Genomic DNA, 72,089 nt, shown 5'->3' with positions numbered 1-72,089 from the left:
GAAATCTGAAAAGCCAAAAGAGAAGAAGAAAGATGATACTCCAAAATCAGATGATGGTGCAAAGATGAAGAAACCTTTGAAGTGTTGGTTATGTGAAGGACCACACACAGTGAAGAATTGTCCCTCTAAACTAAAGGTGGCTACGGTTGCACAATCTGATGATGAGGATAATGATGCTTCTGTGGGGATGATGTAGATACTTGGTGCTTCTGCTACTACAAAAGCAGTCTCTAAGGACGATCCAGAAAGAAACAAGTTAGAGTATGTTCGAATGAAGATTGGAGATACTAATGTGCTCACTATGGTAGATAGTGGGGCTTCTCACAACTTCATGGGAGAAGATACTGTAAGAAGAATTGGGCTGAAATTTGTACTGGAAAAGGCACAAATGAAGACAGTGAATTCTCCTCCTATGAAAATCCTTGGTATAGTTGAGAAGGTGGACACTACACTTGGTGAATGGACTGGGAAGGTGAACTTCACTATAGTACGGATTGATGACTATGAGGCTGTATTGGGGATGGAGTTTATGAAACAGTTTGATGCTATGATTGTACCACATTTGAAGAAGCTCTACATTTACGATGGAAGGGAAGATGTACCTATTGGTGTGCCTACCATTGGTGCAACAAGGCCTCATTGTAAAGTGGGAGCGATGCAAATGGAGGGTAAGGAAAAGGAGAACAAGCGGTTGTCCACTGTTGAGGCAAAGCTTGTGGAACAATCATTGGTCATTATATCACTCTTAGATAGCATCTTGGACTTAACAAGAAGGCTAGAGTTGGTGGAGGATGATGATGATGATGATGAGGTATATGTGAGGCCGGATGTCCAGAAGGAAGACCGGGTTTCTTATCTACAAAGGATGGAAATTGACGATCCTGATAGATGGATTGAATTGATTAGTGAGGAGGAGCCTTCAGGCTCTGCTCCCTCTACATCTTCTTAGATGAATAAGAAGGTGGGCTCATTGTTAGCTGCTCATGGCAGTGAGCCCTCAAGCACATGGAGCAGGTATGATTGATGGTGGCACATTGCAGATGATGAAGAGGACTTCATGGACCTGAATGGGGCACATCGAGAGTCGGTTTGATGAGATGATCTCATCACTTTGGAGGGGACACACACATGGACAACGTATTGCAGATGACAATGGTTCTACATATGTTGCAGTGATGTTTACCTTATGTGGAGGAGTCAACATCATGGATGATGGTATGTTGTCGAGGACGACAACGATTTTAGTTGGAGGAGAATGTAAGGTCTCCGGGCATGAACGCGGGCGAGTCGACGTGCATGATGGGCGCGCGACACAACAGAGCTGCGGGAAATGCGTTTGAACGAAGACTTGCAAGCCGACTTGCAAGGATGTTTGGAGGGCACGTTATTATGATTTGGGGAGTCAGCCTTATGGCTGTACGCACCCTTTTGAAGACGCAATGACATGTGTATATATATGGCACGTAGGGAGGCCATTTAAACCAACGAATCTTCGCTCAAAACCTTTGCATAAAGAACAAGAAAGTGCGCATATTTAATAAGTAAATGCACACACCTCATGCGCATTAGGCTTGAAGGTTTGCGCAAGTAGTCTTGGTGAAAGGTTGGCCTATGCGTTGTGGGTTGGGTGGATTTTGTGTGCGGTTTTCTGCAGGATTTGGTAGGAAGGTTGAGTGGCTCAGGTGAGCACTCCTTCTTATGCAAAGGTGCGGGAAATGTTGTAAAATTATTCTAAGTGTTAGCTTGAAGTTTGTCAAGCACACTTGTATTGTAAATTTGAAGAAGTTGATATAATATTGATTGGGCAGAGTTTCTGGGAGTTGCCCCTCCCTTTGCACTTGATTGTTGTTAACGTTCTCGGTTTATGATATATGGTTAATGATTGAGAATGTTCTTTGTTAAAGTATAAAGGATAACACTTTATTCAGTTATAAGAACACAAGTTAAGTATGTTCATGTTGGAATAGGCGTAGCCCATAAACGTTAGTATTGTTAAAAATAAGGCGTTCGGTGGTGCCGCACCTCGCTATAAGCGGTTGCAAGATCACCGCAGGTGTAGGGGCGTGACAGTTTGGCTCCCTTAACACCCCAGTAGTCGATCATTGACTAAATATGCTTGACATATTCTCTCTAAAATTTATCTTCACCATCGATTAATAAAAAATGAAAGTCAACGCTCCTTCGGCCACTTGAGGTTGAAATAAAAAACTTTTCGTTAATAAAAGAATATAAAAATTAATGATTTATTTGAAATTTTAATTTAGATACATAAAATATTAAATATAAATATGTATATTTAAAATATTATTATATTATATATTTAAGAGATTTGAGATTATTTTTATTTTAATAAGTTATTTGATGATAAGTTATTTATTATTATTTATAACATCATTTATATAAGCAAAGTTTATTTTTATAAATTTAAAAAATTACATTGCTACTACCTCAGGCACCAATTTCTTAGGGATTTGAGATTATTCTAATCCTAATAATTTCCTTGATGACGAGTTCCTCAATATTATTTATAGCATTCATTTATAATTTCAATTTTTTTTCCTAACTTAAAGTTAACACATAATTCTTTTATACATGGTTAATTAAGAAAATGTATATATTAGTAAGGCATTTTTCTTATTGCAATAGTTTTTTTTTTGTTATATTCATAAAGCTTTCCAATATATCATTCACATTTATATTTTTAATGTGATTAAACTAATAAAAATATATTGTATTGTTCAAACTAAACAACTTCATATAAAATTTCCTTATTAAATTTTAAAAAGATAAAAAATATAAAATAACAAAAAAACTCTTTTTATTTATTAAATCATTTTATAATAAAAATATTTTCATAAACATGTGTCATACATGCGTTGTATAAATCAAAGATGAAACATTCAAAGAAAAAGTTGTGTTAATGATAGTTATAAAATCAGCATGCATACATTAACAAGTTAATAATTACGATAACTTTTACGGTGAGCTTGAATATGAAAAAAATTCTTCTGTATTTTATTAAAAACGCTAATAAATAAACACGATTGTTATACATGTTTAGATGGACAATAACAATGAACACGAAATTTATAAAGACGAGAAGAGTCGGAGAAAGAGATGCTCTCACATAAACATTTGAATCTTAACAATATTTATTTAATAGACTCCCACTCCGTACAGCTATATGTTGGCGTAGTCTACTTAGGCGGAAGAATGGCCCGGTTTCCGGTGCCGCTCGGAAAAACCTCCGGTTCCGGTCGTCGCCAATTCCTCCGCCCTCCTCCGCCTCCCTTCTCGAGCTCCTCCCAGCGCCGCCGCGAGCTCCGCCCAGCTCGATTCCGTGAACTTCCAAAGTTTAACACACAGGGATCTGTGGCGCAATGGTAGCGCCTTTGACTCCAGCTCCGAAGGTTGCGTGTTCGATTCATGTCACGTTCAATTTTGCGAGTTTGTTTATTTTTCGCCCAGATGAGGATTGCAGACAGGACAAGGGCTTGCTGCTGTGGTGGTTTACTATGGCCTTCTTCTTTGCAGGCCATGAACACCGAGATGGTGGAATTGAGAATCTCCGCATTTCTACCATACCCATCCCCAATGGAATCGCGCATCCATGAGAACGCATTCACCAATCAATACTTGGAATTAAAATTTTGCATGAAAAATCCCCTTACCTTTTAACGCATTTTTCTTGTAACGATTTTCCATGAACAAAGGTGTTGGCAGATGGCCACAACCAAAGCGATCCAATCCTTCTCACCTTCAATGGTTTCTTCAAAAAAAAGATCAGCTGGTCGACTATACGCCACAAGGTTGCTAGCATGTTTTGCAGTTGGCACAAAAGACCACCGGTCGAAAGTCACGCAGTGGTTGCTTCAACTCTCAACTTAATGAACCATGGACGAACCCATCTGGCTTTCCATAGGTAGCACACTGGCTCTCACGATTCACACTGCAAATTTGCGCTTCATTGTCACACGCAACTGGACAATGTTTGTAATCGCCCCTCCTTCACGGGATTCTGCTAATTGACCCACACCCAGCTCAATAGTCACACTTTCCTAAAACCACGAGGTGTCACACAGTGCGCAACTTGATGCCAATGTGCACAGGAAATTGGCTCTGGTTGTCCTGTCTGCGATCCTCATCTGGGCAAAAATAAACGAACTCGCAAAATAGAACCCGACGTAAATCGAACACGCAACCTTCTGATCTGGAGTCAGACGCGCTACCATTGCGCTGTGCCACGGATCACTGTTTGTTAATCTTTGGAAGTTCATGGAATCGAGTTGGGCGAGCTCGCGGCGGCGCTGGGAGGAGCTCGAGAAGGGTGGCGGAGCTGGGCGGAGGAATTGACGGCGGCCAGAGCCGGAAGTTTTTCCGAGCGGCGCCGGAAACTGGGCCATTCCTCCGCCTAAGTAGACTACTCCCTATATGTTCCTTGTTTATCAAAATGCCCCATCTAATTCAATAAATTAACAGAGACTTGAGCGATTTGTTAACAGAAATACAATTAATAAAAAATATAATGAAACCCTAAATGTTTCACAAAGTGAACATTTTTAGAGAAAACCTAAAATGTTTAACAAAGAGAACGATGTCCACCATGGCTAAACATTGACTACGTGTAAAGAAACTCTGATCGATATCCCACCATATATCCCCGGAAAGCGCGGCGTTAAAGCATAGACCCATATCTCGCCAAAGTCAAGTGGCTGCTATTGTCAGCCGCTGAAACTCTTTCACAGGAGGGGCACATTGTAAGGCCTGACGCGGGCCTCAGAGGTGGCGATGACAATTTCAGGGCTTTCAGATTTTCCAGCTCTATGCGAAGTTTTGTGTTCTCGTGTGCAAGTGCCTCATTATATCTCTTCAGAACCTCGCAGTCCACTTCGATTTTCTTGAGCTTCGTCCTGAAACAAATAAATAACATTTAATTAACGTACAACAGAAATCAGTCCATAGAACTGTCAACCCAATAGGATCAAAAGTTTTCGGAAATATAAATTTGCTCAACAATTGATTTCCAAGTCATTTTTCATAGTTAAGAAAAAGGGACTTTTCATATGAATGTCGACATGCAAAATACAATGAATGAATAACGGGCGAGAGCTGACCTTGCTCGTCTATTCTGGAACCACACCTCAACTTGTCGAGGGCGGAGATTCAACTTTAAGGCCAACGCTTGCTTTTCCTTCTGCGGAGGAAGAAGTAGTTACAGCAGCCAAAAACATGACGAAACACAAACGGTAGAGCAGTAAGTGAATACTGTGAATAGAAACTTACATGTTCGGGCACCCTGTTCTTTCTGAAGCTTTCTTCCAAAGCAACACATTGTTCTCTGGACAGTCTAAGCTTCTTCCTGGAAGAGCCCTCTTCTTCTACATCGCTGAGTACCCTCGACCAAAATCGGTCATTCTCCAACTGGTCGCCATCATCCCGTCTTCGCTTGATCTCCGCATACCCGATCCCGAGGTTAGTCGCGTTGGAATCCACGGTGCTGTTGGACAATGACACATTAATGCCGCCTGCATCTTCGTTGGATAAACAGGACGCTGAGCATTTGTTGGCATCGGATCGCCATGACACAGCTACCTGATGGATGGGAGCCATCGATTCTCCCTTTGATCTGTCGCTGCCAACACCACTGTCTCCTGCACATGACGAGTTTCGTTATTATGATCCAAAAACATCACTAAAACAAGAGACATCAATCAAAACACCATTAAAATAAAATCCAATCCGTTCATGCCGATTAGTTTAAGCTAAGTGTTAAACAGTGCAGGAATATTATACCAATCGATGGTGATGTCTTCTCCCATGGAAAAGTGCCGCGGCCCGAGTCACAGTCTAACGGAAACAGATCTAACTGCAAAGGAGGCCCATTCACTTTTTTTTGCGAAACGTACGTTTCATCCTTTTCTCTGGTGGCTGTCCCGTTACCAATACCAAGTACTACTGAAAGCCCCGCACTGCAATCCTGATCCATACCACTTTGTTTTGTCAAGGTTTCCATAGAGTTGAAATGATTGAAGAAGGTATAAAACAGAAAGGGATTATATATCAGGAGAGAAATTAGGGCTATGGATCCGGAGAGCGGCCTGACTACACAATCTTCAATAATAATTATTATAATAATAATTATGGACTGTTAAAAGTTAAAACCATAAAAGGTTGACCGTCAAACACAATGAAGTTGGTCATTGACACTTTATGGTGTTCACGGCCTAATACTGTATATCTTTGACCGTTAGGTTGGCCAACGAGGATGGTTTCATTATTATTAAAAAAAGACACATGGATTTGCAATTCCTCTAACGCAAACAAAATTTATGACATTTTTTCGAAAGATTTTACACCAACATTTATCAAGTTCGAGGTGGGGGTAATAATGTAGATTAAAAAAAAAAAAAAAAATATGAAATAAAGGTATTTCACGGTCAAAATGGAAGAAGATCCCATAAATCGATTTAATATTTTATTAAGTTTTTATTTTAAAATTTTTATTTTAAACCATATTATTATTTAAAAATTTATTTTTGGAAGAGGTCAGATTGAAGATTTTGATCTATCTGATTCGAACCAATGAGTGTGATTCATCTTCATGAAATTTTATATATTAATTTAATATATTATCAATTTTTAATACTAAAATAAATTATTATTAATATAATGGTCAAGATTTTGATCTAATTGTTTCAAACCAATAAGTGTGATTCATCTTCGTGAAATTTTATATATTAATTTTATATATTATCAAATTTTTAATATTAAAATAAATTATTGTTAATATAATGGTCATTAGATATCATTTTTTTAGGATTCAAATAGGTTAAGTAAGTCATTTATTTATGACTATTTTCATGAGAGATAATCATAATTGACTAATTTCTCATAATTTTTAAATAGTAAAATATTTCATTTGAAATCAACTTTAACTTTCCTCTATATCCTTGTATTATTGTGAGTCATTGATTTTGATATTAGGCGATAAAAATAATTTGAGACATAAATTTATTTAAAACGGTTATTAATCGGTTACAATTTCGGAACAAATTGACTCTATTCTGATTTTCTATGTAGCTGGCAACGGAACGAACCCGGATGATTTGTGGGAGAGCGCATGCACGCCTTCTGCGAAGAAGAACAAGAAATGGTCTTTCCAGGGGCGCCTGGGGTTTGAACCTGTGAATTTTTGCTTGGCAAAACAAATCTGGCCAAAGAAGCTAAATTAGGAAATTAAGGCGAAGCAGAAGAGGCAAATGAAGTGGCTCAAGTGGGCGGCGGGAGGGATTTATGAGTAGGAACCAGATAGGGTTTCGACTTTCTTTGGGAGTGCATCATTATTATGCTTCTCGCAGGACAGAGCAGAGCATACCAGCGCCAAATTGGTTTGGTAAGTAGCGTGGAAAGTGTTAAATTTATAACAGATTCCACCTGTATTCCCATTTTTATAGGGGTTGTCCGATTCCTGCACTGCAATCAGTTTGCATTGTGGAAACTTGACAAGGAGGCCCAGTGGAATTAGGTGTCGTTTCACGCTGGACATTTTCGATGACAAGGGTCTGTCTCTTGACGTTCCTTCTGGAAGTTGTCAAACCCTCCAAGGGAATGTAAGGATTAAGTACTTTTTGCATCGTGGAAACTTGACCACGAGGTCCACGGGAATGAGGTTTCATTTCCAGCATATGCAACTCCCATAGAGGGTTCTTTCCATCTGTGCCACCAAATACAAACAAATTTTTTCCCTTTGTGGTACAGCTGTGGCTGTCCCTGGGAGAGGGCGGGGTTCCTGTCACCATAGGGTTATTCCATTTGTGCTTGCCTAAATGAAAGACATGGGTATCATTTGTATGGAAATTGGCGTTGCCATAGCCACCAAAAACATAGAGAAAGCGGCCATTCTTAACCGAGTTGCAAGTGTGGCCCGATATCTTACCCGGCCGCATTAGACACCTTTCCTTCCCAAGGATTTTTTTACCCTAGAGTCTCTTTCCTCTTCATCTTCATCTTCACTCTTTCCCACTTCATCTTGATTCCGAGCAAAATCACAACAACCTGCTATATGTGATGCCAAAAAAATAACCCAAACCCTTCTCCAACTGCAGCTCCTTTGCACACCTGGATCAAACCTGAATCTGTACACACTTGGTTTTGAAGTGAGTACGTCTATTGGCTATTGGTTAAAAGTTTGAACTAATGAATCGAGGGAAGGGAGATGGGATGTTTGAATTATTATGTATATAAACGAAGAGGAAGATTCTTCAGCTATGCCTATGCCTATGCCAATGGGGTTGATCAACTCCTCCCATAAAAACATCTGAAACTCCTCTTCCGCCTCTGCTTTCTAATGTCGTGGTTTAGCTATTATTCCACCTCTCCCTCCCCTCTCAAGCTGTTACAATATCTCACTCGCTTGTTGTTAATCTGACAATGTGATTGCAATAGAAATATGCATGCATATACGATAAAGAATAAACCTCGGATAGTACGTCTACCGAAGAAGCGAATGTCCTTCTAAAAGAGTAAGGAACTGAACGTACTTGAACAACATAAATGAATATTTGATCGGGACCGTTCGGAACAGAAGAACAACAGAATAATTTGCTACAATTTTGAACATTTGAAGAGTATTATGTAAGGAACGTATACCGAAGGTTTAGAATACCGTTGTCCTATCCGATAGACGCACGTTATTTCTCTCTTCTTAGAGAAGTGAAAATATGTTAATGTAGCACTCTATTTGGTATAAATATTGTAATAGAGTATAAATATTATATTTGTTTACATGGCATACCATCTTCCAAGTGTGAAGTAAAAGTGAGGGATTTCTTAAGGGTCCCTCTCCCTAAAGAAGAAGCCACTTTACTTCATGAAGGAAAAATGAAAATCAATGAGTTTCTTTGCCTAAAGAAGAATTCATTCTACCCAGTGAAATAAAAGTGAAAATTATTTGAGTGTGGCTCTATGTAATGGAGTCATTTCACCTTAAGAAGAACTCACTCACTTTTGTGAAGACAAAGTCAAAATACTTGAAGGGTGGCTATGCGTAATGAAGGAGTTGCTCTACTTAAAACATTTATACGCAATTTAGGAAACATGCAAATCATGGCTCCACCTAATGGCATTAAGAAGAATTCACTTTTTCTAGTCAAGAAAAAGTGAAAATTAGCTAAGATGGTTGCACCTAATGAAGGAATCACTCTGCCTAAAGAATAACTTACCATTCCCAATGAAGGAAAAGTGTAAATCAGTGAAGTGTGGCTCTAGTTAATGAATGATTTATTGCACTTAAAAAAGAACTCACTATGCCTAGTGAAGAAAAAGTGAAACTTGGCTATGTATGGCTTCACCTAGTAAAGGAGTCACTTTGACTAAATAAGAAGTCTCCCACTCAAGTTATTGAAGTAAGAAACTGATAAATTTGTTAAGGGTTTATCCATCTCAAAAATGGGGGAAAATAAGTTCAATTCTCACCTTTTGGAGAAATAATTGTATAGAGGTGTCTAAGTAGTGGGGCATATAGGTGCTTCTTGAATTTCTCTCAAGAAGGAGTGATCAAAGATTCTTTCAAGTGTATAATTTTGAGTTAGTTTAGACTAATTGTTAATGATTGGAAGTTCTGTGAAGAATGGTGCTTGTGAACGATTCTTCATTACATAAGTCATGGGAAGGCTCCCCCCTTTGAAACATAAGGGGAAAAATTGACCTTTATCAATATTATTTTGAACTCGCAAAGTACATCTCCTCCCTGAAAACAATTAGTTTTAACACGATAAATCGAGAAAGTTCTTACAATGCCTTTCTTCTTACACTGAACTTTAATGTGCACATGCACGAAATTGACATCAAAGAAGCGGAGATGCATCCAAATGGTCATTAGAAGAGATTCCAATTGATCTTGTTAAGATAGTAAGAAACCTTGTTGTGCATATACAACAAGCTTAAGAGGAGAAAAATTAGGTAAATAATTAGTTGTTGTGGAATTTTGCATAAATAAATAAACAGTTGAAGGGAAAATAATATACAATGGAAGCATAGATTCCAATGAGAGAACTCATTGATCAAAGAAAGGAAATCACCTTCTGATTCCACCTCCTCAAGAGTCATCATAGAGTTATCATAATTTGATAAAAATGTAGAAATACCCACTAATAATATTCAATGAATATGAAATAAAACAAAATTTCTAACTTTTTATGCGAAGATGAGAATGAGGCAAGAAGTCGAAGCTTGGTTAACAAGAAGCTAGAAGGAAAGATTAGAAATATATAATTGGCTGGGAATACCTCATTATCGTTGGAACATACCTCATTACCATGGGAACATAATTGACAAGGGAAGAAGCATAGACAAAGAAAAGTAACCTAGAAACAATTTGAAAGGTATATCGATAAAAGATATTGATTTTATTCTTATTATATGAAAAAAAGCAATGATTTTCATGACCTAAAGAAGGGAACCATGACAGTAAGTGAATATGAGTGGAAGCTCATGAAGCTTCTGTAGTATGTCTCACTTATCAAGGATGGACAATTTAAGTCAGTTGTTTTCTCGAACTGTAGATTCTAATCCGAAATGAGATTCAAGTCATGGAGCCAAATAAGTTCGAGGAAACAATATGAGTTAAGACTAGTGAAGAGGCCAACATGATTTCCATAAGAGATGGATGGATAAAAAGAGATAAGGGAAAGAAAAGAGGAAGAAAGAGTATAAGATTTTTTTCTTCAAGGGTAACAATAATTCTTCTCCAACCTACCAACTCATAATCAAACTTATGATACCATCCAACATCCAATTAAGAGAAAGCTAGTGAATGTGTAGCCTTTTCTGTGTGGGAAGTGCATTATGTAGTCCTAATGTTAAGTTGTAATAGCACCCATTACCCTAAATATTTCACGCATTCCATGTTCCCAACAGAGAATGAGAGAAGTACGCCAGACCATGAGAGAAGGTCCTCAACAACGGATACCTGAAAGAAGGAAAAGGACTTTTACCCACCACCACCACCAGAAGAGATTAATGCAAGTTCTTACATATGACCTGCTTGAGCTTCGAAGTTTCCACATGATGTGAGAGAGTTAGTTCAACAAACGTTTTTGGCCATGCAAATGAAATTTTATTATGTTGTTGGCCAAATGGAGGGAGCCACAGAAGGTGATACTTAGAAAGCACCCATTCCAAGTTTTCAAATGAAAGAAGAGATGTTTGCTAGATGAGAAAAAAATGGCCCCCATCATTCCCAACTGATTAGAGAGGGAAGTACTTATCAACAGACAAGTGAGGTTACCACCAATGAGCCAAAAAGCCAGCCTGCCTGCCCGTATTCTCCTAGCAAGCATCAATCAATAGCAACAGTGAAGAATTTGTAATGGATTCCAACCTTTTTATTAATAATTAATTTAAACCATAACCATTTCGTTCCAAAAAAAAAAATTACAATTCATTTAATGTATGTTTAGTCTCATATGTCTAATATGTTATACTTGGTTTACTAGCTTCACTTTCATAGTCTACATTTATACTTAGCTCCTATCTTTATACTAGATCCTATTAGGATACATTTTATCCTAAGCTTTTCTTAAAAGCAAGTTCATTAAAAACTCAATTTAAATCCAAATGCCTAGGTCTCCAACTTCCCAGTTATAATTTTAAATGTGTTATGAAACCAGCTCAATAAAAGATAGAAAAAGATAGATCAACACCTTAGAATTCAGCCTCTTCGAGGGGGAAACCTCCTTTACATTACATAAATGAACAATTCTTGGATGATACAAATGAAAAGACCTCCTTTCTATATATAGGAGTCTAAGGGGTCATAACATAATCAGAGCCGACATAACAATAATAATGTAAGGGCACAATAATAACAATAGTGGGCTTCTATGGGGCACAATAGTAACAATATGGGCACTACATGGGTACATCAATATAATAAGTGGGTTATACTAATAACAATAAGGGGTTACACTAGTAGTATAGGGGCCTAACATGCCCCTCTCCTTCAAAAAGCGTTGTCCTCAACGCTTGAGTAGTTCTTGATGCTTCTGTATCAAATTCTTGTCCTCCCATGTGGAATATTTAGCGGGTAAGTTCTTCCACTTGATGAGATACTCTGAAATTGATCGATTTCATAGCTGTCGAGTTCTTGTTTCTGTGACTGCTCCAGGTTCCAATATGATTTTTCCTTCCTCTTCAATTTCTCGCAATATTGTTTGAATTGAGATCTTTTGCAACTTTTGAATAAGTGGCCATACTTCTTCGTCCTTCTTCCATTCATCGCTTTCTTCGTTTATCCAATCTGGTTGGATAATATAAATAGCACAAAACAATGCTTCCACATCCTCATCCTTGAAGAGTCTTCCCATTCAGTAAGGTCGTCATTTTTTAAGTGCATGTAGTATTGCCAACATTTCCTTCTCATAAATAGCTTGTTTGAGATGTAGCAGTAAACATACCCAATCACCTACATCAAAACATTTTTCACTACGATGTTGATCTACCTGTTGTTTCGTTTGATTTTGTACCGAAGTGGCGTTATCCTTTAAAAGTTGGAGAACTTGTTGTTGATGTTCGATGTGATCTTTCACTGCTTAAACCTTTTTCTTCTTGATATGTCCTTATATCTCTAAAGTTTGAGGAGTGGTAATTTCTTCCAATCCTTTACAAGATATGGTTGGATTCATTTCTTGATGCTCGATGTGATCTTTCACTTCTTGAACATTTTTCTTCTTGATACGTCCTTCTATCTTGATAGTTTGAGGAGTGGTAATTTCGAACAATGAATTACAAGATATGGTTGGATTCATTTCTTCTTTCTCGATGTGATCTTTCACTTCTTGCATCTTTTTCTTCTTGATATGTCCTTCTACCTTGAGAGTTTGAGGAGTGGTAATTCTTGCCAATGCTTTACAAGATACGGTCTAATTCATTTCTTCTTTCTCTGGGGTGGGGTTCTAGCGTATATCTTCTTCTTTTGATGTTTCTTGATCCTTTTCTTCCTCCTCTTCATATTCTATGTAAAATAATTTCTTCTCAGCACACTTATGACCTTTAGTGCATTTTCTATCTCAATTGTAACAAAGCCCTTTTTCTCTTTTTTCTTCCAATTGTTGTGGTATAACCCTTGTAGGTTGTGGAAGGCTAGAAGAAACAACACTTCCATCTTTATAGTTGTGAGGGGTACTCTTCTTGGTTTCCATAATTTTGCTTTCCACTATGTCACAAAGCCCTTTTACTCTTTCCAATTGTTGTGGTGTTGCTCTAAAGAAGGTGTTGCTCTCTGTATCCTCATAATGTGCTATCATTTCCTCCGTGAAAATTGACCACATAACAAGTTGTTTACGAGAACAAAGTGCTTCATACCATAAAAATTGATCTGGTTCTAAATATGAAGATGCAATACATACCTTTTGTAATAGTTGTACACCATGTAGATCAAAATATTGCTCCATCTGAAGTATCCAATTTACCGGATCCTTGCCATCAAACTTCCTCATCTTGCTTTTTCTTGATTTTAGGAGCTCGACCTTGAAACGACTATAACTTTGCACTTTCGAATCTTTAAGTTCTGAAATTGTGACCTATAGTAGCCCTCTGTGTTCTCTTTCCAATGCCACCAGTCTGATCCAAATTGGATTCTCTAAGAAAGAGTTATGCACAATCTCCCAAGATGACCTGATTATAGACCTTTCGAGAAGAGTGAAATTGTATGAAGTACCACGTGTCACTGTTTCCACCTTTGGATCTGAAAAATACATACAAGAAACTATAGTCCGTCCTCTTTCTGTACCATCTTATGAAAGTTTAATCCGATCCCCAGAGAGAAAGTTATGACGATTTTCCCCAGGTCACTTGTTTTTAATGTAATTCAGGAGTCTGCAAAAAGACCAACTTCCTCAGATCATATCTCCGCAAATATCGCGCCAAAAGCTTTGAAATTCGGACCCAAGGTTCGGTGTAATTTCTTCTCAAATGGGTTTTTTTTGCGACTTCTGAAACGTCACAGAAAAAAAAGTTATAGCAAAAATGCCACGATGGCCTGTTTGGAGCAGCAAAACCCTAGAATCCAAAGCTCTGATACCAAATGTTATGAAACCAGCTCAAGAAAAGATAGAAAAGATAGATCAACGCCTTAGAATTCAGCCTCTTCGAGGGGGAAACCTCCTTTACATTACATAAATGAACAATTCTTGGATGATACAAATGAAAAGACCTCCTTTCTATATATAGGAGTCTAAGGGGTCATAACATAATCAGAGCCGACATAACAATACTAATGTAAGGGCACAATAATAACAATAGTGGGCTTCTATGGGGCACAATAGTAACAATATGGGCACTACATGGGTACATCAATATAATAAGTGGGTTATACTAATAACAATAAGGGGTTACACTAGTAGTATAGGGGCCTAACGAAATGGATGTATTTGTTAATAGAATTTATAATCAATGCTTTACATGGATTGATTCAAATCACAAATTTGAATGGATCGATTTTGATGATAGATTTTATACTCCTTAGAAATATACCTGAATACCAGCCAAAATAAAAGAGGGGATATGGATAAAATAATACAAAGTCAAATATGTTAAAAACAAACACTAACAAAACTAGAAAATCCTAGAATAGTTTGTGCATCGCCTCCTTTCTTTCTCTAAGGTGAGTCATAATAACTAAAATGTAATTTTGAGTATCCTTACCTTTTCTTTCGGAAGGAAAAACTTTGAGAGGATAACATGAAAATAAAATAAGTATGAATTGTTGGAAATTATCATTTTTTTCTTCTAACTAAACTATGACATAATACTTGTTATTTTTCAAAGCCAATAAAAATAGTAAACAAAATTTCGGCCTAATGTAAGTGATTTATCTTTATCTTCTAGATATGAATGACATTTTGTTTACTATTTTTTATCTTCAATAATTTTTTATATATCACGATTCTTCTTCAATTTATGCCTTATGGCATTTCCTTTGAAACATCTGGTGCAATTGCTAGTTGAATAATCCACTTAGCACTCATTGCATCACGTAATGTTCACAAGGGTGAAGAAGTGGAATTGAAACTAGTGAAATGAATCATATAGCGAGAAATGATCATTATTAATTTTTAATAAGATTAATGTTTATTTATTAAATTTTAAGAAAAAAATTAAATTATGTAATATATTTTAAAATTTTATGATTATGTTTAAAAATTATAAAAAAATATAGGTAAATAATTTCAAGATAATTTAAAATCAAGATTGAATGTTGATTCTTTTAATCATTTTAATTGAATTAAAATATTAATCTAATTGTTTAGGAAGTTATTAATTTTTTATTGTAATATTTTAATGTTATATTATTTTTTAATTTTCGATAGCAGAACATTTATATTTAAATTTATATTAACAATATTTTTAATATTATCACTATTTTGTGGAGTGTTTTATATTTCTTGATTTTATTATGATTTAGTTAAGCTATTAATATTTATGGAGTGTTTTCTTTTCTTGACCTTATGACCCAATTTGAAGCACAAATGGTTTTGACTAGAGTTTGAGACAATGCTAGAAAACCTCATTGCTTTCATGTTGTTTATGTCTTTTTGTACATTACGTATTTGGTCATAGTCATGTTATCAATGGAGAGACTCTCTTTTATCACTAGGAATATTACATTAATTTTAAGATTATATAAGTTATGAAAAACTTTTGAATTTGGTTGATATTTCTCCAAAATATTAAACTAGTACAACCACATTAAAAAAAAGTATTTCAACACAAATAATGCTTTACCAATCCATACAATTACATCATTAACCATGTATAAAAAGGTTATGGGTCAACTTTAACTTGAGAAAAAAATGAAATTACACATTTTATTGTAAAATGGACCATTTTTCTAAATAAACTTTGCTTATATATAAATGAATGTTACAAATAATAATGGGGAAATTATCATAGAGGAACTTATTAGAATTGGAATAATCTCAAATCCCCGGGAAATTGGCGGGTGAGGAAGGCACGAATTTAATTTTTAAAATTTATTAAAAGTAATGGACTATTTTGCTAAATAATTTTTTTTTATATATCAATGAATGTTATGAATAATAATGAGGAATTTATCATGCATGAACTTACTAGAATTGGAATAATATCAAATCCCTAGGAAATTGGTGGACTCGGAGCCACTTGGCACGAATCTAATTTTTTAAATTTATTAAAAGCCAATGCAACCTAACAAACTTTATAACACACTACAACCCTTGAGAAGAATTCACACTAAAAATACATTGAGCATATTCCCTTGAGAGTAAAAAAAAAAAAAAAAAAAAAATCAACATATCCTCGTTCACCTTAACTTGAAATAAGCAACATTCAACAATAATAACAACGATGTGTTTCTTTTTATACCATAATCAATAGTTTACATAATTTGATTCTTTTCAATGCTGAAATAAACTTTCCACCATCACTTTATCAATGTTTTTACTAATATGGTTCCAATTAATCTTATGTTGAGGATTGGCTTTGAGATATTGATATGACACTTCTTCCAAACTTCCATCCTTATTTAGAAAATTAACATTAGCTTCACATATTTTTTAATTTTAACATTTATTTTACCAATGCCAAAAGTCATATTTGTAGTAGAGTGTGAATACTTAGAATTCTTGGATATCTCAATCATTGGCACACTTATATAATAACAATATATTATGAGGAGAAAGGAGAAGAATTATGATTATTAAATCAAATTTATGCAAGAACAAAGTTATCCTTCTACACAACATTCTAACTTCTAGATGTGTATGCCAAAAATAGTGGCAAACAAAGGGAAACTTTGCTGAACACTAATATTAAATTTAACATCTTCCAACCATCTCTCCTTAATTTTAAACTTGTAAACAACTTTCTCATACAACTTAATCATACAACCTAATAATATGGCTAACTAAAAAGTAATATTTTTTTCCTCTATTCTAAAAAAACTAATTATAAATAATATGTTAAATACTTTTACAAAATCAGCAATATAATATGAGAATTAGATTTATTATTGCATTACTATTCCATACTAATATTAAATAACTTATCCATACTATATTAGATAACTTACAATAAGCAATAACTTATAAATTTAATTTAGGCTTAAATATTATTCAATAATTTATATTTAGAAATAAAATATAAAAATTTAAATATTATAAATGAAAATTCAACTATCTTTTTATAATATTTTTAAATATTAATTAATTCAAAAATTATAATATTTTAATTTTTCAAAACGCTTAATATTTAAATAAAAAGTCCTCATCCCATGATTTCTTCAAAGCATTTCCAATATATACGAGAAATCATCGCTGGATCGGCTTTTTATTAAATTATTTTTTAATTATTAAAATTAGTTAATCATTAAATAGAATTTCCTGATTGGAAGATTTGTTAATTTCCTTAACAGTAAAGATAATAAGTGACCACTGGATTAACATTTTGTTTTCCGCCCATGTTAATAATTAAATGTATTACCCATCAGCCCTTGAAATCACTCCAATTCGTATTTCCTTATATGCATAATTGATTTTTAATATCGATAAATTTATGTCAGTTTAATTCGAGTAATTTTTTTGTGGGTGTACATTGCTTTCTTATCAAAAAAATGGGGCGTACATCACTTTCTTATAAAAAAAAATTGGGGTGTATACTGATTTTATTTGTGTTGGATAATGAATATTATTTTTAATTATAGTTAAGTTATTTATATTTAAAAACAAAAATACTTATTTTTATGGTATATTTTATATTAATTTGAAAAACTTTAAAAATTAATTAAATATATATATATTGTTTAGATAATTTTCGGCAAAATCACATAATCAATCGTTTGTCGACGCGTTTCGAACCAACCAGTGTGGTTCATCGTCAGGACAAGATGAAGATCAAATCAGGCTTAGCTCGATTAAATAGAGTGTGCAGAGACTCCAACGGCTATAGGATAACGGCTAGTTTGACCTAATGAACCTGGTCAAACGACTCAAATAACTAATTAATATTTCAAGAAATAGTTAAAATAGGTAAATGAAGGAGTTTTTTTTTTTTGTTAATTCAAGGATAATATTAATATTTTAATTCTAATGGTCATTATATAATATATATTCAATATTATTCAATTATTATTTAAATAAATCAATTTAAAATTCGATATATTAATAACATTACTAAGAGAATATTTTAATTATAAGGTCATTATATATATTATTTAATTTCTTTATTACTATTATATTACTAAATAATTATTATTAATAATATATTTAAAGATATATAATTGAATATTATTTCAATTATCTACATGGTCATTATATAATATTGATTTATTATTATTCAATTGCTATCTAATTATTATGTAATAATGCGCTACTATTTATAATTTAGTTATAATGGAAAATTGGTAATGATGATGATGATGATGATGATGGTTAACGTCCACTGAGACCAAATTGGTCTATCGGACCTACAATTTTCTTAATTTTTACTTGTTTGGGTCCTCGTCTTTCTTGGCGAGATTGGTGTTGTAGCTTTCTTTCTTTTCTCTACGGTCTTCCAACTTCCTTTGTCTTGCATCTCCTTCATCTCTTCTGGTCCTTGGGACATTGGTGTCTTAGCTTCGCGATTTATAGTCGGAGAAGTTTGGTTTAGGAGATCTGCTTTGCTGTTAAATGAAGATTTATTTTCTGCGGTATTCAAATCCTCATAACTGTTGATTTGTTGGGGCGGGCTTTCTCCTTGCTTGCTTTGAGAGTTGTTTCCTTCTTCCTTGATTTCTTGTGACTCAGAGTTTTCTCTAGAATATTCTTCTTTGATGACAGTGTAGTGTTCTTTTTGTGCTCCTTCCCACCATGTAGATCTGTGGTGGTTTTTTCTAGCAAAATTATTCTCAGAGGCTTTTGGGCAATTTTTGGCTAGATGCCCCGTCTCAAAGCACGATCGACATCTGAAGAGGACACTTTCATAATCAAGCTTCTGGTTCCACACATAGTCTTTACTTGTTAGGTTTATTTCAGCTGGGAATCCGGCGCTGAAATCCATTTCCACACAGATGCGTGCATAGGTGGTTCTGGCATATTCCTCTGTTTCTGGGCACCTGCAGTAAAATTTCCCAATTGCATTTCCGATGGCTTTTAGCGAGGAGAGATTCCAGAGGTGCAAGGGTAGGCTTGGCAATCTCACCCAAACTGGTGTTGAGGTTATCACTGCTGTAGAGGGATCGAATGATGGGTTCCATGGCTTCATGAATAGGCCTGATTTTTCCCAAAACCAAGGGCCGGAATCTAGAATACATTGTCTGCTTTCAGGATTTTCAGAATCTACTATAAAGAAACCTCTAGCACAGGGGTAGATATTAATTTCATCAGAAATGATAGGCTTCCATACCTCTGAGATCCAATTGTGGAGTGCTGTCAGCCGCGGCCAAAAACCATTGAACCGGCAAATTAGGGCACTTTCGGAGAACTTTAAAGCTTCATCGAGTGAGTCCTGGACCACTTGGATAGTGGGAGCTGGGGCTTCACTCACGATATGGGCAGGAGATTGCCCTCCAGAGGCGGATGAGCCACCAGTTATTTTTGCGAAGCTCGGAGCCATATTTTACGCAGATCTGCACCAGATCGAAAGCCAAACCGCAGATCTGAAGAGATACAAACGTCCCACTCAACCGCAGAATCCACGGGATCTGCGAGATCTGAACCAGAAGAGATCTGCGAGATCTGCGAGAATACTAGACCTGCGAGACCTGCGAGATCTGCAAGATTATAACTGATTATTTAGACCTGCGAGATCTGCGAGAATATCCACCGAGATCTGCGAGACCTGCGAGATCTGCGAGATAGTTGTTCCACCTGCGAGACCTGCGAGAATATCCACCGAGACCTGCGAGACCTGCAGTTCGATTCCTTTCCCTGCAAGACCTGCGAGACCACCGAGACCTGCAGTTCGATGCCAAAAACGTAATATCTCTCACCTGCGAGATCGCAGTTTCAAAAATGAAAATTAAATATATCACATATAAACCTAATTTCAAACTGAAGGCCACTTGCTCGACATCGTTTCATGTAATCAAATCACTTTTCCAAATGATAGATATAAGATATATTTAATGCCAATCTGCGAGATCTGCGAGAATATCCACCGAGATCTGCGAGACCTGCGAGATCTGCGAGATAGTTGTTCCACCTGCGAGAATATCTACCGAGACCTGCGAGACCTGCAGTTCGATTCCTTTCCCTGCGAGACCACCGAGACCTGCAGTTCGATGCCTGCGAGACCACCGAGAAGGAATATGTACAGTCAAAATGTACAGTCTTAATGGCCCTTAGTAGGTTAGTTTTTTATTATTTAAATATAATGGTCATTAAACCTATAATATATGCTTATTGAATAATCTATAACTACTCACTAACTAAACAGTTTCTTATCCTAAGTAACAGCCAAAATTAAGGATAAGGTCCAAGAGTATTATTCCTTTAATGGTCAAATAATCCATATTAGTTCAATATGGATTATTGAACTAATCTGCCTCTTCTAAATTAGCTCGAAGGTTATTTAGAGGAAGAAAGATGTGATGGCACGATCTTAGCTGGGATAATCGTCATCCTTCTTCTTTATGCTGACGATATTGTTCTTTTGGCAAGGTGCCCATCTGATCTTGATAAGCAACTCAGGCTTCTTAAAGATTTCTGCTCTACCATGGGTATGACTATTAACACTGACAAAACAAAAGTTATGATTATCAAATCCAAGAATGAAACTTACGCTAATTTTACGTATGACAATAATAACTTGGAGGAAGTGTATTCTTACAAGTACCTAGGAATTGATATTCATCACAAGCTCAACTGGAACCATAGCATTGAGAAACGGATTAATGGGGGGTGGAAAGCTTATTTTGGTCCTGACAATAATTGTAAAATAGCAAACCTCATAATGTGGGATAAAAAGAAGTTCCTCTTTGAAACTTTAGTCACTCCTGTTATCTTATATGGCTGTGAGGTTTGGGGTTGCAGCATCTCCAGAGAATCATGGAGAAAGATTGAGCAGATCCAGAAGCATTTTATAACTTATAACCTGAAAATTAAAAGTAATACACCCTATCCTATTCTCCTTATAGAAGCAGGTCTTTCCCCTATTGAGAGCCTAGCTATGCTTAGGTTTCTATTGTACAAGCACAAAATCAATAACATAGACGATCATAGACTTCCTAAGCTAGCTTTAAATTCTAGCCAAAACCACCTAAGGCTCAATCGAGGGTGGCATAAAGACACAAGGGCCTAGTTAAACTATTGGGAGATCAACGAAAATGATGCATTGCAAAACATAAATAACACTAAAGACATTGTTACTTCTAAGTTCAAAGAAAAAATGTGGTGTGAGAAAGATTTAGCAGCTAAAAGAAAATTAAGTTATTATAAGGTCATCAACCCCACCCTAGAAGATCAAAAGTATCTCTCTATTTTAACTAGCTCAAAGAAGAAAATTAATATAGCAAAGATTAGAACGAATTCTCATGAGCTCCATAGTGAAAAAGGTCATTGGGCAGTTCCTAAAACGCCATGGATGGAAAGGATCTGCCATATATGTGAGAATAGGAAAATTGAGGATGAAAACCACTTCCTCTTAGAGTGCCCCGCGTACAACCACATTAGATCTCAGTTTCACAATCTTTGTTACAATACTGACCTTCCTAGCCTTTTACAATGTCAAAATTATAGTGAGCTCGGGAGGCTTCTTTCCAAGCTTTTTGAGCATAGGAATAAAATCTTAAATCAAAATAAATAATTTGTTTCTTTAGGTCCAATAGACCATTGTTTGGTCTCAGCAGAAGTTAACCATCATCATCATCAGTAATAGGGATCAACAACATGCTTTATTAATATTACATGTCTAAAATGCCATAACTCGTGTTCACAGAGCACATTTTTTTAATTAATCAATTAAAAAATAATAATAATAAAAAAATTGACATAACTACTTTTATATAAATCTCAATATTTGATTTATGATTTCTATTTTATTTTTATATCTAGAAGAATCAACCACTAGGCCGTTGTCATACTCGTAGATGTTCGTATGGAATATTTTTTTTAATTAATCAATTTAATTAAAAACGAAGAAATGATTACTTATATTTTTATTTATTTATTTATTTATTGCATCTAAAGGAATCAACATCTCGGCAAGCCCTCTGTAGCATGGAGATTTAGTCTCACTTTACATGCAGATGTTCATATCGGCAAGTCCTCTGTACCATGGAAATTTAGTCTCACTTTACATGCAGATGTTAGTATGGAATATTTCCGTTTTTTAATCAATTTAATTAAAAAGGAATAAATGATGTACCTATATTTTTATTTAGTTATTTATTTTATCTAGAGGAATCAACATCTCCGCGAGTCATGTGTACCATGGAGATTTAGTCTCACTTTACATTGAGATTCATAATCTGTGAATAGATTTACAATATTATTGGCCAATACCATGGCTTATTAACCACATGCCCAAAAATTTATAAGTCACTTCAAAGGACACACATGCATATGAAATTTTTTTAATTAATCAATTTTTGTAAAAAGAAAAAAAAATTAACTACTTTAAAAATAATTCTCGACTTTTGATTTGAGTATATTCTAGCAGATTCTATGGACATTAATTCTTTACCATCAACTAATAGTTATTAGAACCTAAATTAAAATTCTAAAATCTCTATTTAAAAATAAACATAACTATAGTTGTAATTAATAGTGCTAAAATCTTATTCCAAAATAAGAAAACATATTTAGTAATTTATATTGAAAAAATATATATGTAATGTCATTATATTTATTGTTATTTAAGTGTATCGTTGTGATTAGAATCCATATATTCAATAATAATGGAAAGATAGAGTTTGAGGTATATTTTTTTAAATATGTATATTAAATACTTGATTATGATTGAGTTTTTATCATTTAATAGAATAATGATTAAGGGAAAGAGCTTTTTCTCAATAATAATAGTGATTTTAGAACATAGCATTTAGTCTAATACTTAAAAATGATTTTTATTTTGATTTAATGGTTAAATCTTAATGTATTGAAAATTGTTTACTAAATATCCATATGAAGACCTTATATTTTTAGAAGTAAACCCAATTTCACCTTAAATATATTTAGTTATGTTAGACAAGTTTTAAAAGTAGGTTGGGAAGATCAACCAAATTTCTTGGAAATGAGCTTTTACCTTTGTGAAAATAAAAACGAGGAAGCCTACCTTGAATAAGGTAGGTGCATTGGATAGTAGAATTGTTTTAATGTTTGAGTACTAGATAAGTAAATCATAGAGGAGGTTACGACCTCGATCTTAATGGGGATGTTAATGGCCAATAATATAAGCGGGTTGTCCCCACGAGGAAGAATTGAAAAGTTGGGTTACTACCATATCAAGATGATAAACGTGTTATTATACATAATAACCTTATAGATATGAACCTACTATCACTCTAAAGGCCTTTATAGTTAAAAACATAATAAACGTGTTATTTCACTTGATAAGCTTATTATGTATGAACATAGTATCACTCTAAGCCGTTATAGTAAAAAATATGTTTTTTTTCGGTATGCCTAACCCACTAGATTTAAGTAGTGTACTGATGTGTACATATAATTTAGGTAGTATTTCCCATATTTTCATTAATCTTAAGCCCTTATCATGGACATGCTTAAGTTTTAGGTTTGTACATACAATTTAGGTAGTATTTCCTCATATTTTCATTAATCTTAAGCTCTTATTATGGTCATGTTTAAGTTTTAGGTGTTCTATTAGCTAGGTGGAAGATCAATTTTTAAAAATGATTTTACCCGACATTTACATATTTGTATTAAAAAAATAATTTAGATTAAATGTAAGATAATTTATTTCATTATTATTATTTTAAATGTCATCTTATAGTTAGAAAGTTAAGAAAGTGGTATAACAACATTGCAACTCTCATAGTGGTGTTTATGAAGAGTAGACGCATTGGGAGGAAAATGTTTAATTGTTTTTAGTTTTAAAGGAAAAAAAAAAAACAAACAACAATAACAACAACAAATTCAAGATGGGTGAGTTATTCTCAAAATGTATTATAAAGAAGAATTATTAATTAATTTAACTATTTTTTAAATATTTTTTATTATTCATATTTTATATATAGAATAATAAAATGATTAAATTGAAGAATATCTTTTTATTATTAATATAAATTTTGATCTTATAGTAATATTTTTGTCATTTTCATATTATTTAATGATAAGCCACTAACATTCATACAATGAGTGCCTTTAAAAATAAACTCTATCATTTCTACACCTTATGAGATTTCTTAGTATTTAATATTGTTATTTTGATTATTTTAGATTAAATTCTTTAAAATATGTATTGAAAATGTAATGTTTTTATTGATTATACCATAAATATAAATATATTGAGATAATGTTATAACATTCATCAAGTTATTCATTGAATATAATTTGATTAGTTAAGAACAAAGTTGTTATTTCTTATCTAAATTAAAATTTCATATTTTTGACATGTTTTCTCTTTTTTGTGAGTTAATGGTGAATTATTAAGTTGAAAAATATATTAAGAGAGTTGGTTTCTATCAATCTATTCATTTATTTTTCTTTTCTATCAACCATCATTACCATTTCTTTCATTTCTTCCTCTTTGAATATTAAGTAGTTGTCGACATAGAGAAAAAAGTAAACAACTATTACTGATATGAATATAGAGAATGTGAAAGCTTCAATGCATTTTGTTAAACGTGTATCATGCGTACGATCATTGCAAATATAAAAATGTTATTATTTAATAACATGTTGATTCTCACAGGTGCTTTCTATATGATCACCATTTTGTTCAACATGTCTATATAGAACATGGACAAGCATGGAGACTTGGTGAAAATGATAATATTCCCTTTGTATTTCATTTTGTGCAACAAATGTGTAATTTTCTGCAAAATCAGCTACTCACAAAATGGTCCCTAGTAGAAAAATTTAACGAGACTTTTTGAATTGCAGGTCCTTCCATCGAGTTCTATGAGAATGCTTGGTGTATTTATAAATTTATGTCTCAATATTCTTCAAACACTCTATCACATAAATTTCTTCTTCTTATAAATCAATCCTTCTAGGACTTGTACTAGTAGTAGTACCAATCGATGTATGGATATATTCATATCTCTTCCATTTCACTTTTATGTTGGAAAATGATTGATCATTTATATCAATAGGATATTTGTGGTGAAATAAAGTCAAATTTCCACAATGATCACATTTTCTACCACCAACACATTTCTTTTAGTAAAATAATTCATGATTTTCTCTTGCACCTGGAATTTGGGATATGAAATCATGGAGAGTGAAGGGTGGTTGTGAATTTTTACAGAATGTTTTACCACAATTAAGGAAGGTGTCGTAATATAATTTAAATTACACATGAGAAAAATAACAGCAAGTGCCATGTACAGTGATAGGTTTAACATAGCAAGGTTTTTGTTGCACAAAAGTACTGATTGAGACATTAATTCCACGATTCTCTTCTATGAACTGATTGAACACATCTATCTAATTGGTGTCCAAGGTAATTTTTGCATGCTCTACATAATGATATCATGTTATTCTTCACCACATCACATCCCTTACTTTTGGTGAAACACCTTAATTTTTAATCCAATAGTCATATATTACTTTTTTAACATATTTTGCAAGTCTATTTTTGTATGGTTGCCTACAAATAACAGTCCGAAAAGCGAGCTCATCATTTAAATCTATTTGCAATCGTAATTTCCTATGTTTGTGCAATGGTTTTCATGAGGTCCCTAATGATTTTGCCATAAACTTTGCCAGAAGATTTTCTTTAGTACTTGATGAAACCATTGTCATTTGTATTTCTCTATATGAATCTATAACAATTATCTTTCTAGATCTTCCAATTGATTTTAGAGCACTATTTATATTTTGAATCACATTTTCTTTCACCTTTTTATCTTTCGTTTATTTTCAAATACCCAATAGTGTTGTATCTTCTTTGAATTTATTTGATGTTAAGAGACCTCTCAAATTTGTGCTTGAGCTGTCACATTTTCAACTTTGAAGAACATATCAATAATGAGATTAACATGATATTGTATAACATGGTTAGTTTTTTATTTCTATATGTGAGTCAAAATTTTCCAACATTGCATCATCAATATTGATTTCACCTATACATATGAGAACTTAATGTAAATGAGTATAATATACTTTAAATAATTAAATTAAAAAATAGAGTTTGAATGAAATTGAAACTAATAAATATGTATAATTTCAATAATAAATGACATATATATACATAGTTAATGGTGATTCAACTTCTCCACTTGAATATCTTTCAACATCTTGAACAACATCATCAATTATTGGTTCATTATATTTTTCACTTTTCCTTTCAGCATTTTCAATATTGTCATCAATGTTATGAGGAAAATCTCTCTATTTACGTTTCAAAATATTTTTCAAATTAGTTCATCAAAAAACAATTAAATTTCAAAATGGGCTATTAAATTTTAAATATCATTTCTAATATTTACATTTACCTACCTTCTTCGACTTCTTGTTTACATTGATTTTCCCTTTCAATATTTCAATGTTCTTCCCTCTTTCTTTTGTAATAGTTTCTCGAGTATTCTCTACGAGCCTCAATGTCTCTTATTCGATCATATTTTATCTTGAAATTTCTTTGATTTCCCATGATAATTCAATCTATGTAGATTTTTAAAATCAAACCCAAAAAAGTCAATTTCAAAATCCAGCAAAAAAAACTCATTTTCAAAATCCAGCCAAAAAACTCACTTTCTAAATTCAGCCCAAAAAACTCACTTTCCGAATTCATACCAAAGGACACACATTTAAAATTCAGCCCAACAGACTTATTTTTAAAATTCAACCGAAAAAACTTACTTTCAAAATCCATCCCAAAAATCTGAATTTAGAAATTCAGGCCAAAAGATTTACTTTCAAAATTCAACGCAAAAAACTCACTTTAAAAATATAGTCAATTTTGTTTTGTCCAAAAAGTATATGCAAAAAAGTTTGCAATTCAAAAGCCGCACATGAGGAATGTGAGTGTGAAAAGAATGTTCCGATCGAGTTTGTTTATAGCATTCGACCAAAACAATTTTATCGTAGAGACGCACTGTTTCAATTTTGCAGCTGAGGGAAGATATGGATAGGTTTTTTTGCCGAAAATTTCAAAAAGTTTAGTCGAACTTTTCAAAAATTTCAGATGAAAAAATTTCCCATTTATTTTAACGTCCATTCGCACCAAACAAAAATTCAGCTGATTTTTTTTTTTCTATTGAACTACTTTGTTTGGTCGAAAAGCTGCAACTCTGCAACAACTTGGCTCTGATCACATTTCTCCAACTTCATATTGGTTAAACTCCATCAAATATGGTGAATTTACTTTCGGAACAAATACTGGCATTTGGAAAATTGAATCTGCTTTCATTACATATAAACTTTATGGAATTTCATAGATGTTTGCTAATTTTAATTAATTTTCTAATAAAATGTGTGCAAAATTTTTTTGAAGGTCATTATGATTGGCTGAAATAAAAATTTTGTATCTTCAAAAATACATTGTAAAAAATATGAAAAATTTATGATGTATTACACTCGTCCGTCTTTTTTAATGTGTAGTCTTTAGAATTTTAGCTTTTAACTAATATGTTGAGAAACATGACATTATGTTATACATCTTCAAAATATACATTTTTTTCATATTGGTTCAATTAAAAAAATTCAGTAATTACGATGTGCACCAATTGGTTTCATAAATATAACCATATCAAAGTAGAACCTGTCAACATTGTTGGAACACTTTTTCTTTTCCAAAAATGCAAGGTTAAGAAAGAATACATTAGTGCCAAATAATATGACTTTTTATGAATCCCTTCATTTTTAAGGAACACAGAGTCAAAAAAAAAATTAAGTTGACATATCAAATGTGAATAATATTTTTTTTTAAATAACTAATAGAAAGGTAATAAAATTTCTGACAAGTTTTCTGTTTATTTTAAATTGAAATTCTAAACAAAAAAATTCTTTGGGTTATAAAAGTTGAAAAACTTGTAAAAATGATATTTCTTTCTAGAAAATGGGAAAAAAGTGTTAACCCAACTTTTATTTTCTTCATTTTCTGTTATTTTCCTTCATTTTCCTCCTCACGTGCAACTAGTGACCTTTCACCTTCATTTTCTTCTAATTTTCATTATTTTCATAAATAAATGCCAATAAATGTCATTTTAGCTTTCCAAAGCCTTTTCCATTGCCTTTTCCAATTTCCATGGCCACAATAACCAAAACGAACACCCACACTAGGATGTTTTTCCCAACATTCATCTTCAAATAAGTGTGCCATAATTGTTGGTATTATTTTTTCTTTATTAAAATTTATTACATGGAACTTTCACCAAGGCTGTTACACATTGTTACCGTTAAAGAGGAAAAAAAACAGAAGAAATAGAGTTGAGGAGATATGTCAATAGAGATCTCGTCACTTCCACTATTCTAAAAACATAATGTAAGAAAAAAATAAACAAAAGATGCCAATCGTAAATCGACCTAGTCAAGTTCTGTGGGCACCATGAATGTTCAAGGGAGCGTGGTGAGGTTGTTGTTGTGCTTATTCACCATTGGTTGGACCAACTATAGCTGCATTTCCTGGGTGAAAAGGATCGATTTCCGGTGGTTCTTCCATGATGAGGTAACCATATGGACTTGGGAAAAGGATGTAGAACGTGTTACCAATCACTGAAATGTCAATGGGCTAGAGAGAGGTTCCCTATGACCCATGTGTCAAAGAAATATGTCCAAAGCCAACTTAAATGGTAGATGCTGAAGAGGAGCTAGGAGGGATTGAAATCCAAGAAGAAGGACTGAGAGAGGAAGGGGATGGATGTTTAGAAGGGAATGCAATGTCGATGTCATGGGATAGGTGACTGAGGGAACAATAAATATTATTGGCATTGGTCGTGGCTTTGGAAATCCTCCTGGTAGCATTGAAGCGTTTTTGTTCCTGAGTCAAGAGGTGGTAGGCAAGGAGATTGTAGAGGGCCCGGAGAGGATTCTACCCCCCTCCTGCTACCCATCGAACCTCCTCACCTTCTAGATTTGTATCCAAGGGTTGAATGTGTGTAGGGATGATATTGTCAAGAAAGCCCTATTTCTTCTTCTAGTGCAAGGGCAGTAGGCAAACAACCTCACTATTGTCCATAACCATAACCACAACCACCATGTCATGCTCAACCACATTCCCGAATGATGGGAGCGAATTGGAAGTTAATGATTTTTGTAAGAGGCTCAAGGGTATCAGAAGCAAAAGGAGCAAACAATCTGGGCATGCAAGACTAGGTATGGAGTCAGAGGACCAAAGGAGCAAGAAGAAAACTCAAGGCTAATGACATTGCGTGTAGTATAAATGCACACAAGGTCTCACCCATGAACGTGTTTGGTTTGAGCCTGCAAGGACCTTAGGAAGGATTGGAAATAAAGGAGGACAAGAGCATGGGTGATTTAGCTAGCGAGAGAGGACACTACGTCGAGGGCACATTCACACTGAGCTCGAGCAAGTGGCTTGGCATGTGTGAGTAGAAAAATGCGGGATAGTGGTTATATCATTGTTACGCCTAAAGGAAACTCTATTTTAGAATAACCCTTCCAATTAAATTATAAAAATATATTAGGTGTATACTAGATATTTAACCTCCATGGAACGTGTTAGAATATTCATAGTATTATTCACAATTCAATGTTTAAGAATTTCCAAATTATTTATGTTATTTCAATTTCTTCTTGTCAAATTAATTAATTAAATAAAATATGATATCAACACTTATATTCGGCATGTCGTATTGATAAACCATAGTATTGGTACATCGTATTGTAACAAAACCTATATACAAGTAAATAATTTCTATGGTAAGTGAGAGTGCATCTGTATAATTATATTTAACTCATATATAACTCACTTTCTTCTTTCTAAGCTTGGTGGGATTACACCTTCACCATGTCCAATATATCACCTCAATCTAGCAGAAAATTGAGCCAGTGACTTACATGAAGGAGTGTCTTAATAGAGCACCTGATCAACGTCTATCTAAGACATCGTAGACCATATATAACTCCTTTTATAATTAATAGTAATATTATTTAAAATAAAACCATATTTTAATCAATTTTTATGATAAATAATAATGTCTTTCGAATTAATCACATCAGGATTTGGTCCACGTTTCGAACCAACGAATGTGGATCATCCTCATGACAAAGGTGAAAAACTTGGTCAATCCTAAAGAATAAGTAGAAAGGACGCATCACGGTTAGCCCTTATTAAATTAGTTAATTAGTTATTAATATAGGATTTAGTTATAAATTCGTTGTTAGAAATTAGTTATTAAAATAATATATGGTCAAAAACTAGTTATTTATTTATTTTAATTATATATATTAAAAATTAATTAAATAAAATTACAAGAGTACGATATTAAGAATTAGCCATTGGTGAAGGCCTGCGCGGATGGCAGAACCTAAGAAGCTAGGCGGACTCGAGTATACCTAGCTATGGGACAGCTGGGAGAAATACCCTTTGTTTTTTCCTCGATTAGATATCCGGTTCCTGTTTCCGCTGGCGGTCTGGTTTGGCAGTTTACCCTGGGGACTTATGCTTGCAGTTTAATCAGAGGTGTTTTTGGGACAGCGTATGCCAAAAATTCAAACGGGGTTTGTTCGCAGACAAGGGCAGGAGCGTTATTCCAGGTAACGGTTTTTCCTTTTGTGAGGTGTCAGTTCTTACCACAGTTGAGTTTACCATGGTGAAACCAAATGAGGCAGTGGATTTAGAACCTGCCCCAGAAGACATTCTCTCGGTGTGGGGTAAGGAGGTCTCGGAGAAAAAAATGGAAAAGTTCTTTGGGCATGCCGGAAGCTTCGCTGCGGGAGGTCCTTGGAGCAAAAATCCCCTAGGTGGTTTGCTAGAGGAGAGTCTGATCCTGTCCGGCGATTTCGGAAACAGTGGCGGGTGCAAAGGGGAATCGGTTGCTCGTTTGGAGGAGGGTCTACTGAATGAGAAAGGGTTTCTCAGAGGAAAGGTGCCTTCACCCTCGAAGGCTTTCAGCCCGTGTTGGGGTCTGGAAGACATAATAAACTTCAATGCTTGCCAAAGTTTATGGAGGTCAGTAGGGGGTTTCAAATCTGCGGGCAAGAACGATTTGGGGAAGTTCAGTCATTTGGAGGTAAGCAGGCGCCCTACCCCAAAAGAACTGTTTCATGTCGGCCCGGGTGAAAAGGGTGTTTCTCCTGTTCTGGGTAAGGGCAATATTCAGGACATTGACCAGGGGAAGGATGTCCAAACCCTTATTCTTGAAAGGGCAGAAGGTAAGAGCGGTCTCTCTGCAGAAAAAGAAGGAGCTCCTGGAGGTGTTTCGAACCCTAACCCTTCAGGACCGGATGCAATTCTCTCTGCCGGAATTGTGAATGAAACACAAAGGGCAACAGTTAACTCAAACTTGGACAGAGAGGAGGAGCCGGGTTGGGAAAGGGTCGGGGAAAAGCGCAAGAAGCCAAAGCTATATAAAAAGAAGAGGATAGCAGGAAGCTTGTTGTTGGGGATGGATGTTCAAGTAGAGGATGCCTTGGATGTGGTGGATTGCACGCTGGTGGGTCGAGTCAGGGGGCGGTTCGTTTCAGGAAAATTCTTGCGCGGTTGGGCGGAGAGTCAATGGAAGGACACTCCTGCAAACTCCTTCAAAACGACAACCATGGTCAAAGGATGGTTCATGATTAAGTTCGATAGTAAGGAGGCCATGGAATGGGTTGAAGCGAGAAACTGGGCGTTTGGGATCCGGCCAGTCTTTTTTAAAAGGTGGACTCCTCTGTTCGACGCGTACAAGGAGAAGGTCGAGGAATTCCCTGTCTGGGTAAGGGCTCCGGGTTTACCCCCTTTCCTCTGGGTGGATTCTGTGTTTTCTTCTATTGGGAATCTTCTGGGTACATTATTAGAAGCAGACAAGTCCTTCCTCCACACCCATGAAAGGGAGGTGGCCAGGATTTTGGTTCGTCTTAATCCCAACGACGGCCTGGCGGAATCGATAAACCTGCAGTACAGGGATTATGTTTTTGAACAGCTGCTGGATTATGAACTTTTACCGTTTAGATGCCACCGATGCCACGAGTATGGGCATCTGGCAAGGGATTTCCCGTTGGGGAGGCGCAGGTGGAGGCCTCTGAAATCAGATGAGCAGTGGGAGGGCAGTACGAGGAAAGAAAAAGATCCGGTGGGGATACATGACACAGAGGCAAAGCCTATGGAGGGGATACAGGCTCATGATGAAGAAATTCTCCTGCAGACAGAAGGGGACCCGGTTCAAGCGGCGAAAAATCCAAGTGGGGATGAGATCCCAGCCCGAGACGCCGAAGCCACCGCTTATGTTTCTCCCGGAATGAAGTCTTTTCCTCATACCTCTGAATGTAATGCTGATTCTTACGTTGCCGTTTCACCTAAAGGGTCTCCTCCGTTTACAAATTGCATAGATGATTCTATTAATATTGATAATATTATTGCTGCCATTCCCTCAATCGACCTGAAATGTGAAGATGCTTCCCTTAATCCAGTTTCGACTATATCCTCTCCTGTTCGTCCTTACAATCTCAGGTCGCATAGCAAAAAAACTGATACCACTCCTGTTTCGGTTGATCCGGTGGGTGGCCTGGGTCCTCCATCATCTAAATGTTCTGTTAAAAAGGGTAGGGGTAGAAAGACAATCCTGTCCAAAGCTCAAGTCAAAGCCAAACTTGATGCGGCCGACGGCAAGAAAATGTTGATTCCTGGGGCACTTAGAGCAGCAAAACCCCCTGAAACTGGTATAAAATGATTTGTTTGTCATGGAATTGCAGGGGTTTAGCCAGTAAACCCAAAAAACTGGCTTTGAAGGAAATTTTTTCTCGTTATAAGCCTGACATTGTCTTTCTTCAAGAAACTTTAGGTAGGGGAGCTGACATAGAATTTGCTCTCAGATCTATCTTCCCGGGGTGGGTTTTTGTTGCTCTTGATGCTGAGGGCCATTCGGGAGGACTGGCTATCGGCTTTAAGTTTGGCAGATTGAAGATTCTAAACTTTTGGGGGATGCCTAATGTGCTGAGTATGGAGGTCATATCACCTGATTTCGATTTCCCTTTTCTGATTGTCAATGTCTATGGACCATGTCAGGTAAGGGTGGCTTTCTGGAATGCACTCCTGTCCAAAGAGATGTTCAAAGGGAAAAATTTGATTTTGGGAGGCGATTTAAACTTTTCCCTAGGGCACGCAGAAGCTTAGGGCCCCTCAGCCAGAGAAGATCCCCTGTCAGATTTTTTTGCAAACGCCCTCCTCTCCCATAAGCTTGTAGATGTTAACATTATAAAAGCAAAACCTACGTGGAGAAACAGGAGAACAGGGGAGGATCGAATTGCAAAAAGGCTGGATCGCTTTCTAATCAGCGACTTGATGGCTTCTAATATTCCATTGTTCAGACACTCGGTGGCTGAAGGGGGAAACTCTGATCATTTCCCCATTCTTTTAGAATTTTGCAAACTCCCGCCAAAACCTGTTGCCCCATTTAAATTCAATGCTTCTTGGCTGCAAGAAGATTCATTTAACCTGCTTTTCAGAAACACTTGGAGACATCCAGCTAGAAACTCGTTGGAAAATAAAGGGTTCCTTTTCATGGAGAACCTAAAAAGACTAAAAAAAGCTACTTTGGAATGGGCTTCTGCTAGAAGGAAAAAGCAGAATGAGGAGTTGGCTAAAATTGATGAGGATCTTCGTATCTTAGAAGATCCGGTGGCAGATGCTTATGCTACTCAGGAGTCAAAAGAAAGGATTCTGGCCCTTGAGAAAACCCGAGCAAAAATTTTGCTGGACAAAGAGGAAGAATGGAGACTTAAGAGTAGGGCGATTTGGCTGAGAGCAGGGGATGAAAATACAAAATTTTTTCATAACTATGCCAAAGGTCGGAGAAATGCAAATACTATATGGAATCTAAAGGATTCAGATGGCAGAGAAGCCTCGCCTTTTGAGGATTTGTCAGCTTTGGGAAAGAATCACTTTCAATCTTTGTTTTCAGATCCTGGAGGGGTCTCTTTAGCTGAGATTATCAAAATAGCCCAAGCTTTTCCACGCTTTGTGGAAGGAGAGGAAGCTGAAAATCTCTTTAGAGAAGTGTCAAAAGAGGAAGTAGAAAGTATAGTTAAGTCCATGGCAAAGGACAAAAGCCCGGGGCCGGATGGCTGGACGGTTGAACTCTTTGCCCACTTTTTTGATCAGATTAGGGATGAAATAACGGAAGTGGTAGAGGAATCAAGGAGGAAAGGAGAGGTCCACTCCCCTTTTAATTCTACCTTCATTGCTCTTATTCCCAAGAAAGAGGATCCAGAGTCTTTTGAGGATTTCAGGCCAATCTCTCTGTGCAACTGCATCTATAAAATTATTGCAAAGACTATTGCGGTCCGCCTGAAACCGATTCTGTCAAATTGTATCTCTCCTGAACAATTTGGCTTCCTAGATGGTCGTCAAATTCACGAAGCTATAGGGGTGGCTCAAGAAACCATTCATAGCATCAGAATTTCAAACAAGAAGGGGGCTGTGCTAAAAATCGATCTATCAAAAGCTTATGACAGAATTAGTTGGGTTTATCTTCGGATGCTTCTGACTCATTTGGGTTTCAAGGTTGAGTTCATAAGCTGGATTATGGGCTGTATTTCAAGTGCAAGTTTTGCAGTTCTGATAAATGGGGCTGCCTCCCATTTCTTCAAAAGCCAAAGGGGGTTGAGGCAAGGATGCCCTCTTTCTCCCCTTCTCTTCCTTCTAGCTGCTGAAGGTCTCAGCAGATTGTTTTCAAATGCTAAAAGAACAGGTTTGATAAAAGGTTTGGAAGTCGCTGTAAATTTGTTTATTACTCATATCCTATTTGTAGATGATATTTTGTTATTTACAAATGGAAGCCAAAATGAAATCAAAGAAATTAAAAATCTTCTTCACTTGTTCTTGAAAGCTACAGGACTTCAAATAAATGTAAGAAAGTCCCAGCTGATATTGGAGGGTTTCAACAGACAGGAGGAATTCATGATTACTTCTTATCTGCCCTTTGAGCCCTGTAATATGGACTCATCGTTCAAATACCTTGGGTTTTGGTTGAAACCACTCTCGTACAAGAAGCAGGACTGGACCTGGTTGGTGGCCAAAATTGAACAAAAAATCTCTCACTGGAGTTTCAGATGGCTATCTCGGGCAGGCAGATTAACTCTTGTAAATTCTGTTCTACAGGCTATGCATGTTTTCTGGGCAGCGCTGACATGGATTCCGAAAGGTATTCTTCACAAGATCAAACAGCTTTGCAGCAGATTCCTATGGTCTGGATCAAAGCAGGATTCTGTTCTTCCTTGGGTAGCATGGGACAAAATTGCAAGACCAAAAGACTGGGGTGGCTGGGGCATAAAGAATCTCTATGATTTAAGCACCTCTCTAGGAGCAAAATCGGGATGGTGAATTATCAGCTCAGAGAATTTATGGATCAGAGTAGTAAAGCGAAAATACATTGACCCCATGCCGATAGAAGATTGGATAAGAAATCCAAATAAAAAAGGAAGGCAATTCTCTGTGATTTGGAAAGCCACGATAGAGGCTTTTAAAGTCATAGAACAGGGTTTGGCTTGGCAGGTTGGAAATGGCGGAAATGTGAGGATTGGAAGAGATCCCTGGGTGGGCTGTAGCGATTCTTTTGCTCTTTCCCCTGGTCTGTTGGAACATCTGGTGTCAAAGGGGATCTTTGGGCTAAATCAGATTGCAAAGCCGGGGTCAACCATTTGGGGCCAAGCTTAGAAATCTGAAGAAGATTTGGGCGTTGACCCTTTGTGGAGAAATGAATGGCGGGGTTTTCTTCAGGAACTAAAGAGATCCAATGTTAGACTTCAAGACAAGCATGACCAGTTGGTTTGGGCACATGCTAAATCTGGATCCTACTCCCCAAAGGCTGGATATTCTTACTTAATGAAGAGAAAAGGGTGGGATCCCCAGCATGGTGGATTAAGCCTCTGCTCAAGTTGAAATGCCCAAAAAAAGCAAGATTATTCTTTTGGTGTGTGTTAAGGAAGAAGGTTCCTACCTGGGATATTCTCCAATCTAGATTCAAGCAGGGCCCAGGTGGATGTCCTTTATGTTTTACTAACTCTGAATCCATCCACCATTTGTTCATTGCTTGTCCCTTTTCAAGGAAAGTATGGGAAGAATAAAAAAAGTTAATGGATAAGAATGTGAGATGGGAGGGGGAATCTGTTCTTGCTGCTTGGGAATACTGGTGGAACCACTACTCTGAAAGAAACTTGAGAAATCTTCCCCCCATAATCTGTTGGGGTATTTGGATAGCAAGGAACAATAGCATTTTCAGAGAAAAGCTCACCCCGGCGGAGGTAATTGCTATCCAATGCTCAGCTATTCTTTCAAGTATTCCGGAGTCTGAAGAATCAAAGAAACCGGATTCCAGTAAGGAGGAACGAATAAGAGATGGGATCCCTTGGGCCTATTTTGATGGTGCAACCCAAAATAACAATGTTGGCGCTGGGATCATTATTCATTTAAATTCCTCACACTCTCTAAAAGCTTCTGTGGGACTTGGCCCTGGCACAAACAATTTTGCTGAACTATCTGTCCTTAAACTTCTTTTATGCTGGCTCTTAAGCAGGAATATCTTCACAGTTCAGATCTTTGGGGATTCACTGAATGTAATAAACTGGGTCAAAGGAAAATACAGATGCCAAAACTATTTGCTGAGACCGCTCATGGAAGAAATACAAAATTTAAAACTCCACTTTAATGTTTTTTTCATTGATCATATCTACAGGAACAGGAATGAAGACGCTGACAAACTTTCTAAAGAAGGTTTGCAGCAAGATTTGGGCTCGTGGAGAATAGCTGAACAGACTCTTGATGGGATCCGTGTGTCGGATCTCCCTCCTAGCACTTGAAACCTTTTTCAAAACTCTCATTTGGCTGTCAGTTCATATTTTTATTATCGTTATATCCGTGTTCGGATCATACATATGTATCGCAGCTATAAATACTTTTCTGTTTATTTTTGGACCTCGTCATTTTGAACAAACAACTAAAACATATGATGTTTTTATTCATTGGGTTGTTTTCCATGATATTGGAGACCCACGGATATTTTTGAACGGTGACCAAAAAACTTTTGTTTCTGTTTTGTCTATGAAAGACAACGTACCAGTGCAGGAAAAACAGGCAAGGAAGTTTTCCTTTTCTAGCTTTTCGCATGGTCAGTTTTGAAGGTATCACAGAGGAGACAATTTTTCTCCCTCTTTTGGGACTGATGTTGGTCTCAAAACCAGTGAATCTTTTGAACTCTCTGAATGTTAACTCATATGCTTGTAACTTTTTTATTTCTTATAAAAAAGTTCGCTTTTTTCCTCCGGAAAAAAAGAATTAGCCGTTGGTAGATTAGTTACTAAATTAATTAAAATGATATTTATAATTATATTAATGTCTATTGCTTAAAATAAATTAAAAGAATTAAATAAATAATAAAATTACAATGCTTACAAATTGTATAGCAACTATTAGAATAATTAATAGAATAAGTTTAATAATTATATTAATACAAATTATAATTTTTAATTAATAAACGTCAAGGTGAACCTTATTTCTTATTGAATTGAATATAATACAATTATTAATGAAATTATAAAAAGAAAATTGAAATAAATGAATTTAAAAAAAGGAAGAAACCATCATCCCTATTGAGATTGATTGCATTCTTCTCAATTTGATAATCTCTCTAAGCTTCCTATGGTGGAAGTGATAAACCCTGGGAATTACTTTAGGTGTTGGGCTCATGAGGTGGAAAGATTGTGGCTAATATATCCTACATGCTTTTGGATTCTCTCATAGATGGAGAGACCAGTTTTTTCAATGTAGTGAACCCACGAACAAGTGATAGAGTAGACCCTGTATTAAGAGCTTATGAGGTGGAAAGATTGTGCATAATGTATGCTACATGCTCTTGGATTCTGTTATTGGAGATACTAGATTCTCCAAAATAGCGAACCCCACAGGAACAAGGGATCAAGTAGACCGCTTTCATGTCTTTAGGAACAAGGGATCAAGTAGACCGCTTTCATGTCTTTAGGGTCTACACGGTCGCTAAAAAGATCTAAGAGAATGTTTAAATGTATTAAGAGATTTGAAGAAAGCATAAACTCTATTTCTTTTAAAGATATGGTCAACCATGTCCTTGAGCACTTAGAAAAACTGAAAATGAACCCTAAAGGTGCGAGAATTTTTTTTTATGATTTTTAAAAATTAGACAATATTAAAAGTATATTTGATCTTAATTATGGTTTAATAGATTAAATAGGGTAGTAAACTGTCTAAACCTCTGAAATTTAATAAACACATAATATAATTACATTTTTAAATTTAATAAACACAAATAATATAATTAATTTTTTTATTAATATATCATTATAAATGTTTCTCTTGCACTACATATATTGCACAATTTTAACTAGGAACTGCTTCTCTATGCATTTCATTCACAATGAAATTTTCACCATGCACTTCAAACCATCTTATGCTGACATTTTGTGTCACCATAGTGCCCAGATCAACAGAGGTTGCTTTACTGGCACAAGCATTGTAATAATTCTTGTGGAGATGCCTTGATGAAATGTATTCATTTTGGTTATGTAAAATTTTCAAAATTTATGATGGACATCTCTCATGACCTTCCATATTAATATCGAAAAATACGTTCAGATATTTACTTGACGCTGAGATTGTGGCTTTTTATTTCCAGTGCACCGATGATGGCAGAGCGCACTACACGCTGTCTTTGACCAACCGTGTGCTAGAAAGCATTGGCCCTACGTAGCCGGTAGGATCTATTTGATCAAATATTGAAATGTAAGGAATACCAATTAGCATTGCTTATCAGAAACTCCATCGTTTCCTGATGCAATCAAAGTGGACCCGACCCCAACGTTAAATGGGAAAATGGTGCTGGGAAATAACTTAAAATTAGTATTTCAAAAGAAGCGAAGTTTTGAGAGCATTTTTTATCTAGGTTGCTTTTCAACCTTAAAAAAACTAATAAAAAATATAAAAATTAATGGTTTATTTGAAATTAGAATTTAGAAAATAAAAATAGTCTTGCAATGTGTTTTTAAGTTCATTTTTTAATCAAAATTTCCATTTTGATTATTCCAAATTTATTTTTTATAATTTTGATTATATACAAGTAATATTTTTATTTTTATTTTTGAAAACTAAAAAAACATATTTCATATATATATATATTAAAAAATTATACTACATTTTTATTTCTGAAAAGTAAAAAGACATATTATACTACTTTAACATCACTATAAATCAGTCATTTGCCTATGGTTTCTCAAAACTTACATAAGTAGTGTCAAACTACCCTTACCTGAACCAGTATGTTCATCACCTTAGGAGAAGATGTTATAAAGTCATACCAGTAGTAAAATAACCACCAAAAAAAAATAGCCAGAATATCAACTATCATTCACTATATATAAGTCATCTGCCTATGGTTTCTCAAGACTTACATAACTAGTCTCAAACTGCCCCTGCGGGAACCAAGGTTGACCACCTTAGGATAAGATGTTATAAAGTCATACCAGTAGTAAAACAACCAAAAAATAGCGAGAATATCAACTATCATTCACTATATATCAATAATTTGCCTATAGTTTCTCAAGCTTACATCAGTAGTCTCAAACTGCCACTACGGGAACCAATATGTTAACCACATTAGGAGAAGATGCTATAAAGTCGTACCAGTAGTAAAATAACCAAAAAATAGGCAGAATATCAACTATCATTCAGACGAGAAAGCATTTTTAACGAGCACAAAACTTCATGTATAAGCGCTGGGACTTTAGCGCTGGAACCGAGGGTACTAAAGGGTAAAGCTCACACTGTAAACATTTTTAAAAAGCACAAAACTCCATGTATAAGCGCTGGGACTTTAGGGTTGGAACCAGGGGCACTAAAGGGTAAAGCTCACATTGTAAGTGTCTAGAGATGAGTAGTCCGAGTTTACAAAATCTTTAAATTTTTTTAACAGGTTTAAGATCATCAATAGAAATTTGCTTACACTAAACAACTTCGTATAAATAAAAAAAAAAAATTAAATAGGTTTAAGATCATGAATAGAAATATGTTGTATTGTTCAAACTAAACAGTTTCGTATAAATAAAAAATAAATAAAAGATTTATGATTAATAAAATTATAATTTTAGGACATTTTAGAATTACAATAATTTTAGGACATTTTTAGAATAACAATAAAATAACCTTAAAAAGTCTTTTATTTATTAAATCATTTTACAATAACAATATTTTCATGTGTCTTGCCTATGTTGTATAACTCAAACATGAAATCTTCAAAGAAAAAATCGTGTTAATGATAGTTATTAGGTCGGCATTAATATGTATGCATTGACTAGTCAATAAGTACTATGAGCATGAATAGAGAAATGAAAAAAATCTCACATAAACATTTGAATTTTACATACAATGTTTATTTCATAGACTCCCACTCTGTAGAGCTATATGTTGCTAGGTTTATCAAGATGCCTCATCTCATTCAATAAATTAACAAAGACTTGAGGGCTTTGTAAACCCAAATAAAATTAATAAAAATTATACTGAAACCCTAAATGTTTGATAAAGTGAACATCCAGAGAAAACTTAAAATGTTTGACAAAGAGCACGATGTCCACCATGGCTAAACATTGACTACGTGTAAAGAAAATCTGATCAATACCCGACCATTCATTGCCGAAAAGAGCTGCGTAAAAACATAGACCAAGATTTCGCCAAAGTCAACTGGCTCCTCTTGTCAGCCGCTCAAACTCTTTCACAGGACGGGCACATGGTAAGAGTTGACGCAGGCCTGAGAGGTGGCGACATTTTTAAAGCTTGTAGTTTTTCCAGCTCTATGGTAAGATTTCTGTTCTCTTCCGCAAGTGCCTCATTATATCTCTCCTGAAACATAACATTTAATTAAGGCATAACATAAATCAGTTAATAAAAATGTCAACACAATAAGATCTCCATCGGATCAAAAGTTTTCCGAATTAAAAATTTGATGAAAAATTGATTTCCAAGTCATTCTTCATAGTTACGAAAAAGGGACTTTTCATATGAATGTCGACATGCAAAATACAATGAATGAATAAAGGTCGAGAGCTGACCGTTCTCGTTTACTCTGGAACCACACCTCAACTTGTCAAGGGCGGAGATTCAACTGTAAAGCCAACGCTTGCTTTTCCTTCTGCGGAGGAAGAAGAAATTACACAGCCAAAAACATGACGAAACACAAACGGTAGAGCAGTAAGTGAATACTGTGAATAGAAACTTACAGGTTCGGGCACCCTGTTCTTTCTAAAGCTTTCTTCCAAAACAACACACTGTTCTCTGGACAGTCTAAAGTTCTTCCTGGAACAGCCCTCTTCTTCTACATCGCTGAGTACCCTCGACCAAACTCGGTCATTCTCCAACTGGTCGCCATCATCCCGTCGCTTGATCCCGGCATACCCGATCCCGAGGTTTGTCGCGTTGGAATCCACGGTGCTGTTGGACAACGACATATTAATGCCGCCTGCATCTTCGTTGGATAAACAGGACGCTGGGAATTTGTTGTCATCGGATCGCCATGACACAGCTACCTGATGGATGGGAGCCATCGCTTCTCCCGTTGATCTCTCGCTTCCAACACCACTGGTTCCTGCACATGCCCATTTTGGTTATTATGATCCAAAAACATAATTAAAACATGAGACATATGAATCAAAACACCATTAAAATAAAATCCAATCCGTTCTTGACGATTAGTTTTAGCAAGTGTTAAACAGCGCAGGAATATTATACCAATCGAAGGTGATGTCTTCTCCCAGGGCAAATTTCCGTGGCCCGAGTCACGGTTTAACGGAAACAGATCTAACTGCAAATGCAAAGGAGGCCCATTCACTTTTTTCTGCGAAAAACGTACATTTCATCCTTTACTCTGGTGCCTGTCGCATTACCAATAGCCAGTACTAATGAAAACCCCGCACTGCAATCCTGATCCATACCCCTTTGTTTCCTCAAGGTTTCAATAGAGTGGAAATGATGGAAGAACGTATAAAACTGGAAGGGATCATCTAGCAGGAGGGAAAGGGCTACGCATCCGGAGTCCGCTCTGACTACACAATCTTCAACAATAATTATAATAATAATTATGGCCCGTTAAAACGATAAAAGTTTGAACGTCAAACACAATGAAGTTGGTCAGTGACACTTTATGGTGTTGACGGCCTGATATTGTATCTCTTTGACCCGTCAGCTTGGCCAACGAAGACAGGGTTTCGTTAAGAAAAAACACATCTAACGCAAACAAATTTCTCCAATTTTCCACGCCAACATTTTTCAAGTTAGAGGTGGGGTAATAATTTAAATGAAAAATAATTAAAAAAATTAAATAAGGGAATTCAGGGTTCAAAATGGAAGAAGATAAGGTAAATCGATTTAATATTTCATTAAATTTTTACTTTAAAATATATTATTATTCTTCTGGAATTTTATATATTAATTTAATATTTTATCAATTTTTAATATTTAAATAATTATTACTAATATAATCGTCATTATTAATTTTTAATAATTTTTATTTTTATTTATTAAATTTTAAGAAAATAAATAAATTAATATATTTTAAAAGTCACGAAAATAAATTATATAATATATTTTCAATTTTTATGATTATGTTTAAAAATTTTAAAAAAATATGGTTCAAATTTAATAATATAGTGATAATATAATAATTAAAGTCTCTTTTAAACATAATTTAAAAAATCAAGATGGAATGTTGATTATTTTCTTCATTTAAATTTAATTAAAATTGAAGATTAAATGATTTTTTTAATTTGTAGTTATTAATTTTTTTAATTGTAATTACGTTGAAAGGTGCTTTGTGTAGATATAATGTAAATATGTAAACAATTTTAAATGTTGGCCCAATTAAAAAATAAATTAAAAAAGGTTAAAAGTGATATTGGGGAGATGAGTGTAAACATTTAAATGTTAGCTCAAATAATAATAAAAAGTTAAAAATAATAAACAAGAAGTTAAAAGTAATAAATAAAAAGTTAAAAGTAATATAAACCCTAGTATATGAGTGTAAACATTTAAATGTTGTCTCAATTAATAATAAAAAGTTAAAGTAATAAAAATAATAAAATTCAATTTGTTATATTTTGATTTTGTTATTAACTTGTGAATAGGCTTTGTTATAATGTCATGGGCCAATACCATGGCTTATTAATACCACATGCCCAAAAACCATAACTTATTTATACAATACAAGATCCTTAACCATGGATATTCATCCTCACTTTACCGTGAATATTATTAACTTGTAAAAAACAAGTTTTGTTACAATACCATGGGCCAAGTTACAATACCATGGGCCAATACCATGGCTTATCAATACGACATGCCCAAAAAACATAACTTATTTCACGATCAAAATATTTTATAACAATATGAAAATATTCTTAATCATAAATAGACTTCCACTTTTCCATTGGTATTATGAACTTGTGACTAGGCTTTGTTACAATACCATGTGTCAATACTATCGGCCAATACTATGGGTTATCAATACCACATGCCCAAAACTCATAATTTATTTCACAATCAAAATATTTTATATCAATATGATGAATTATTAACCATGTATATTATTGGCATGTAAATAGGTTTTCTTACAATATCATGTCTTATCAATACCACATGCCCAAAAACCATATCTTATTTTACAATAAAAATATTTTATTTTAATTGAATTTAAAAGGAAAAAGGATATAATTATTTTTGAGATATATCTAAACTTTGTATCCTCATGACTACTAAAAACAGTATCATACAAATTAAGTTAATGTTTTAGCAAAGTTAAAAATGAGAATACTTTTATATATAAAGATGTGACATTATATAATATAAATAATATTATTATGAACCAATATAGATCCATCTTAACTAAGGATTTAAACAATGAGATCAAACAAAGTGACTGACATAGAGTGCATACCTTTTTTTAGTTTTTCATTATGGTATTTTAGTTGGCATGATTCACCCCCACTATAGGTTCAATATTATACAACCAATTAAGTCTATTTTAATTTAGATACTTTATTAAACACAATACAATGGGATCAAATTTAAGAGAGAGAGGGAGGTGGGTGAGAGAGATGGTGTAACACCCCTCCCTCGTGCGCTAAATTATTGTAAAATAGTTAAATCTTGGTGTGATATCATCCCTTGTGTGTTAAATGATTGTAAACCTAAGCCGAGGAAAACTAGGTGTGATACCCTCCTTCCTGGGTTAAACTATTCGAAACCTAAGTTGATGAAAGCTAGGTGATATGTATTATGAAAAGAAAATGTGTTATTAAATTAATTAATAAAATATATCTCTTGGAGGGTGGAGCACTAAGAGAGAGTAGATTCTTGCCAAATCCCATGTGGAATGGAATATAGATGAATCTTTCATGATGAAGCTTCTAGATGTGATTCTAGATAAGCTTGGATGGATTGGAGATCCATCGGATGGATGGGAGATAAGGATCCATCAGACATAAAAGCTTTGCGGGGGATGAAGGCAAGCTTTTATGAGGAAAAGTCACGTGGTAGATAAATATGAGTTTTTCTGAAAAAGGCCTAGGAAGATGGAAAAATCTTTAAAAGCAGAATGCCACTAATGGAAAATAAATAATGAAAGAGGGTATTAAATACCCAATGCATCGATCAATTGAGGATAGTTGATCCTTGACAAGAACATTGACTCGAGGGGGATTATAAGTGATTCATGGTTGGGTGGTGGTACTCCTCCCTCCAAGTAATTGTTTTAGATGGATTCACATGTGTGGTATGTGTTGTATACTAGTCCCTTACCCTTTATATCCTTATTATTTGTTTAAGTTATATAGATGTTGCATTATATATTGGCATGGAAAGAATTACAATTTATGCATATGATGTTTATGGCTTTTTAATGTGTTTTCAAGTTAAATTAACAGAAGAGTATAATATGTTGAGCTAAATGGGATAGTGGATATATATTACTCCTAACTTATGTGCTATTTGGATAATGATTCTATATTCATATTACATAAGTTATGTCAGTAGTGTTATCTGTAATTATGTCAATGGTTTCATCCTTACATATGTTATGATATTACATCCATAAGTAGAGTGAATGGGATAGATCTACTTACACTAACCTGTTTATGGTAGGTTCATAGCTATTGAATCTAAACCTAGTCATCATTTAAATTTAATATAGCATCCTCTAAGGTTAGGTGCTTCTGATGCATGGTTAAATTAACTACATCAAAACAAAGTTAGAACATGTTGGTGGTGGAAAATACTTAACAAATGTTGTGGGTTGCTTAAAGAGGATGGTTGAGTAAAGTAATGATAATGATTTCATTGAGACCATAGGGCATGCGGATCAGTTTAGGAATGTCATATTGGTCATAAGGAATCTAAGAATATGTTGATAAGTATAATTATAAAAGAAATAAATGGTCACGAAAGTTTAAGGGAACATATCATTTATAGTAAAGGGAAAATCCTTATCGAAAATGAAGTATAAAATTTAAAAATTTAGAGCCTAGGGGCGGGTTTCCCAGGTAGTCTCAGGAGGTTCGTTATAAATGGTATTGGAGCAATCAAGTTCAAACCTTGCAGCCTATGGGCTGGTATGCTTCCATAAGGTATGGGCATTGTAATCCTGAACTTGGCCTTATTACCACAAACTTTGCAAAGGGGTTCTAGTATAAGTGTTAAATTTGGACACATTAAGATTAATTTAAATATTAAAAATGTTAAACCCATATTCACAGATCTTGTTGCATGCAATATTTAGGTTTTTCATAAATACAAATTCATTAAAAAGGTACGTTGAAACAATATATATATATATGTGTGTGTGTGTGTGTGTGTGTGTGTGTGTGTGTGTGTGTATGTATGTATGTATGTATGTTGACTACTAAAGGGTTTGATTATAAAGAATGAAAATTAAACTTTAAAAGCATATGAAAAATATTTTGGAAATACGGTTAATAATAATGGTCCACTTTGGGTCTATGATATGGTGAGAGTATTTTAAAGGAAACCCTTAAACACCACACTAATCAAACATGCTAATTGACAAAATTATGTAGTTTGATATGTGTCACGGTGTGAATTGTTTCTGTGCGAAACTGATGAGGTTACAGTAATGGTGGATTTGTTTCTTAAGGCCTTGTTAAATCATGATTGAAACATATGACATTTAACTATACAAAATTGGTTGAACTCTAAGTTTGTCCAGATAGGTAAAATTTACAAGATCTTCCTACAAGTGCATCCATGTGAATATGACCAGGCCCAATCTCTTGTATTGGTTGAGGGTTGATATTTTTCTGTGGGGAACATGTATTTTTTTTTTTCCGGAAATTGAATTGATCTCTGCATTCACTTTGGAACTAAAGAGATTGCACCCATGTTCATAGAAATTTTTTTAACGATAGGGCTACCCGTAATTATATGTGTGTGCGTGATCCTGAACTGACAAAGGTATTTGTTAACCTAGAAGCTGACCAAAACTCTATACCAACCACCGCTTCATTACGTATGGTCTGTCTGTATGACATATCTCAATGTAAAAGGTTTAATCTTCTGCAAATCGAAGGACTCAAGTTTGGTTAGATTACTGAGCAACATCCAATCCTAATCTCCATTTTTAAGATCGAAAAATATCAATACATGCGCATTGACAGAGCACTCACACATGGAACTCCAAGGGAAGAAAACCATTTACTTAATATGCGTGAAGGTCAAGAGCCACTTATGTCCATGAGATGTTTAAAGCGGATTATTCAGGTAATTAAGTATAGTTATATGTAAATACCCATACCACATCCACAAGTTGAGAACTAACACCATGTCCATAATCAATTCTTGAGGGGTGAGCACCAAGCCAAGTCAAGGAGGAGAGGATAGTGCACTACGCGTCAATAGCTTTTTGAGATCAATGGGTGTCGCATCAGTGGTCTCCTCGGGTAGCAACAGGTAATGGTGTCATTGGGTAATATGAAGGGATTTTCTACAAGGCAATTCGATTAGTGGATGAGGTAAACCAAGCCTCGAGAAAGGAATTTAAGGACCTCTAACAATAGATTTATCATGTGAGGGAGACGGAGTTGTATGGTCAGAAAAATTATTCCACCAAATAGTGATGTGTTGCAATGCATTAGTTGTGTTAGCCCGGCTCATGCAGTACCTGAGCCCTCCCTTGACAGCTTCCCCTAATAGGAATTGGTTATGTCATGATTGTTTCCTCATACCTCTGAGCTTGGAGTTATTGGCTCATTGTTCTATTCCAGGTTAAGGGTCCCATTTCACGCCTAAAGAAAAAATCATTGTTAAAGGAAAAATCAATGGAAAAGAAATTGTTAATGGAAAAATCAATGGAAACGAATTGTTAATGGAAAAATCATCAACATCGATAAGGATAAGGTGTAAATCCCAAACACAAAAACTCAGTTGTTGCAGTTTTCTATTACACTATAGACGATTACCACAAGTGGGGAAAGGATTTAAAAATCAAAGTGGAGGAGTGGATAATCATAACTGGAGCATTATTACCATGAGTTTGGATAGAGATTATCATGTGACGTGTTGAAAAGGAGGTACCCCGATCTCGGTTGTTGTGCTTTTGTTTTACTTGCTTTTGTTAGTTGGTCGCAGAACCAATACATTGTCTACTAAAAGTTACAGGGAAAAGCGGTAGTCATTGTTTCCTTATTCAATTGTCCGCTAGCAATGTAGAGATCATTATCTTGAGTCCTCACAATCAGATAAAATCTCGACATTTAGGATAATGCTTATCCCCGTCATCATATTATCCAGTACGCATGGTGATGGGGACGAGATTTTGAGGTGAACCAAAATCCCATTTCCCCAATAAAATCGTTCTTGAGGCTTATGGGTTATGGGCCCACAAAGCCTATCCGGAACGCTTCTCATGGTCTCACTTGCCTTATTTGGAATACTGAAGCCCTCACCATAACAAACCAGGTGATAATGCATGATGACATTCTCATTGTTCTTCATCCAGACACGTGCTTTCTTTTGGGGGTTCTTTGTTGCAGTTGCTTTCGCGGATTCTTGCTGCTGCTCCTTCTACAGTTTCTGTTGATGAGGGTTTGAAGACGAAACCTCTTTTGCAACAGACACTATTTTCTCTCCCTTGTGAAACGATTTCCTATCTTCAGCGACCTCATCATCTTTCACAACAGCGACATTTTTTTCTTGGTAGTTTCCTGTGCATGTGAAGGTATTGGTGTCTTTGAACTGTTGACGGGGAGGGTGGTCCTGTCCATTTGCATCATAGGCATAGATGTCGCCGCCTCCACTGAATCGTCCACTACCACGATCACCGAAGCCTCGGCCCTTGTCTTGTCCTTGTCCTCCGCCTTTGTTGTGGCTCTGCCCTCCGCCTACAGCAGCGTGATCCTCACCATTGCTTCGACTCCAACCTCGGCCTTTGGTGTTGTCTTCACAACCCCAACCTTAAGCCATCTCAGCCTTAATCACCAATTCTCCTACAATCTACATTGCATCTTCTTACACTCTATCTTCCTCACACGCATAGGTTTTTTCCTCTATTTCTTGATGCCCCAACGAATTCTTAGTATCTCGTTATACATTCATGGCAGTTTTAACTGAATTTTTAACTAAAATTTGTTCACTAACTGAATTATGTTCATGGTTGCCCTGGTTGCCCACGTGTCTTCTTCCTCTATATTTTTTTCCACTAAGATGCTCAGATTCCCCTACATTAGACTCTTGAGGTAAAAAAATTTATGACCTCCTAGTCATATGCGTTTCCTTAGAAATTCTACCCACTGTTTCACTTCTTCAGTGGAACTGCCTTCATGGTCTTCTGTGAGCTACAACCAAGCCTCTACAATAGCAAGTCCTCCCTGCTACCAGATGCCTTACCAAGCTTCTCTCCTCAACTTAATCTTTCAGCATCTCTGTGGTTCTCTCCTCTCGAACCAATTGAGCACTCATGCTCTAAGTTTGATACAATCTTCTCACCTTCACAAAATAAAATAAAAAATTACAAGCTTACAAATCTTCAACAAAACTGTACCTCTTCTTTCTTCGCATGCAAAAACTCCTTCTCACAGGAAATCTTTTCCCGCTTTGGTACCACGTGATGGGGACAAGATTTTGAGGTGAACCAAAATCCCATTACCCCAATAAAATTTTTCTTGAGGCCTATGGGTTATGGGCCCACAAAGCCTATCCACAACGTTTCTCATGGTCTCACTTTCCTTATTTGGAATACTGAAGGCCCTCGCCAGAACAAACTAGGTGACAATGCATGATGGCGTTCTCATCGTTCTTCATCCACACACATGCTTTCTTTTCGAGGTTCTTTGCTGCAATTTCTTCCGTGGATTCTTGCTGCTGCTCCTTCTTCGGTTTCTGTTGATGAGGGTTTGAAGCCAAAACTTCTTTTCCAGTGGACACCAATTTCTCGAAACGATTTCCTATCTTCAGCGACCTTATCATCTTTCACGACAGCGACATTTTTTTCCTTGGCAGTTGCCTGTGCCTATGAAGATATTGGTGTCTTTGAACTATTGACGGGGAGGGAGGTCTTTTCCATTTGCACCGTAGGCATAGCTATCGCCGCCTCCACTGAATCATCCACTATCATGATCACCGAGGCCTTGGCCCTTGCCCCATCCACATCCTCTGCCGCAGCTCTGCCTTCCGCCTGCAGCAGCGACGTCCTCACCGCTGCTTTGAATCCAACCTCGGCCTCCGATGTTCTCTTCACGACCTCAACCTTAAGGCATCTCAGCCTTAATCACCAATTCTCCTGCAATCTACATTGTATCCTCTTACACTCTATCTTCCTCACACGCACAGGTCTTTTCCTCTGTTTCTTGATGCCCCAACGAATTCTTAATATCTCGTTATACATTCATGGCAGTTTTAACTCAATTTTTAACTGAAATTTGTTCACTAACTGAATTATTTTCACGGTTGGCCTGGTTGTCCACATATCTTCTTCCTCTAGTTTTTTTTCCCCACTAAGATGCTTGGATGCCCCTGCATCACGTGGTTAATAAGAACTAACTCCATCTTTAAATCAATTGTCTAGCAAGACTGAGAGTAAGTGATGCTTTCAAACATAAATAACTGCTGGTGAAAAACTACCCAGGTAGGATAGAGGGCGAAGCCGATAAGACGTCCCACCATTTCATGACCGCCTCCCTAGTTCCCTTGAGTAGTTGTCTTGGATAAATTCACGGGGTTCTAGTTGCAGGTATTGTGGGGCTATGGTTGGAGTTATTGTGGATTAGGGTTTGATAATGAGTGGATTGTCTAATGTTATGATGTTTCTTTCCTTCTTGTTACAAATTCAGTTAATATAAAGGAAATTGTACGGGTTTCTTGGCCATGAGAATGATTGTATAATTACATTCACTAATCTCTATCAAAAAAATGGTTTGTATTTTTTTCTCTTGTATGAATGCATGGGATAGCGTGGCAACTTGTGGTAGACCAAGATGAAGTAGTAGAAGAACTTAATATGTGAACTGATGAATTAGTGTATATGCTACCTTTTCTGTGCTATTATTATAATCAATCACTAGACATGAGAAAATATAGATAAATAATTATGTTCTAATGCTTGACACCTTATAGCTTAAGGTTCAGAGTATACATGTAATTACCGTATGGATTGTATGCATGGAGGGTTTGTTATGCATAAGATAACCATGTCAGTATTTCTATGACAACACCCTGGGAATTGGGCAATAGCAACTGCATTGCATGTGTATGTTTCTATGAAGGCTTCAAGATACCATTAAGTCTAAATGTTTTATCTCTATTATGCCCGAAGGTTAAACAATTGGTATTCAAGAATTCTTGCTATAGAATATGCGTAACAATTGAGCTGACAAAATTGTTTTATTGAGGAATTCAAAGACCACATCACAGACCCACGTTGGGCTTATAGAAATTAATGTTCCTATAATAGCTTAATCGAATGTATTAATGACTAAGATCAAATTTCAATTTTAAGCTATGAACCAAATTAATGAGTCCTATAGCGAAATTATCGAGATTATGCATGTTGGGGATAACTTCGGGGTCTACAGTTGATCGTCATATAAATTATTAAGAATATCATATGAGTATAATGTTATGTATATGTGAATGGTCAATGGATGAGGCATGTCCACATACTTGCAGCCACTTAAACAAATTGGTTATGTATGTTGAATATATGTTGGAATAGGTAGATATCTATTATAGACTTGCTACAGTAAGATTTCAAATTTGGTCAGAAACATGGAAGATAAACAATTAGACATAAATGTTCATGTTATTTCAAATATCACAGTTTTGTTTTGGTAGGTGAGAGCGATTAAATAAGAGGAAAATTGTTAAAATTGTGCTCATGTTGTTGTTTAATGATATTCACAATAATGGTTGGGCTACATGCAAGTGAATTGAGTGGAAAAAAGTTTTTAACTTAATCGTCTTGATTTTTGAAGCCAAAAATCTGTATTTCATGTTAAAATAGAAATAAATGTAAGAGAAGATATTGTTGATTAAAAAATAAAAATTACACCCGTAATGGTTAAATTATAAATAAAGCAAATTGGAACCTATACAAGTACGATGTAAGGACTTGGCTAAATGAAAGGATGATGGTATAAAAAGGGAGATATTAAACCCTAGTAGGGTGTTATGCAATGAAAAAGGTTCTGATGAATGATGTTAAGATTATAAAGAGCATGAAATGGTATAATTGTTTGGAGTTGGAATTGTTTCGAAAAAATTGATTAAATAATAACAAAACCTTTGCATTACTGGTACTTATAAGCATCCTTGATACTATGTAAACCATGATAACTAATAAGAAGAAAGTTGTAATGCTTCTTGATTGATATATATAAAAAAAATTGATTGTGTTAAGCTTATAAATCATTCTTAAACAGTATGAACTTTTCTGTGGAGATACAAATAAGGTGTTGGGGTTAATACTTAACAGGCAAGAACCTTTCCATGATAGGAATTGAGACACCTCCTGGACTCACCATTGAACTTCTCATTTGGATAAGATTCTAATTGACAAGCAACAATGATTATGATCTAGTATTATTCACAAGTTAGTACTTATAGATAATTAAAGGTGGGTATTTATGTATACCTGGAATTGTGGAAGAAATTATCTATTTCGTGGAATGTAATGCAAGTATGAAGAAATTGACTTTTACATTCATGTATAGGATTTTCAGTTGCTTGAATTATATCTTACGTAATATTTTGCATAAATTATCATGTGCAAATGATAAGAAAGCACGCTGCCACTCATGAATATGTTATTTTTACACCAAGAGAATTTGTGAGTATTGTATTGTTTCTTAGTAACATTGGTGTAATTGGCAAGTGCGGCATGCATTTGAGATGTGAAATCCTTGTGAACAAATCGTTAAGGATTACATAACTTTCTTCCCTAAAAATGTGGTGAAAAAGGAAGATGATAGATTGGGAAGATCAATGCCATAGGATATTATACTTATGGTGAGAAAGGTGTGATGATGGTATGATAATCATCCACTCTAGAATGTTTATAGCATAAGAAACTATGGATACAGTGAAATTAACAAGGTATAATGGTTAATAATTACTATCATGTCAAAGGTATGCATAAATTGTAGTTCACTACTATGGTTATGGAAGAGAGCTTACCCTGATAGGTACTGACCATGAGCCTCTATGATAAATATGGCCCATTGGTAGGATATGGTTAGTAGATGATTTTAGGAATGTGTTATGAGAATGTTGACTGAGAAAGCTTGTGAGATTTTTAAACATTGATGTAACTGACATATATCATCATGGTATTAACATTATAGCTGGATTCAATAGAGGAAGTCCATGTTTGCATCATTGTTTTATTGTTGTATGATACATATACTCATGCATTGTCATGAATTGTTGGTATATTGTTATCATAATCTTGGTTAAGGGGTCATCAAGATAAACTTGTTGTGGAAATAATCATGCTATAAAAACAACTTATAAATGGCATAATTTCTATAAAGTTATTATACCAATGTAAAGGATGGTGAGAACATGTTATAGTACAAGACTATATAACCTGTACAAATTGTCATTCAAATTAATCCTTTGATTAATACATCTACATACAATGTGATTTGTTCTTCGGTTGGAAGAAAGTATGGTTAAGGGGAAATTTAACTGAAACAAATTTCCAGGACATACACATATTTTGATGGATATGCATAATAGAACCTATAAGTATCCTTGAGTGCAAACCATAGTAATTGATGAAGTAGCACAAGTGGTATGGACCACTGGGTCAATGAAATGATATCTAACAATCTATTTAGAAATATTGACATCATAATTTGTACCAAGCAATTTTGAGAGGTTCTCTTATTAGATTGCATTGATAATGTGTCTCGACAACATAAGAAATGTTGTGTAATTCAAACAGGAATTCATTAAATAGATAACTCATATTTTTGTTAGGGGTGGTTTAATGTTAAAGACATGCTAACATGTAAGTACCCTAAGATCATAAACACTTAAACTAAAAGGGGTGTAGGATTGAAAGTAGTAAAAACTTTCAGGTATACCTACACTAAATTATGCATGGCCAATAAGTTGTTCAGGCATACAAAGGGAAATAGTAATTCACACAGGATTAATTATGATCTCATAATTATTAAACTTCAAAATCTATGAGATAATAGTCTACTTTAGGAAATTAAGTAGAAGGTATGATTATCTGCATGAATACAATACTATGCTACTGATATTGTAACCAAATGAAATCTAGAAATGATCTGCACTTGACAAAACTTTCTCTGATTACAAAAATGAACCATGCTCATACAAATTCCTTGTCAACTGAGCACAATTTTTTTAATTGCTAGAAAAAGATAAAAAAAAGGTTTGGTATGATACTAACATGGTAGGAAAATATGTGGAAAAAGTTTTGTCATGCAAGTGATACCATGGGAATGGTATGATGGGTTGTAGCACATATGGTACTATGTACAATAGTACATACGATACCTGTATGACTACATATGTTACATGTTTGAAATATGATATGTATATTGGTGTATAATACATATTACATGCAGGTGAGCATGAGGACATTAGGTAAATGTCTAGCAGGACAACCAACTGGGTGGTTGCACAGAAGAAGAAAAGTAAGAAGTGGTTCAACAATAAGTAACCATGGTTAAGTTTGGGATACATATGATTATGAAGAGTTGATATGATGAATATATATATATATATATATATATATATATGATTGTTATGTGAACTAATATGTTATGGCATTATAGGCATATTGATGTGGAAAATATGCTAACATATGTGTTGCATGCAGAAAAACTACAAGAAGCAGGTGTTCAACAAAGAACCCAAAGGCTTGGAAGAATGTCAGAAGCAAACATGCATTATTCAAATAAAATGAAAAATGAGCAATAATTTCTTTAGTAATATTAAGTAACATATTATGATATGTATCATAGTTAAAATTTGGCATCTATAAATTCTCACAAATGGTTTGAAAACAATGTTACAAGTAGTTATGAAAGAAGAAGACTCCTTGAGACCAATGTAGCTATGGAAGAGGAGAACTCTTTGTGACCAATGTAGCTATGGAAGAGGAGAACTGTTGGTGACCAATGTAGCTATGGGAGAGGAGAACTCCTTCTGACCTACATCAGGAAAATTGCAGTAGATGGCAAAGCCATGAGAGCTATTGATTCAGAAACAACCTACTTGTGAACGAGGACATGATGCAGTGATACACCAAGGACGATGTAAAATTTAAGGGGGCGGGTATGTAACACCCCTCACATTGTGTGCTAAATTATTGTAAACCTCACTTGAGTTAAAAGTAGGTGTGACATCCTCCCTTGTGTGTTAAATGATTGTAAATCTAACCTGAGGAAAGCTAGGTGTGATACCCTCCTTTTTGGGTTAAACTATTCTAAACCTACGCTGAGGAAAGCTAGCTGATATGTATTATGAAAAGAAAACGTGTTATTAAATAAATTAATAAAATATATCACTTGGATGGTGGAGCACCAAGACAGAGGAGATTCTTTCCAAATCCCATGTGGAATGGGATAGAGATGAATCTTTCTTATAAAGCTTCTAGATGTGATTCTAGATAAGCTTGGATGGATTGGAGATCCATCAGATGGATGGGAGATAATGATCCATCGGACATAAAATCTTTGCATGAGATAAAGGAAAGATTTTATGAGGAAAATCCTCATGGGAGATAAAGACAATATTTTTTGAAAAATACCTAAAACTCCATAAAAGTTGGATGCTGCTAATGGAGACTAAATCATGAAAGAGGGTATTGAATACCAACTACATCGATCAATTGATGACAGTTGATCCTTGGCAAGAACTTCGGCTTGGGGGGAATCAAAAGTGATTCATGGTTGGGTGGTGGTGCTCCTCCCTCCAAGTGATTGTTTTAGATGGATTCACATGCATGGAATGTGTTGTATGTCGGTCTCTTACCCTTTATATCCTTATTATTTGTTTCAGTTATATAGATGTTGCGTTATATATTGGTATGGAAAGAATTGTAGTTTATGCATATGAAATTTATGGATTTTTAATGTGTTTTCGACTTAAATTAATAGAAGAGTATAGTATGTTGAGCTAGATGAGACAGTGGATATGTATTACTTCTAACTTATGTGTTATCTAGATAATGATTCTATATTCATATTACATAAGTTATGTCGGTAGTGTTATCTGTAATTATGTCAATGGTTTCATCCTTACGTATGTTATGCTATTACATCCATAAGTAGAGTCAATGGGATAGATCTACTTACACTAACCTGTTTATGGTAGGTTCATAGCTATTGAATCTAAACCTAGTCACCATTTAAATTTAATATAGCATGCTCTAAGGTTAGGTGATTATGATGCATGGTTAAATTAACTACATTAAACTAAGTTAGAACATGTTGGTGGTGGAAACTACTTAACAAATGTTGTGGGTTATTACATGTTAGGTCTATTTTCCTTCCACCAATTTATATCATTATGCTTAAATAGGATGGCTGAATAAAGTAATGATAATGATTTCATTGAGACCATAGGGCATGCAGATCAGTTTAGAAATGTCATATTGGTCATAAGGAATCTAAGAATATGTCAATAAGTATAATTGCATAAGAAATAAATGGTCATGAAAGTTTAAGGGAACATATCACTTGTAGTAAAGGGAAATTCTTTACAGAAAATGAAGTAGAAAATTTAAAATTTTAGAGCCTAGGGGCAGGTTTCCCAAGTAGGCTTAGGAGGTTCATTACAGATGGAGTGACAAGGGAGAAATGGAGAGAGGGTGAGGGAGAGAGGAGAGAAGGGAGGACAAAGAAGAGGAGAGGAGAGAGAGAAGGGCAAGAGAGAGAGGGAGACACAAAGATGGAGGGTAGAAAAATATGGAGAGAGGGAGGGAGATAGTGACAACTTTTGAAAGAGAGAGAGAGAGGGGAGAGAAGGGGAAGAGTGAGAGAGGGAAACACAAAGATGGAGGGGAGAGATAGAAGGAGAGAAGGAGGGAGATAGTGACAGAGTTAGATGGGGGAGAGAGAGAGAAATATTGGGGAGAGATAGAGGGAGGTGAGAGAGGAAGGGGAGAGAGAGGACTGAAGAGAGAGAAGGAGGGAGTTGGAGTTGGAGGGGGAGAGAAAGAGAGAGGGGGAAGAGAGAAAGATGGACTGAGAGAGATATAGAAAGATATATATAGAAAATATGATTGTTTGGGGGTTGAGATAGAGAGAGGGAATAAGAAAGAGACACATAGATAAATATACATATTGTATAGTATTATATAACCAGCCTAGATCCATCTTAACTCTGGATCTATCAAACGTCAAGAACGATCAAATCTCTCGAGGTGCAATCCTTTCCTCAAGTTCCACACTCAAAAATAATTTGCACCTCGAGAGATTGGATCCCTCTGAATGCTTGCTAGATACAAAGTTAAGATGCATCTAAAATGGTATCTAATGTTATATTATTTTTTTAATTTGTTATTATTAATTTTTTTTATTGTAATATTATGTTATATTATTTTAATGTTATATTATCTTTTAATATTGTTATTGTAATATTTTAAAGAGCAGAAAACAAGTATAATTTTCTTAACTCTAATATTAGATTTAACATATTTCAACCATCCCTCCTAAATTTTAAACTTGTAAGCAACATTCTCATACAACCAACCTCATACAACCAACCTTATAGTATAACTAGCTAAAAATAATATTTTTCTATTCTATTTTATAGAACTAATTATAAATAATATGACAAATACTTTTACACATGTAATACAAGAATTAGATTTATTATTACATTACTTTTCTATAATATTAAGTGGTTTGCAATAAGGTAAAACAATAATTTATAAATTTAATTTAGTTTTAAAAACCGTTCAATAATTATACAAAATTAAATATTATAAACTAAAATTCAATTAATTATTTATAATATTTTTAAAATGAATCTTAATTATTTTTAATATTTTTAAACATTATAATTGATAAAATAAGTTTAATTTTTAAAATTTTCACAACGCTTAATATTTAAATAAAAAATCCTCCTTGTATGATTGGTTAAAGTCCTTACCTATAATATAAGAAATCGTCCATGGATCAACTTTTTATTTAAGTATATTTTTATCAATATAAGAAATCATCACTGGATCACCTTTTTATTGAATATATTATTTTAATTATAAAGTTAGTTAATTGAATTTCCTCATTCAAATTAATTTCCTTACAAGTAAAGATAATTAGGCCGATAGGCTTTCTTATGCATCAACTTCTTTGTCAATACTTTTATTCTGCTCCGTTTGATCAAGTGAGACACTTTCAATCATTGATCTGAACTAGAAAAGGAAACAACAGAAAATCAAAAAAGAACCTTTCCTATGCGTCACTTTCTTTGTCAACACTTTTATCCTGCTCCGTTTGATCAAGTGAGACACTTTCAACCGTTGATCTAAACTAGAAAAGGAAACAACGGAAAATAAAAAAAGCACAGAAAGTCAAGAAAGCACAAAAGCTCACCAGAAAGGATTCTATACTGAAAATCAAGAAATCTTGCCCTTTTTCTTGTGGAAAAATCATCAATCCCATGCCTTTCTGCACTATCATTTCCTCACTATCATTTCCTATTATGGAACTATAGGAACATGTTACAAACAGAGGCTACTGCAGCGCCGTGAACAAGCTCGCCCTCTGTCAAAGCCTCCTTTAAACACCATACTCCCACATTCGATTCTGCTCTCCTACTGGGCTTCATCATCATCTCCTCCCGCGTTCCGTTTTTAGCAGAATTGTCCCCATTTTCTCTCTATAAATACAAACTCATCATAATTGGAGGAATATCAATCGAAGCATTCGAAGAATTTCACTATTGCAGAAACCAAAACCAAAATTGGCGATGGGGTCACAAGGGAAACCAGAGGAAGGCTTCAACAAGTGCGTTCTAGTGACTGGAGGCGCTGGTTTCATCGGAAGCCACACTGCCCTGCAGCTCCTTGAGGATGGCTATGAGTTTTATATCATCAACAATTTAGATAACTTTGTTGAAGAAGCAGTGAATAGAGTGAGGGATTTAGTTGATCAACGCTTCTGCCAAAATCTTCACTTTTTTCTGGTATGCAATTTCATCCTGTGCCAAAATTTAGCTTAGCTTGCAAGTTGCATTTCGCATGTATTTTCAATTAATTTTTGATGTTTTTCCATTCGTTTATATTTTTTGTTGGTTGGTTTCAAATGGTCCAGAACATCTCTCCGACATTCTTGCATTGGTGGATAGGGTTGTTAAATTATAGTATCAGGGTACCCACCTGGGTTCAATTTGATGGAATTGATATGCATGGGATCTATTTGAAAAACCTGGGATGCATAAGAACTGTTTGGAAAACCTGGGATGCAAGGGAACTGTTCGATAAACTCTCTGAATAGGATGCATGTCTAATGTTTGATAACATTTCTGAATGGGATGTATATGAACTGTTTAATAAAATTTCTGGAAGGCTGCACCGACTAGAAGCTAAATTTGTGAATTGGTAGATCTCTCTGAAAAGAATGTGGTGGTTTAGTCTCCTTTTCCAACTGTTCTTCTGAATCTGAATAAGGATCTAAGGGTTTCTAATAGGCTGGCAAAAGTATAGGAGCTAAAGTTTGTTCGCTAATTTCATTGATGTCATGAAATGACATTCTTTGTATTCCGAAATATTTTCTGCACGCCATACTAGGCAGTTTATTTTGAGTACTAATTATACCATTAGTGATCTCTGAAAGGTGCACAGGAGTAAGTATGACATTGTAGCTTTTGTATAGTTATCCTCAATTGAAGAGACATTAGATGTTTTAAGATTCAGGCAGATAGATATTCGTCATGCTGTACCTCATTTAAGTATGCTCCCGCATTGATAAATCAAGCAAATAGAAATGTAATAATCCCTTTTCCAATTGATATTGCAATATTTTCCCTTAAAATCATAATGGGTTGTGGCATCCAGACAGTTCCATAATGATATAAGCTTAGGTGAAATTATGTTTGGTTGAACAAACATCTAATTTCATGGCTCTTTAAATAGATTTTTTGGTGGCAGGCAAGCTCTCCCTCCCTGCTGAAAATATAGAGGCAGGGCAGCCACAAATGTAATGCCTTGGCCAGACAGTATTCGATGTTCCTTAATGATGAATGGATTTCTGGTGGTAGGTAAGCCCTATCTTCCTACTACTGCAGAGACATGACCACCCATGGATGCAATGGCCTTGACCTGACCGTATTCAAGGTTCAACAGAGTTGGTGCAAAATAAATTACTTTCCTTACACCTGTTATCTGTTCAACACTGGTTTCACCTATGTTTCCATTATTATGTTAATTTATATATATATATATATATATATATATATATATATATATATATATATATATATATATATAGAACCTGAATATGAATACATTAATATAACATTAATATACATAATTATTCATGGTTGAGCTAAGAAATCAATCGTTTCAACTTGGTATGCCCCTCAGATCAGTCTTCAGATAGGTTGATTCAGGTTTAAGCACATCCATGGAGAATTATTTTTGTCTCCACGTTTTCGGTAGTGGCTTGTGTTTCAGGCATAGGCATAGACTGCATTTCTTTAGGCAAAGGCACAGATTGTATGCTTTTTTAGCTCCCATTGGTGTTTAGGCACACAAACTACAGTTGCTTTAGCAGCAAAAACAAGGGATAATGTATTGGGAGCATTGAAAAGAATGTATGATAGTTGAAGATATCGCTTTAAATAACCCAAAGAAGTCATGTTTAAAAGAATGAATTCCTATAAAACACTATAATTTCAGTTGGAGGCTTTACTTTAATTTACTTTTAAATAACCCAAAGAAGTCATGTTTAAAAGAATGAATTCCTATAAAACACTATATTTTATAATTTGAGTTGGAGGATTTGAACTTTGACAAATTTTTAACTTCAACAAAACAACTTGGTAAGCACGGTGACAAAGCACAAGTCCTTAGATGATCTGACTTATCTTTCATATCTTCTTAAAATATATCCTTATTCATAAATTCTTAAGGCTTGTCTTGCTGTGGTTTCCGGGAAGATTCACTTTTTATATAGATTATTTTAACTAGTTGTACCTTTCACCTCCTTTGGATTGCATTGATTTCAACAAAAAGTCATGATGCTTGAATTTTGCAGATTGAATTGTGTGTAAGTTTTGTGAAATGTTTGTAAATTAGTTGTATTTATTTTTAAGAAGAATCACTTATGTATTTGAAAGTATATTAAATTCTGGTTAGGGTGTAATGATAGAAAATTGGTACTTAAAATGATAGGAATAACCATTGCAGGGAGATCTTTGCAACAAAGAGGATGTAGAGATTGCTTTTTCACTGGCCAAGTAAGTAGATTGTTTGGTTATGCATGTTACATTTTTCATTCTAGATTCTGAATCAAATGTTATATGTTTCTTGTTGTTATTTTAATGTTATATATTTGTTTCTTGGGAACAAAATGTTCTGAATCATTCCTTTACATATGTCATTTGTATGCCCTCTTTTTTGCCATAATTAGATGTTTCCCTTGGACAAAACATATTTGAATTAAAGTCATGACCTTATACCCTGCAGGGGCCAGCCAAATAATTGCTCAATATTACCAACTCATACGTCTGGGGTTTGAGGTTTGTTGTTGCCCATCAAACTTTTATTAGTTGTAATACCATTGCCAAGTTTACAAACAGTGGTTACACATTATAGGGATGATTGAATTCCAAGCATGAGGCTCTCAAAAGCCAACTTTGTATGCAGATTTACAAATGGATAAAGCTTGAAGATTTTTTAAGTTAAGGGAAGCTTTCTATTATTACCCGGTATTGTTTCCATTTATGGGCTGCGTTGCATGCATGCCCGTCGTTATTATTAGAGCTTGATTTTTTCTAATTTAATTTCACAGCTGTACCAGTGGTTGAAAGTAGGGAACAAAACAAAACAGCAGGGAAGCGCAGCGCTCCCCACTCGATTCTTGTTATTCATTACATTTCATTGCAGTTCCGTTCATTGTCAGTGGATCGAGCCTTCGTTTGCATTCCATTCCATTTCATGGCATTGTTCAGATTATTCAGTCTCACCTTATTTAATTCTTAAAATTTGTTGAAATGCTCTTCATGCTACAAAGCCACAGGTTGTGAATGTGTTGACTTTATCCGTTTTTTTAACTTGAGGTAATTTATGTTAAAAGGAGATGTAAATTCTTATAATTATTACATTCCATGATTTTGGCGCACTTGGACCAACATCTCTTTTAGAGAAATTCAACAATTCTAATTTAATAATCCTATCGGCCTCTTTTTGTATCTTTTGAGACAATTGCTAGTAAATAACCATTGAGTTAACTTTTTGTTTTCCGCCTACGTTAATAGTTAAACATATTAGCTATCACCCCTTGAAATCAGTCCAATTCGTATTTCCTTATATAAATAATTTAATCATTGGATTAATTGTCATTGCATCAACATTTTATTTAAATATATATTTTTTAATTATAAAAATTAGTTAATCATTTCCTCATTCAAAGATTTTTTAATTCCCTTACCAATAAAGATAATAAATGACCATTGGGTTAACTTTTTGTTTTCTGCTACGTTAATAATTAAAAATATTACCCATCACCTCTGGAAATCAGTCCAATTCGTATTTCCTTATATACATAATTGACCATTGGGTTAACTTTTTGTTTTCTGCTACGTTAATAATTAAAAATATTATCCATCACCTCTTGAAATCAGTCCAATTCGTATTTCCTTATATACATAATTGATTTTTAATATTGATAAATTTATATCAGTTTAATTCCAGGAATATTTTTTTTTGGCGTATATTGCTTCTATATAAAAATAAAATAAAATAAATTGGAGTGTATACCGATTTTATTTTTGTTGGATAATGGATATTTTTCTTTTAATTACAGTTAAAGTATTTATATAAAACTACAAAATATTTATTTTTATAGTATATTTGGTATTAATTTGAAAAATCTTAAAAATTAATTAAATTTTAATATTTTTTTCCAATTATTATTATATGTGTTGGTGTGTTCTAAATATATAGATATTTAAAATTATGATGATGATGATGATGATGATTAACGTCCGCTGAGACCAAATAATGGTCTATCGGACCTAAAGGAACAAAATATCTATTTTGATTTAAGATTTTATTCCTATGCTCAAAAAGCTTGGAGAGAAGCCTCCCGAGCTCACTATAATTTTGACATTGTAAAAGGCTAGGAAGGTCAGTATTGTAACAAAGATTGTGAAACTGAGATCTAATGTGGTTATACGCGGGGCACTCTAAGAAGAAGTGGTTTTCATCCTCGATGTTCCTATTCTCACATATATGGCAAATCCTTTCCGTCCATGGCGTTTTAGGAACTGCCCAATGACCTGTTTCACTATGGAGCTCATGAGAATTCGTTCTAATCTTTGCTATATTAATTTTCTTCTTTGAGCTAGTTAAAATAGAGAGATACTTTTGATCTTCTAGGGTGGGGTTGATGACTTTCTTATAATAACTTAATTTTCTTTTAGACGCTAAGTCTTTCTCACACCACATTTTTTCTTTGAACTTAGAAGTAACAATATCTTTAATGTTATTTATGTTTTGCAATGCATCATTTTCGTTGATCTCCCAATAGTTTAACCAGGCCCTTGTGTCTTTATGCCACCCTCGATTGAGCCTTAGGTGGTTTTAGCTAGAATATAAAGCTAGCTTAGGAAGTCTATGATCGTCTATTTTACTGATTTTGTGCTTGTACAACAGAAACCTAAGCATAGTTATGCTCTCAATAGGGGAAAGACCTGCTTCTATAAGGAGAATAGGATAGGGTGTATTACTTTTAATTTTCAGGTTATAAGTTATAAAACGCTTCTGGATTTGCTCAATCTTTCTCCATGATTCTCTGGAGATGCTACAACCCCAAACCTCACAGCCATATAAGATAACAGGAGTGACTAAAGTTTCAAAGAGGAACTTCTTTTTATCCCACATTACAAGGTTTGCTATTTTACAATTATTTTCAAGACCAAAGTAAGCTTTCCACCCCCCATTAATCCTTTTCTCAATGCTATGGTTCCAGTTGAGCTTGTGATGAATATCAATTCCTAGGTACTTGTAAGAATACACTTCCTCCAAGTTATTATTGTCATACATAAAATTAGCATAAGTGTCCTTCTTGGATTTGATAATCATAACTTTTGTTTTGTCAGTGTTAACAGTCATACCCATGGTAGAGCAGAAATCCTTAAGAAGCCTGAGTTGCTTATTAAGATCAGATGGGCACCTTGCCAAAAGAACAATATCGTCAGCATAAAGAAGAAGGATGACGACTATCCCAGCTAAGATCATGCCACCACATCCTGCTTCCTCTAAATAGCCTTCGAGCTTATTGATGTAAATGCCAATGTAATAATATTTATAAATATTGAGATTATCATAATTTTTAATATGGAGAATTCATTTATAAATATATTTTGTTAAAATATCATGGACTACTAATATGTTTTAGTAATATTACGTGTCCAAAATACCATAACTCATGTTTATAGAGCACATGTTCATATGATAGATTTTTTTAATTAATCAATTAAAAAGAAAGAAAAGGCATAACTACATTTTATATAAATCTCAATCTTTGATTTCTGATTTCATTTTTTATTTTTATAGCTAGAAGACTCAACCACTGGGCCATTGTCATACTCATATGCTTTCCTATAGATTATTTTCTTTTTAATTAATCAATTTAATTAAAAGTGAAAAAATGGCATACCTATATTTTTATTTATTTATTGAATTTAGAGGAATCAACATCTAGGAAGTCTACCTGTGTACAATGGAGATTTAGACTCACTTTTGAGATGGAGATTCATAATCTATAAATAGATTTACAATACTATTGGCCAATATCATGGCTTATTAACCACATGCCCAAAAATTTATAACTCACTTGAAATGACACATGTGTATATGAATTTTTTTTAATTAATCAATTTAAGTAAAAAGAGCAGAAAATCTAACTACTTTAAAAATAAATCTCTAACTTTTGATTTAGAAATACGGTTATGAATTTTCTAGCATATTCCACTGACATTAATTCTTGACCATACAACTAATAATTATTGAAAACTAAATTAAAATTTTAAGATCTCTATTTAAAAATATAAATAATTATATAAGTAATTAACAACTTAAAAATCTTATTCTAAAACTGATTTAATCATTCATATTGTTTAAATATTAAAGTGATTATATTTATTGTTATTTGAGTGTATCATTGTGATTAGAATTCATATATTTAAAAAGAAAAAAAAGTTAATGATGGAAGAATAGAGTTTGAGATATATATTTTTTAAATATGTAGATTAATAGACATGATTATGATTGAATGTTTATTATTTAGTGGAATAATGATTAAGAGAAAGGGTTCTTTCTCCATAATAATATTTAGTGGAATAGCACTTGGTAATCTTTCGAAGTAGGAAATGTTGATCTTCAACACCCCCAAGATGATCCTGTGCCTCCCTGTCTTTTTTGGTTGGGTCGATCGTTATTTTAACGAGAGCATCTCATTCTCGTGCCCATCCATTTGGTAAGAGATCCATCCTCCATCCCCGGCATGCATGATGGTGGAGATCGTCGCGTCGGGTCTGCCGCTCAGTTGAAAGCTATGAAACAAGTATGTTGTAGTTTAAAACTAGAATTGGCACAATACCGTGAAGTTGCTCAATTTGGGTCAGACCTTGATGCAAAAATAGTTTTTAGTTTGATTTAATTGTTGAGGGTTAATGTATTGAAAATTGTTCACCAAATATCCATATCAAGAGCATAGTATTTTTAAAAGTAAACTCAATTGCACCTTAAATATATTTAACATATTTAGTTATGTTAAATAAGGTTTGAAAGTAAGTTAAGAAGATCTTACCAACATGAGGAATACTCTATAATATTTCCCATAAAATATGTTTTAACGAGGAATACTTTATAATATTTCCTATAAAATATGTTTTTCAAGAAATGAAAAATACCATTAAATCTATATATATATATATATATATATATGATTCATTGTTTATATATATATATATATATATAAACTATAACTATAATATCCTTAGAATTACATCTACAATGAAACCTATTCAATCTTTTTTTTCTTGAACATTGCAAGGTTATGTTTGCAAGAGTCATCACCATAGGATGTAGATGAGGGAACCAGTTGGAGGCTCATTAGACAAAAAGTACACCTTTATGCACTACACCAAGGTTGTGACTAACCCAGAAGAGAATGATGACCCAAAAAAGTTACGATACTTGTCCTTTAGGGAGTTTGAGGTAGAGAGGTCATTCAAGGAGTTGGTAGATAAACCAACTCGGAAAATATACAAGGAACCACTCAAAAAAGGGTATTTGAACATAGCTATAGAAGAACAACCATGATTGGCTTCTACGGGAGACTATTGGCTTGAAGAGACAACATCAGGTGGTACTTATCAAAGAATATGTTTCTCTATTTCCTCAAAACTTTAGAAAAATGAAAGGGATAAAGGGGGAGCTCAGTGATATGTGAATTAAGCTAAAGCATGATGTAAGACCTATCAAGAGGAGGCCAAATGATTAGTTTTCATTTACTTGGCACCAGCCATAATTAGTTATGGAGTTGATAAATCCATCAAACCCCTTGGTCTAAAACAATTGCTACTATCTATTTATGTATGGCTCTCAACCTGGAGTTGGCTTCTATCAGTCCATTGAGTTGATAAATCCATCAAACACATTGGTCTGAAACAATTGCTACTATCTATGAAACAATTTCTACTATCTATTTATATATGGCTCTCAACCATTAAGGGAGTTGGCTTCTATCAGTCCATTCATTTTTTTTTTTTTTTTTTTTTTTTATCAGCCACCATTACAATTTCTTTCATTTCAAAAAACTATTTCTAATATGGCTACAGAGGATGTGGGGGATTCAATCCATTTTGCTAAATATGTAATGCATCAGACCAACTACACTAAGAAAGTGGGAGCTTTGGCAAAAGCTAATTTGAAAAAGATAGTTAATAACTTTAGCCAAGAATAGTAGTGGAGAAATTCACGGGCAAGAATGTCAAGAAAGAAAAAAAAATACTTGGCCAAAGGAGCCACAAGATAATTCCTAGGACAAGAATGTTGACAATGAAATAAAATTTTATCCCAAATAACTTACAGGGTAATGACGTTGGGAAAGAACGTCGATGATGAAACAATAAACCTTCATCAATGATGAAATAATAAACCTCCTCCCAAACAGTGGATAAGGCAATCATGGGTGTCTTGGCATATTCACAGTATTGAAAGTTATTTCAATTGATTGAGAACATCTCAAATGATGGAAGAAAGAAAGAGCATAATTGAATCTACAAGAAGATGGGTTCCCTATATCATTATGATTGATTAGGTTAGTTGGCTCCTTTGCGTACAATTGGACTCATTCCAATATCAAAACCAGTCTTAAAAACCCATTCATGCAAAGGTTTGGAGGTATGATTTGTAGTCAGAAACTAGTGTTAATTTGCTTATGATGTTTTTTGGTTATGAAAGGATTATCTCTTCTTGTGTGCAAAGCTATAATTTAGTTATGATGATCTGTTTTCTTATGAAAATCATTACCTTTTATTGTGAAAAAAGGTAAAATTTAACTATGATGATCTCTTTTGTCATGAAAATTTTGTGGGCAAAGGTAGATTTCAACTATGATGATCACTTATGTTATAAAAGAATTTCCTTTTCTTGTGCTCAAAGTATAATTTAATTGATGATGGAAATATTAGTGGTTAACTTTTATTAAATCAAATAGTATATTCCAAGTAATAAATTATAATATTCTCATTTAACCAATACTATAGTTCATTACTTTGGCGTATTTCACTTAAATTTCATATATTTAATAACAAAAGTAAATAGACATGAATTTTTATGATGTATTTGAAAGACAAACAAAAATTATAGTTGTATTCTAGATTATTTTCTTATGTTATTACATTGGTAATAACAATAATAGTAGTAGTTTTTTTTTTTCCAATGGAAAAATCGTAATCTTTCATTAAGTAGAAAAATTACATGCAGTAGATGCTTGTGGCATATGCGAGTACTGTTGGTCCATGACCCATTCGAAACAAGTATCAAAATATGTATGGCCTAGCCATTTCCTATATGTGTTTAAACTGTTTGTCTATATATCAGCGAAAATGAATATACACATATTTGGATGAAAAGCTCTGATGAAAGAGCAAAAATATATATACAAATTAAGGTCTTTCAACCTATGGTAATCTTGGTCTATATATGGCCTGTGGTGATATTGATAGATGTCTGCTCCCAATTGTTCAGTGATTATCCACAAGCCTCTGGGAAGTAGCGAGCCCTCCTTGGAAATTCTGTTAGCATCTTCATTATATTCATTGTATATATGATGACAAGAGACTGAGTTAAACCCTAGTTTGTAATTGTAGACTTCATCCAAAATATTTTGTAGCGAAATAACATGACAATGATTTTTGTTGTTGAACCAGTTGATAACAATTTTGGAATCCCCATAGATCTGAATAGAAGTGCAGTCATGTGCTAATGCAAAATGGAGTAGGTGTCTGAGGGTAATGAGCTCGACAGAGTTTTTTTTTCCCTCCCTAGTCCTAATTGGACCTTAAAGTAGTCCCTATCAGAGATGAATAGCATGAAACCCCCTCCGTAGCCATGTAGCTGGGCAGCTCCGTCAAAATAAGCCCATGTCTTGGATTTATCGATTTGACCAGGGGCCAAGGTTCTGCGAGAGTGAGGGTTTGCCTCTTCGGGGATGTCCTGATAAACTGCCACAGCTTTTGCGATGAGAAGAGGCCAGCAGATAGTTTCATTCTCGAAAATTATTTTGTTCCAGGTAAGCCATATAGTCCAGCAAAGGATGAGAGATAGGCATTGTTCCTTAGCCCCCTGGTGTGTTGCAATCCAGTTGTTCCATGCTTGGTGAATAGAGGTGCCATGCCATGCATTCTGCATAGGGAGATGTTGTGTTGTGGCTTGCCAGAAATGTATGACAGTCAGACAGAGCAGAAACCGATGCTTATTGGTTTTTGAGTCTTGTTTGCAGAGAACGCACCAGATCGGGCCGTGTATAGATCTGTGCATAAGAGCATCACTTGTAGGAGTTTTATTGCTTAAAAAAATCCACATGAAGAGGTGTGCCCAGGGAGGAGTTTTCATTTTCCAGATCTGTTGCCACCAAGCTTTAGAGTGTGTGGGCTTGCGATTAGATAACAGTTGAATGTATCCCTATTTTGGGATGTATTTTCCATGATCAACTGGAATCCAAGCTAGTACATCTAGATCATGATTTAGGAATACATGAGCTTCAGACATAGTCATTAGATATGAGATCCAAGACTGATGCCATTGTATAGGAATGTTTAGTTCGAGAGATGTCCTCCAATTTTGTCTTAAAATAGTGTTGTTCTCAGGATCAACGATCTGTGCAATTGTCGTGGTATTCCTGTGTTGAAGGTATTGTATGAGTTCCACTGGCAATTGATATCTGTTACCTCCTCCTATCCAGGGGTCAGCACCAATGCGGATAGACGCTCCATTGTTGATGTGCCATGCCAAACCTGATCTGATGGAGGGCATTGATTGTAGGATTGCTTTCCATACTATGGAGATGCCCACACGAGACCAGTTTGTTAATCCTACCCAGTCTAATATTTGTTGTGGCCATATATATTTGTGGTATGACAAAGTCGTCCATAGATTCTATGTAGTGAGAAGGGACCAACTCATCTTGGCTGTAGGAGCTTCGCTAAAAACGGACAGGTCTTTTAGTCCACAACCCCCCCATTTTTTGGCAATGCAATTTTCTTCCAGCTTACCCAAGAAAAGGTTTTTCCTTCATTTTGTCCATTCCATAGATATCGACAACAGATCTATTGGATACGCCTGTGGATTCCCCGAGGGATCCAAGCGAGTGACATCCAATAAACAGGAGTGGCTTCGAGAATTGATTTTATTAGGACAAGTCACCCAACTCTTGAAAGAAATCTATGATTTCAAGTTTTCAATCTCTTTTCAATTTTGATCGCAAACCAGATCCAGTTAGCAATCCAGTAACTGTGAGGTTTGATCCTAAAGCCCAATTATTTCAGACCATCTGAGAGGTTGTGCAATTGATAGTGGAAAAAATGGAGGGTTGCTCTATCCTCCCGAGGGGAGGTGTGAGACAGAGTAATAGTAGATTTGGTCTGATTTGTTACCATACCAGTGGCTCTTTCAAAGAAGATAAGAATGTCATGGAAGGAGGAAGAATCCCTAATGCTACCATCCAGAAAGATCATAACATCATCAACGAAAAGGAGATGTGTGAGATGACAGAGTTCATTCATTTTCAATCCTTTGAGTCTGCCTTCCCTTTTTGCGGTGCCAATGAGCCTGCTGAGACCTTCCATCACTATTAGAAACAAGAGGGGAGAGAGGGGGCATCCTTGCCGGAGACCACGTTCGGCATGGAAGAAATGGGATGCTGAGCCATTAATAAGTACACTGAAGGATGTTCAGGTTATGCAGTAGATAATCCAGCCTGTGGAGGCCAGAGGGAATCCTAAATGGACCAGGATCATCTTAATATAGAGCCAGTTGACACGATCAAATGCCTTCACAAGATCTATCTTGAGGATAATGCTTTTCAGATTTTTAGATTTGATAGAGTGAATGGCTTCCTAGGCTGTGCCTATGGCCTCATGGATCTGTCTATTTTTGAGAAACAAAAATTTCTCAGGCGAAATGTGATGGGAGAGTATAGGGCAGAGCCGATTTTCTATGATCTTTGCAATGATTTTGTAAAGGGTATTGCAGAGAGAGATGGGTTGAAAATCATTGAAGGAAACATGAGAGCCAGATTTTTGGATGAGGGCAATAAAGGTGGCATTGATAGCCTCATATATCTTCTTAGAGATCTGGCACTCTTATACTACATTGAACAGGTCATTCCTAATGAGGTCGAAGAAAGATAAGTAGAATTCAATGGGCCAACCATCTGGCCCAGGGATTTTATCTTTCCGAAACCATTTTACAGTCCCTTTTATCTCTCGTGACAGGAGAGGTTAGCTCAGCTGCCTCTTCTGGATCAGAAAAGCTTGGGAAATGCCCTCCTACTTGAATGATATCAGCTAGATTTGGGGCAAGTGGCTCCTTATAGAGCTGTTTGAAATGTGAGATACTCAACTGTGATATTTGATTGAAAGTTTTTGCATTCCTTCCATCTGGTGTGGACATTTGCCAGATGGTGTTCGAGGCTTTTCTTCCCTTGGAAAAGTTCTGGAAGTACCTTGTGTTCTCATCCCATACTTTGAGCCAGATCGCACGGCTCTTGAGCCTCCAAGTTTCCTCCCTTTCCTTCAGAATTCTGGCTCTAAGGTTTTCTAGCTCAATCAAATTTGACTTGGCTTCAACAATTAAGAATCCCCTTTTGTGTTCATCCATGAGGTGCACCAAGGATAATTCAACAAAGATGAGAGTATGGGAATCCCTTTGGGGTTTTTCCTTTGCCCACTTGATAGTAAGCTTCTGAGCTTCAGAAGGTTTTGACAGAAGCCCTCAGCCCAAGTGTGTTCATGGGAGGGAGGATTTTGCATCCAGTAGTCTGTAACTAGATTAATATAGGAGGGATCTAGAAGCCAGGATGACTTGAACTTGAATGGGGCTTTGGGCTTGATGGGAGGGATAGATATTTCAAGTTAGATAGGCGAGTGGTCAAAGATGCCTCCGGATCCGACCCACTGCCTTTAATGAGATAATCACTGCATCAACTGATTTTTAAGAGTGAAATGGTCCAGTCTTCTAGTGAGGGCAGCCTCACCAACTCTTCTGTTCCTTCATGTTGGCAGGGATCTGTTCATAGGAATATCTGTGAGGTGGGTTTGTGTAAGGACGTTTTCCATGATATCAGAGAGTGGGTCATCTATGCCGATGATCCCCATGACTCACTATATCCAATGGAAAAATTTATGTCCCTACCCAAGATGAGGTTGTCTGGTGAGGTAAGAGAGAGATTTAGGAGTTGATTCCAGAAAGCCTCGCATCCTTGACACGGTCCATAAACATTCATGACCCGGAGATCCATCCCTAACTCATCAAAAATAAATAAATTAAATAA

General features: G+C 35.0%; 2 protein-coding genes across 2 annotated transcripts; one reads left to right on the top strand and one right to left on the bottom strand.

Annotated features, from left to right (window-relative positions):
• Positions 1–4,675: 4,675 nt before the first annotated feature.
• LOC149241886 (homeobox-leucine zipper protein HAT2-like) lies at positions 4,676–5,986 on the bottom strand. The gene is made up of 4 exons (XM_089370705.1): positions 5,794–5,986; positions 5,284–5,651; positions 5,115–5,194; positions 4,676–4,910 (listed from the first exon to the last, which is right to left on the bottom strand). Exons 1-4 carry the CDS (start codon positions 5,984–5,986, stop codon positions 4,676–4,678), a joined length of 876 nt encoding a protein of 291 aa, XP_089226831.1.
• Positions 5,987–30,910: 24,924 nt separating this feature from the next.
• Positions 30,911–35,622, top strand: LOC149241885 (uncharacterized). The gene is made up of 3 exons (XM_089370704.1): positions 30,911–32,960; positions 33,074–33,306; positions 33,415–35,622. The coding sequence occupies exons 1-3, from the start codon at positions 30,911–30,913 to the stop codon at positions 35,620–35,622; spliced, it is 4,491 nt and encodes a 1,496-aa protein (XP_089226830.1).
• The last annotated feature ends 36,467 nt before the right edge of the window (positions 35,623–72,089 follow it).

Source organism: Pinus tabuliformis, chromosome 8 (genome assembly GCF_031772625.1).
Source record: "Pinus tabuliformis cultivar Carrire ecotype Pingquan chromosome 8, CPIR1, whole genome shotgun sequence".
Lineage (NCBI taxonomy): Eukaryota > Viridiplantae > Streptophyta > Pinopsida > Pinales > Pinaceae > Pinus > Pinus tabuliformis.
This window is presented reverse-complemented; position numbering and strand designations above follow the sequence as displayed.

Coding starts and splice junctions, on each gene's coding strand:
- LOC149241886 (XM_089370705.1), bottom strand. CDS start 5,986: ATGGATCAGGATTGCAGTGCGGGGCTTTCAGTAGTACTTGGTATTGGT. Junction 5,195..5,283: donor AGAACAGGGTGCCCGAACAT/GTAAGTTTCTAT, acceptor CTTCCTCCGCAG/AAGGAAAAGCAAGCGTTGGC. Junction 4,911..5,114: donor TTCCAGAATAGACGAGCAAG/GTCAGCTCTCGC, acceptor TATTTGTTTCAG/GACGAAGCTCAAGAAAATCG.
- LOC149241885 (XM_089370704.1), top strand. CDS start 30,911: ATGGTGAAACCAAATGAGGCAGTGGATTTAGAACCTGCCCCAGAAGAC. Junction 32,961..33,073: donor AGCAAAACCCCCTGAAACTG/GTATAAAATGAT, acceptor TCTTTCTTCAAG/AAACTTTAGGTAGGGGAGCT. Junction 33,307..33,414: donor ATGTCTATGGACCATGTCAG/GTAAGGGTGGCT, acceptor GCAGAAGCTTAG/GGCCCCTCAGCCAGAGAAGA.